The 72089-nt window shown below is 34.5% G+C and overlaps 1 non-coding gene and 1 pseudogene across 1 annotated transcript; one reads left to right on the forward strand and one right to left on the reverse strand.

Moving 5' to 3' along the window:
* Positions 1-2527: 2527 nt before the first annotated feature.
* Positions 2528-42895, reverse strand: LOC108479993 (K(+) efflux antiporter 2, chloroplastic-like; annotated as a pseudogene).
* LOC128295827 (small nucleolar RNA R71) lies at positions 38411-38517 on the forward strand. The gene has a single exon (XR_008286376.1). It is a non-coding gene; the product is annotated as a small nucleolar RNA R71 (small nucleolar RNA).
* Positions 42896-72089: the final 29194 nt, after the last annotated feature.

Here is a 72089-nt window from a genome sequence, read left to right on the forward strand (position 1 = left end):
CACAGAACAAATACGAATATCACGAATAGCACTATTTGCATCGTAGTGCTACGAATGTCACGAGTAACATGAATAACATGAAAGTGCTCAAGTTCCTATACCATGCCAAATATATTCCACGAGTCCTGCCTAGTTTACCAAGACTTTTATATGATTGCACGATTTTATTTATTTAAGAATGATACTTTATTATTTTTCATGATTATAGTTCATATTTCAATTGTACTTTATATTCCAAAATATATACATATATGCATATTACATGATTTTACTCTCTTGTTCACTTTTCTTTTTAAATCATGTCATGATATCATTTCATAATTCAATTATATCTTAGCATAATGTGAATACATTTCCCAACTATTACACGAATATTATTTCACACTTAGTCCTTCAATGAAATATACAATCTTTCATTACTCTACTTATCATTTAATGTTACACAATTCACTAATCTCTTCACTTGGTATATTACAATTACCATATTAATTCATATCACTTGAACACTTATTTTCCTATGCTTTATTTAATTTAGTACATCGAACTTAATTATCAAATACTAATGAATTTACTTTTCATGTCCACTTTTCATGACACTTATTATTTTACTTTCTCAATTAATTTCTTGTTATTTCTCACAAGATTCTTTCGTGAAATCTTTCACACAATTATTTTTATTTAATTTCACAAATACTAATCTTAATCTTTCATTATCTTCAAGTGTAGGCATAACAAGCGCTTTCACATATATAAAGAACAGGATTGTCTACTTGAATAGCAATCACTAAATTATTTATATCTTGGTCTATAAATTTTTAAAATAAGATTCGCTTGTTGTTTTTGAAATAGACTCAATAATTTTTTTACCATTAAAATTTCTGAATTTAATTTAAAGGAGATTAATACCAGTTTCATTTTAAGTTGACTCAGGGATTACTACTTGGCAACTTAAGTCTTCTTCACTAAAATTTGATATTCTCTTACCACAAAATTAGGAAGCTAATTCCATGTGTCTCGTATAAAACTAGACTCATCAAGATTTCCAAGAATATGAAGTTCTCTTTCTATTTCACCCTATAAAATTTTGGGAAAATTTTAAAGTTGAAACCACTACTGCTTTTTTTTTTTTTTTTCAAAACAACTTGCACGTACAAATAAAATCTGTTCATACTTTTTAACTTTCATGTTGCTTAATATAACACTTGCTTAATTTAATTTTAATAATTTCTAGATATTAATTCTCATGTAATCCTTTATAGTAATATTATTTTTAATTAATTTCACATGTAATACACTCATTTCATCACTTATCTCAATTTAGTCCTTTGAAAAATAAATAGAATTTATATGATTACTTACCTATCTTTGCTAGATTTTCACTTCCTTTGCTTCAGTTCTTCCTTTCACACCTTTTTCTTCTCCATTCATTTGTTCTTCAACACTTCCATCACTTTTCTTTTCTTTCTCTTCAAGAACACATTAAGAACAGAATTAAAAGTTTTTCACCAAAAATCTCTTTTCCACATTTCTACTTCTACTAAACATAAATAAAAGTTTTGTTTTCTTTCTCTTCAAATACTTACCATGAAACCTTAATTTCTTACTCTTTCTCTTATCTTTCTTTCTTCTCCATTCATGACTTTATGGTCTCCAACATGAAAACTAAGTATTTCGTGTTGCTAGTCACTTGATTTTACTTATAAATGCACTTGGAAATCAAAAAAATTAACGAGAACTTGAGGTTTTCAAGGACCAAAATGAAAGAAAGGCCAAATTTCTTTCTTTCTTCCTCATGCACGATAGTGAGAAGAATGAAGAAAATTCTTCATTTGTCATAAATAAATATCCTTAATAAAAATTCTAAATAATAATATATTACCAAACATCATCACTGTGATCCAATGGTCCATATTCTCTCCTTAATCTCTAGGTAAATCTAATGGCCATGATCTTTACACATGTCAAGGGTATTTTTGTAATTTATCCAAAATTCTTTCTAATCATTTTACCTCTAATAAAATTTTATATTTTCATTTACGACCTTTCCATCTTCAAGGTATTTGCACTTTTGTCATTTCAACTTTTCTTATATTCATATTTTAACCTTTTAAATTTCAAATAATTATAATTAAGTTTTAAAACTATTACATTTTTATAATTTAATCCCTATCTTAAATTAATATATCACCAAATATTTCTTGATTCAATTTCCTTTAGCATCCATCAACCTTCTCTTTTATCAATTATATACCTTATTTCATTTTACCAAGAAAAGAAATTTACTATGTACAATCTTAACTTAATACTACTTTTTAAAGCATAGTGATTTTAGGGGTGTTACAAAACTACAGCAATGAGTAGTTCTAATATTATGGTGTCTATATTGTAGAAGATATGGGAAAAAAACTAGACCTTGCTACTGGTTTCAATCTGTTTATCCATCAAATATTAGGATTCAAGTTCTTATATATTTAATCTAATATTAGGATTCAAGTACTAAGAGTCATTTTAGTGGCATAAAAACTTGATTTTAGAATACTAGAATCCAACTGATATAAATGATTTCATGATATTCAACTGAAACTTGTGAGATATTTGGTACCCCTATGATCTATTCCAAATTATCAACACTCCGTCGTTGCTTTCCCTAAACTTACCATTCTAACAAAAATAATGGGAAAAATTCCCTTTAGACAACAAATAAACAAAAAATTAAAAAGAAGGTTTATCCACCACTTAAATGTAACTGTCATCAGTGAAATGTCCCACCATGCCTTTGCTTCTACCCCTTTGTTCTATTGATGTACATTGTACAACTTGCAACAACGGGGCATGTAGTTATTCTGCACACTTCCTCTTTGTGTCTTACTTTGCCATATTGGTAACGTTCCTTCAGTGAAGTGGTTTTCATCTGGATAATCTAACGGTTGGGTTTCAGATTTTCTCATGAGACGAGCGAATCCATAACCAAGTGAGCATCCGCTAGCTTCGCATAGCTGTTCAAACACTTGAGATGTCAGAGTGTGAATGGCTATCTAATCAGTTAGTTGGTTCAATGTTTAATAGTCTGGTGATTTAAAATTCTTTGGCATCAAAAGGAGGGCGAGAGGGAGCAGTACCTCTGTTAGCTCTGCAAGATGATGGTACCTAAATTCATCGAGTGTTGTTGCAATCTCTTGTGCTGGCAGTTTAACCTTTACCACAAATAAATAGGAGGAGACAAAAAGTGTTAACATATCAATAACAGAATAGCAGCTGAAGTATCAGATCCACGAATGTGCAACATTTTCATTCAGGATAACAAAACTAATAAATTAAACTCTCTGGTTCTTCCTAAAGAACAATTATGAACCTGTTCCTTCATTGCCAAGGAAAACATAAGGTAAACAAGTTGTTCAAGATTCCAATACCTGTGAAAGAATAGCACCTGCCAACTGCAACCTTGGTTCCAAGGTTTCTGGTACAACCTATGTTCAACAAGCAAGAAGAGAATTATAAGGGAACTCCAGAAGAAGGGAAAACAATTATACGCACAGAGGAGAATTTAGAAGAAGGTATCAGAATATTACAGCCGTTGCCCCAGCTTTTTCCAAATTAAGGCCTTGATCAACATCGTGAGCCTGTACGAAAGTCTTCACATTAGGAAATACTTGCTCAGAGCCCAAACAGTTCTATAATTGGCACCGGGAGTATCCAAGGTTATTGTTGCAGCACATTCTCTTTCAGCACCAACTTTATGAAGGACCTCGTCTCCCAGTATTAAGAATGTCAAATACTAATCCAAAACTTCAGCCAATTTCAAACTAATTTTGTGTACCTCTCGACTACCAGCATCTCCAAAATAAAGAGAAAGACCCAGTGCGCGCCCCATGGCCACCCTATCACTGAAAGAAGAGAAATCAGTATCTTACCATGATGGATTGATGGGTTTGTTGAATGTTGGTCAGCATGTAGCATCAGTAGCAGAAAGAAGAAAGCTATGCAGCCCGAGCCATGCAGAAGCTACTGTACCGAGTGCTGCTACTGAAATTTAGTTCATTTTTGTTCTTGTTTAATTGATGACTTGTAATTTAGTTGCTTTTGAACTTAGCAGGTGAAGTTCTTGATGTAATTAGGTGATGTTATGCTGATAAATCAGCATTGCAAAGTGTACAAGCTTCATTTTGTTAAGTTTCAATGTATTAGTGGAGTCAGGTGAATGTTTAGGTAACCTTACTGATTTTGACAAGCTGATTGCTTGGTTTATGTATTGGCATTATGCCATTATTCATTCTTAATGAAAATGTTCATCATTTTTCATCCAAGAAACTCTCCGTTGTTCCTTGCTTATCTCAAAATTCTGTTTTAAATCTGTTTGTTTCTTCTGCAAGCATCGAGCCTTGTTGCTCAAGCTTCTTCTGAACTTTGCTTGTTCTTTGCTCCCAACACCAACAGGGTTTACTTATATGATTCTTTGTGATGTCCACCACTGTTATATATTAGTACAGTATAACTTTACGACCATTTCCAAAATGAGTCAAGTCCATTTCCTAGAATGTCTTAGCTTCTTCAACAAAAATGTCAATTACACAGGAGTAGGCAAGTAATTGATTTGCATTAAAGAAGGAAAAATATGCCGGGAAATAGGGCTACCCTTACATATAACAGTACAACAGTCTGGCGTCATTTCCATAGCAAGTGACATCTCCACTGTGGGCAAGTACTGCCACCCACTTTTTGCCCTTTAGAACATCTCAAAGAGTAAGGCCCCAGGTTCCGTTCACCCAGGAGCCAACTTCCTCATGTATTTACATCAATCTTTCTACCTCATAATCATGCACATACAAGATATACAGTAACTGGATATTTAATGTTATATCAATACATTGCATAAAATGGGAAAAAAAAGGCAAAAAATCTAAGATGCCCTAAGTAAAAAAAAAATCCAAAAATCAACTGAACCCTTAGTAAATCATGCCATGTGTCAACTTCTTTTTTTGTGCAATCGGCAATCACAGTTTTCATTAACGGAAAGAGCTAACTGATTTTGTTAAGAAATGGCTTCCATGCAGCTTGGTTTTGTCGTGGCATGCATGTTGCAGGAGGACAGCATACTACTAATGTTTGTATTTTGTATTTTGCTGCTTAGTTACATTTGAAACTAAGTTGACAATGTATTTGTTTTGATTAGGTGGTGATTGACTTGATTAAATCAGCTTATCTATGTGTACAAGTTAAGTTTATAAGTTCCAAGACAAATTAGTGGTGTTAGGTATGTTTAGGTGACAGTTTTTGTTTTCAGTCAAGCTGTTTTGCTTGTTTAAAAGTTCTGTAAACTTCAGCTATCAAGATGATGAATCTTTTTTAGCATTTCTTCTTCTCGTTTTTGGTCCTAGTTAAGCAATTTGATTTAAGTTCACAGCCTGATTTCCTTGTTGTGTGCTGCAAGTCATTGAAGCTTGTTGCTCAAGACTCTGCTTTGTTTTCATTTCTGTTTCACAACACCAATAGATTTTCTTTTCTTTTCTTTTCTTTGTCAATGAAGGCTCAATTGGGTGTAATTTTCTTTAGGGACTGAATTGATTTTTTATTTTTTTGGTAAGGGCATTTTAGACCCCTTTTGTGAAGAAAACAAAACTCATAGTCATGGACACTTGGATTTATGCTCTAGCAAAAGATGATGGATTTAGATGTTTGCAAAAATCATAACAATTATGATTAATAATCGGTTGACGTTCAAAAAATGAAACCTAACTGTAAAAATCAGGTTACCTCCTCACGTTAAGTGCAACAAATGGAACTAGCCGTTCTGAAAGAGGCTGAGCTATGATCTGAGAACAACAAAAACAAAAGAGAATATGCCATTGTTACAAACATATTTATACCAAAATTTCAAATTCAAGGGTACAAATGTATAAACACCTGCCCAACCCGTCCAAATCCACAAATGATAATGTGATCTTGCAAATCATCAGTCTGAAAATAAAACCAAGTCAAAGAGACAGATTAGCAAGTAATTATCAGTTATCCCACTTCATCAGGAATCAGATGCTTTAATATATTGAAAAAGAGTTCTGCTGAATACAGATACTTTATATTGCTTCCAATATTTAAAAGAATACACATTAAATTAACCCTATAACTGATGAAAATCTAAATAATTTTATGGAAAAAATAGTTAGCTTCCTTTCTATAACTTATGGGGGATCCATATATCACTCATGCATCACATCTTCCCTATCAAACTATTACTGCATGAAAGCAACAAAACATGGGTTTAGAGAACCATGGTAAGGTTGCTTTGGTTATTCACAAACTGCTTAGTGAAAAAAACAGGAAACCTGCAAACCTCAATGGAGTTGGATGGTGTTAAGAAGTGGCTTTCATGCAGACCATTCTGTTTGAGCCATGCAAGTTGCAGCTGAAGAACATGCTGTTGTATTTTGTTGTTTAATTGATTTTTTGCTACTTAATTACATTTGAACTAAGTATCTAATGTATTTGACGTAAATTGGTGCTGATGGATTTGATAAATCAGTTTAACCAATATTCTATAAGTTTCAAGACTTCGTTAGTGGAGTTAGGTGTGTTTAGGTAACACTTTTTTGTTTTTAAGAGAATTTTGATTACTTGTTATATGTAATGAAATGTTTTCAGTAATGGTTGATCAATCTTTCAGCTAATTTCTTGTAACATCCCGAATTAGGGCATAGTCGGAATAGTGGTTTCGAGACCACAAATTTGAAATAGAAATAATTAATTTATGATTATTATGAAGTCTATGATATAATTTCATGCTTATGTGAAAATTTCACGAAAAAATTTTATGGATAAAGTGTCCAATTTGACATCTAGGACTAAATTGCAAAAGTCGCAAAATGTGAGTTCTAGAAGCTTTAGGCATGAAATTGAGATGGAATGTTAATTAGAGGTCCTTAAATAGGAATTTGCCCAATTTCTATTTTTATGGGCAAAAATGGGCATGAATAGGAAAAATTTGAAAGAAATGCCTTAAGGACATTTTTGTCATTTGGTTAATAAAAGAATAAAAAGGAAAAAATAAGTCAAAAATTGTGTCCATCTTCCTCCTCCTTAGCCGAAATTCTCAAGGAGCCATAGCTAGGGTTTTGTTCATCCTTTCAAGCTCGATTGTAAGTACACCCTATCCCCTTTTTTAATGTTCTTTATGTTTTTGAGATCCTTGAAGCATGATCTAGTTATTTCTACCATTATTTTGAGCTAGGGTTCATCTTCAAAAACTTACCCATGTGTGACATGCATGTATTTTGGTGTTTAATGAAGGAATATGAAAGTTTGATGCATGATAAACATCTTTTACTAAGTGGTTTTTCATGAAAACACCTAAAAAAGACCTTTTTGTAAAAGTTGTAAAATAGGTGGCTAAAAATCTGTTTTGAAAGAAAATGTGGGCTGTTATAAGTATGATATAAGTTCAGCTAGGCTTGGGTAGCAAAAAAAATGAACACATTTCATTTTACGTGTAACACCCCCTAACCCCAAACCGTTACCTGGACAAGGTTATGAGGCATTATCGGACATATCAGAAAACTTACGAATAATTTACAATTAATATAACTTTCATAGTATAATATAATAATTAAGTCCCTATCTTGAACTCTCGAAGTTCAAACACGTATTAAAAGTAGAACGGGACTTGTTCGAGTATTCCAAATTTTTTATAATAATTTCAAAGATTTACGCTTATTTTACCTAAACCTCCTGCAAATTCAAACCAAAACAACCAACACCAATATTTCACATTCATATACTAATATTTATATTATTAACAAAATTTTAATTTAATAACTATTATAGCATCATTCAAAATTGATTAAAACTTCATTCATTTAACAACTTGATGTTCATATATCAAAATATCATGTACTTTCCTTACCATTTCATTTAACCATCTAAATTTTATAATTCATCCTTCACTACCCAAAGTAATATACATATTCAAGTGACTAAATAACACCTACGTACATGCCACCTTTACCCAAAAGAAAAATATACATCACCAAGTTTGTGTTGGAGTCGGGATTGTTTTGGATACTGAGCCTAGACACTTGACTTCTACTAACCTGCGCACGGAAACAACCGTACGCTGAGTATGGATATACTCAGTGGTATTACTATAATCCAAGACTATTTAACATTAATAAATTACAAACATCAATTATTTACCCTATTAACAAATAATCTCATTTTCAAAATTTCATTTCAATTATTTACCCTATTAACAAAGCTCGGACTATAACAGATACGCGGATTTCCACCCAAACACACCAGAATATCCAACCCAAACACACTCGGAATATTGTAAATTCTCCCAAACACACCGGTATAATATATCCTCCCAAACACACCAATAAGGCATTAAATGCCTTGTAACACCCTCTAACCCCAAACCGTCCCCAGAATAGGGTTACAGGGCATTACCGAAAACAGGCAAACTTTATTATTACAAATCGAAAATAACCACAAAATTATACTCAAAATAAGGTTAATTACCCTTATTGAGGTTCTATGGACCTAATATGAACCTTTCGTGGGGTTAGGATTCGAATCCTAGCTCTACAGGCCTCCCTGAAACACTAAACACAATTATACAAACCAATCCAATTCACTTCCACATAACATGTAACTATATACCATTCATTTCATAAACTTAGGAATCGTCCTTTATCGTCAAACTCCTTAAAGTTTATACACCATCTTTTACATTTAAAACATTAAATATATACAAATGACCACCTAAAACCTAGTACATGCTACATTACCAAAAGATAAGATTTTTACCACAAAATGAGCTGGAGTCGGAGATGATTTTGAATGCAGTACTGGACTCTATTTTACTTAACTCATGACGAAAACAACAAATGCATTTGAGTATTGAAAATACTCAGTGGTATTATCATAATTCAATTCATAACACCCAATTAAGTTCAAAACATAAATGCACAAGTAGTCAATTGAATATGCCAATTCATGTCATATTAATGTCATTCAAATGATTATAAAATTTTCACAAACATGTAAACACTTAATTCATAACACTTTCATGTATACATAATTCATAAACATAAAGTTCATGCTTTCAACTTCATAACACAATTTCTTTTCACATTTCGTATCATCATTTTCTTTCACCTTTCATTCAATAATTCAGATAATCAGATTCAAATAATTTTGCTCATTTCACTTATAGGCCCTATTAACCTGACTCGGACCAAGGTGGATACGCGGATCCAACCAAACACACCAGAGTGGCGACCAACGCCTCATCGGATAGTTCGAAGTAAATCAGATCTATGGCACACCAAGTACCTCATCGGCCAAGCCGAAGCAATGTGGCTACCAAAGCCTCATCGAAACTATCCGAAGTAAATCTATGGCACACCTAGTGCCTCATCGACTCGAGGTCGAAGAATCCCTGAACACTTCCAATCCTATGGCATGCCAATTATATCCACTAAGCCCGACTAGTTAATAGGGTTTCGATCATATTTCCATTTCCGAAACATTTTCACATTTCAATCAATTCTCTTATATTTCTCAATGTAATCACAACTAATCAACAATTCTCATTCAAGTCATTTTCACGCACATTCATATATATATATATATATTACAATTAAATATGCAATAATAAATACTATGAATTATGATAATACAAACCGATTTTCCCCCGAGCTATTCCTCGACTACTTTCTCTTTCCCCTTTGTATTGGATGCCTCGGTTCCTTTGTTTGCTACGAAAATTAGCATAATTATAATTAATTAATATAATACAATCCAATTTAATTCATGAGTATAAACATGCAAATTTGACCATTTTTTTTTAAGATATATAATTTCACCATTAAGCTGTCTGTTTGAGTCATTGTTACTAAATTATTTATATCTTGAGCTACGAAACTCCAAATTAATATCCGCAAATTTTCCTTGAAACTAGACTCATATATCTTCTCACCATAAAATTTTCAGAATTTTTGGTCTAGCCAATTAGTACAGTTTATTCATTAAATACTCCCCTATTACTCCATTCGACAGTTCTGACCTCTCTCTACTAAAAATCAATTATCTCATTGTACAGAACTCGAATAAGGTTCTTATTTATTTCTTTTAAAACTAGATTCATTAAGGAGTTCACATATATAAATTATACTCCATAATAATTTTTTTACAATTTTTAATGGTTTTCCAAAGTCAAAACAGAGTGTCTCGAAATCACCCTGAACCAGTCTTACAAAATTTCAAATATCTCTTGATTAATAAATTCATTGCTTACACTGTTTCCACTATAAGAAACTAGACCCAATAAGCTTCAATTTCATATCTTATTCATCCTCTAATTCAATTCCTACAATTTTTAGTGAATTTTCAAAGTTAGACCATTGCTACTTCCCAAAACTGTTTTGATGTAAAATGCTAATAACCAAGTTTATAACACCAATTCACACCTTATTTCTATTCAATTTCCATCAAAATATTCATATAACTATCAAATTTTCATCATTTTTCTATAATTCCGAATTTCTTTCAATTTAATTCCTAAAACTCAAAACTTATGGCTTGTTTTACAATTAAGTCCCTAATTCAATTCAAATTCAAAATTTTATCAAATTAATCCCTAATTGCATCATTTCTTCAACATAAACCCTAATCAAACCTTCATTAATTTTCAATATTTTCTCATGAATTCAAGAAAACCTTTCTCTAAAGCTTCAAAAATACCAAAATTAGAAAGGAAAGGGCTTAATTAACTTACCAATTTAACTTTCAAGCTTCAATTCTCCAATTTTTCCTTTTTCTTTCTTCCTTTCCTTTCTTTCTCTGTTTTGTGAGCTTCTCTGTTCTTTTCTATCTTTCTTTTTCTTTTATTTCCTTTTTATTTACTTTACTTTTAATAATAATAATTTAATATATATTTTAACACATAAAAATCTCAGATGTTTATGTTTATGCCGCCTCACTTAGGACAAATGGCATAATTGCCATTTTGGTCCTTTTTATTTTCTTTTAATCTATAATTTAACTTTTACACTTTATTCAATTTGGTCCTTTTACTTAGTCACTCTTAATTAAATTAAATTCACTTAATTAAACTCTAATTTAACTCATAATTATCCTTATAAATATTTTTAATAAATATTTACGGACTTAATTTCCTAAGACGGAGGCCCTACGACTTGTTTTTCCGGTGCCCGGGAATTTGGGTCATTACATGCCTATTCGGATAAACCAAAGTATATAATAACAGAAACATCTTCTCGGCCGAACTACAATCTCTTCATCACATCACAAATCCAATGGCATGCCATTTGTATCGAATCTAGTCCGACGAGTTAATAGGGTATTATTTTACTTTTTCTAATTTCAATTTCACATACTTACCTCAAGTCTTATTTACCATACATAACAATTAAAATTTCGGCAATCAATAATAATTAAAATTCGAATTATAGTAATACACACCGTAATTCTCCTTTCCTTTCGATGCTGATGCTTCAGGTTCTTTGTTGGCTACGAAAATAATAATTTATAATCATCAATACAAGATGATTCAATTTAATTCATGAGCCTAAACATGCAAATTTAACCATTTTTAATGTATATATATATAATTTCACCATTAAGCTGTCTACTTGAGTCATTGTTACTAAGTTATTTATATCTTGAGCTACGAAACTACAAATTAATATCCGTAAATTTTCCTTAAAACTAGACTCATATATCTTCTAACCATAAAATTTCCAAAATTTTTGGTCTAGCCATTTAGTACAGTTTATTCGTTAAATACTCCCTTGTTATTTCATTTGATAGTTCTGACCTCTCTCTACTAAAAATAAATTATCTCATTGTACAGAACTCGAATAAGGTTCTTGTTTATTTATTTTGAAACTAGATTCATTAAGGAGTTCACATATATAAAGTACACTCCATAATAATTTTTGTACAATTTTTAATGATTTTCAAAAGTTAAAACAGGGCATCTCGAAATCACCCCAAACCAGTATTACAAAATTTCAAATATCTCTTGATTCATCAATTAATTGCTTACACTGTTTCTACTATAGAAACTAGACTCAAGAAGCTTTAATTCCATATTTTGTTCATCCTCTAGTTCAATTTATAAAATTTTTAGTGAATTTTCAAAGTCAAACCATTGCTACTTCCCAAAACTGTTTTGATGTAAAATGTTAATAACCAAATTTATAACACCAATTCACACCTTATTCCTTATTCAAATTTCATTTAAACTCAAATTTAACTATTAAATTTTCAACATATTTTCTTAATTCCGAATTTTCCTCAATTTAGTCCCTAAAACACAAAACTTATAGCTTACTTTGCAATTCAATCCTTATTTCTATTCTAACTTGAATTTCATTCAATTAAACCCCTATTTCATCATTTTATTCAACATGAACTTTGTTTAAAAACCTAAGAACTTCCAAACTAACAACTTAATTTCATCAAAAACTTGTTTTAGGACTTCTAAAATATCAAAATTATGAGAAAAGGACTTGATTGAGCTTACCAATTAACTCCAAGCTTCATAAACCCTATTTCCCCTTTTCTTTCTTCTTTCTCCCCTATTTCTTCTCTGTTTTCGTTTTCATTTCCTTTTCTTTTAACTTATTTGTTTCTTTTATATATATAATAATATAATATAATATAATATACTTAATTATTAAATAAATATATATTTTTTAATCAATAAAATCTTTGATATTTTTCACGTTAAACCGCCTCACTATAGGAAATGGTTTAATTTCCTCTTAAGTCCTTCTAATTTTCTTTAATCTATAATTAAACTTTTACCCTTATTCAATTTAATCCTTTTACTAATTACTCTAAATTAAGCTAAATTTACTTAATTAAAACCTAATTAAACACACTACTAGACTCATAAATATTTTTAATAATTATTTTTGAACTTATTTCACTAAGACGGAGGCAGATAACACACTTTTCTGGTGCCCACGGATTTTGGGTCGTTACATTACGAGCCTAAGGGTTAAATTATAATTTTGCCAAAGTATGATTTATGGACTATTTTGAACAATGTGATAATTAAATAAATGAAATTTACTATTATAGATCAAGAAAAACAGAGTCTAGACCTAAACCGAGGAAAAAATAAGGTTGTGGACTAAATCGAATAGTAGCCATATTTTGGGTACTGAGGTAAGTTTATGTGTAAATAATGCAATGTTACATTATTATGTATTTAATACTTTAATATTGCATGAATTGTATAATTGTCCTTGTGGATTTAATTAATAAAGACTCGATAACGTTTAGATGAGTTCGATACCTTAAAATCTCAGTTGAACCTTAGGAATAGTTAGGATACAAATGTCATGACATTAGAGTTATGTGTGATCCCATGTAAGACCATGTTTGGGACATAGCATTGGCATCGATTTGAGATCCCATGTCAGACCATGTCTGGAACATGGCATTGGCATCAACATGTGATCCCATGTAAGACCATATCTGGAATATGGCATTGGCATCTTACTATGTTTATGAGAATCCCCGAGTATCCTTTAGTAATTCCAAGGGGTTCAACAGGTAATCCAAAGTTTATGTCAAAGAGATGATATGGTATGATCATGTTGAAAGGGTACAGGTACGTACACAAAGCTCATAAATACTGAGATTATTAATCGAGGAGACCTTGGTAAGATGTGAATGAATGAATTATGATCATGAGTCTTATTGTACATTATGCAAATGACATGACTTAAAATGTAGCTATGATACTTGATGACATTATGATAAATATTATTATGTTATGTGTACAATAATGTATGGTTAATGTTGTTAATTATTTACATGCAAAGTTACTAAGTTTTAATGCTTACCCCCCTTTCTTCCCATTCTTTATAGTGTCGCCAAGCTAGCTTGAGGATCGAAGGACGTCGAAGACTCGATCACACTATCAATTGGATATTTGGGTATAGTTAGTATCAACATTTGAAGTATGGCATGTATAAGGGACTTGGTCATTTTGTTATGTGTCATAATGATTAGCCAAATGAGTTGGCTCATGATGGTATTATGATTCATTTTGTATAAGGCCATGAGATGTGGCTTATATTTGCTTCTAGGGTTGTAACCTTAAGTAATTATGCATACATGCAATGTGTTTATGCTTTGTGATGTGGTTGGCGGTTGCCTGTTGAAAATGGATATGATAAATGGCACATATGCTTAATGAATGAATTGGGACTAATAGGTATGACCATGTTCATGGTATAATTGAGTAAGCTGAAAGTAGGTTTATAAGGATGAATAAATATAAAATTGGTGTGGAGCCATATGAAAGCATGATGGTTTTAGCAAGTGATATGTTGGCATTACAAAGTCATGAATTAATCATGATTGTGAGCATTTGAGTGACTAAATATATTATGTTAATGTATAAGTGAGTGAGCATTTAAGGGTGGCAAATGGCTTGGAAAATAGCCTCAAAGTTGTCCACACGAGTAGACACACGGGCATGTGTCTAGGCTGTGTGTGACACACAGTCTGCCCCATGGGCATGTGATCCAGCCGTGTGTCCTCTGCACCCTAATTAGGCAAAACATAATGTCCAATAGTAAACACACGGTAAAAGACAAGACCGTATGTCTCATCCGTGTGAAGGACACGGCCTCAGGACATGGGCGTGTGCCCAGGCCGTGTGAAATCTACACTTAATTTTTGGAATTTAATTCGCCACACGGCCTAAAAAACGGGCATGTGACTTGGCCGTATGACCCTAATTATGTTGATGACGTCATAAACAGACAGTTACACGGGCTGAGGACACAAGCGTGTCCCAAGCCACACGGGCGTATGACCCTGTTTCATGAAACTTTCTAAGTTTTCCCAAAGATTTCTAAAGTTCTCGGTTTAGTCCTGAACTACTCTCGATGCATGTTTTGGGCCTCGTAGGCCCATATAAGGGACAATTTGCATATGTATGAATGAATTTAATTTGAATAAAATTTTATGGCCTGATTTTGTATGTTTGCTTGTGTTTAAGTCCGATAATGCCTCGTATCCTATCCCAACGTCGGACACGGGTAAGGGGTGTTACATTTCTCTTCTTGTTTTGGTTCTTTTTAAGCAACCTATTCTTGTTACTTCAAGATCGATTTTTTTGTTTGTTTAGCAAGTCACTATAGCTTCAAGCTCAAGACTTTGCTATGATCTCTTGATTTATTTCTTAAATCCTACCATTGGTATAAAGAGCCAACATCTTAGAGAACTTTTCTCTTTTCTACTTTTAAAAACATATCTTTATCCTGTTTTTCTCCAACACCACTACCAGTATTCAACGGTAAAAGCTACCGTATTTGGGTAGTAAAAATAGAAACCTACGTACAAGCATTTGACCTATGGGAGGTTGTCAATGCTAATCTTGAACCACCACCCTTGAGAGCTAACCCCACAATAACTCAAATTAGGTAACACTCTAATGATAGACCCAAGAGGTACAAGACAAAGTCTTGCCTCCAAAACAGTGTATCAAACATGATTTTCATAAGGATCATGGCCTGTGAGACTCCAAAGCAGGCTTGGGATAAGCTTAAAGAAGAGTTTCAAGGTATTAAAAAAAACAAGACAGCAACAACTTATCAACTTAATGAAGGACTTTAAAATTTTGAAAATAAAGGAGCCAGAGACAATTAAGCAATATTCAGACAGGATTATGGCTGTTATGAACAACATTAGGCTAGTTGAAAACCAATTTAATGAAAGCGAAATAGTAGAGAATGTTATTTCAACCTTACATGAAAGATATGAAACCCAAATCTCTTCATTAGAAAACTTGAGAGATCTATCAAGCATCTCTTTGACTAAGCTAATTAATGCTCTTTATGCTCAGGAACAAAGGAAAGCTAGCAAACAAGAAGAGCATCATGAAGGTGTATTTCAAGCCAAGAGCAGACCAACCTCGAGCTCCTCTGGCTACAAAAGGAAGAAAACATGGTCAGACAAGCCTAAAAGAAATGGAGCAAGAAAAAGATATCGACCTTACTCTCATTGTAAAAAGATTATCCATCTAGAAGTAAACTGCTGGTACAGACCTAATGTGCAATGCAAAGTTTGTAAACAGCTAGGCCATGTTGAAAAGGCTTGCAAAAATAGAGGCCAACAAAAACAACATCAAGCTTAGTAGTTTAAAACAGAAGCTCAAGTGGCAGAAGAGAGCAATGCTAGGAAAAGAAAGTATTTGTTGTTTCTTGTTCAGTAATCAGAAGAAATAGCACAAAAGGTTGGTTAATTGACAGTGGCTGCACTAACCACATAACACCTGATGCTGTTATCTTCAAGAGCATAGATAGAAACTTCAACTCGAGAGTAAAAGTGGGCAATGGTCAATACATTAAAGCATAAGGGAAGGGAGATGTGCTGATCGACACTCGTTCATGTACCAAACTTGTCTCCAATGTTTTCTTAGTACCTGAAATTGATAGAAATTTGCTAAGTATTACTCAGTTACATAAAAAAGAATATTATACCTGATCAGTGATCCAAGTGGATCCAAGCTCATATTAGTAGCCATGACTGACAAAAGCTTTGTTGTCAATTGGAATAAAGGGTCTGTTAGTGCCTACACAACTATCTTAGAAGAGTTTAAATTGTGGCATAGAAGGTTGGGCCATGTTAACTACTGGTCACTACTTTAGTTGTCCAAAGAAGATTTGGTTGAAAATTTCACAGAAGTAGTTGAACAACAAAGTGTTTTTATATGAAATGTGTCAACTAGGAAAGTAAGCTAGGGTTCTATTTCCAGCAAACAAGGCTTGGATGGCCTCTAAAAAGTTTCAACTAGTCCATACTGATGCGTATGGCTCTATAAAGACTCAATCTTTAAATGGAAGTAGGTACTTCACTCTTTTCATTGATGACTACTCAAGATTCTACTGGGTTTATTTTCTCAAGGTCAAGTCAGAAGTAGCCTCAGTGTTTTGGAAGTTGAAGACAGCATCTAAAATTTAATTAGGTTAAAAGCTCAGAATAATAAAGTCAGATAATGGGATAGAGTACACCTCTAATGTGTTTCAGGTTTTGTGAAGAATTAGGGATTGAACACCAGCTCACCAACACCTACACACCTCAGCAAAATGGTGTCAGTAAGAGAAAGAATCGAATCTTGATGTATATGGCTAGATGCTTGATATTTGAAAGGAGTTTGCTTAGAAGTTTGTAAGCTGAGGTAGTGAATATTGCAGTATATCTTCCAAACAGGCTACCAACTAAAGCCTTATTTGAAAAAAATCCATTTGAAGTCTGGTTTGGATTCGAGCCATCAGTGGCTCACCTAAAGGTCTTTGGTTGCATCTGTTATGCACATGTTTCTGCAATCAAAAGGGACAAATTGGAAAAGAAGGCTCAACCTGACATCTTTGTAGGCTATAGCAGTGTTAAAAAGGGCCATAGAGTTCTGGATCCTACAACTTGCAAGGTCTTTGTAAGTAGAGATGTTGTATTTGATGAGATGTCAACATGGAATTAGGACAAAGGTGAACCGGAGTATGCTACTGAAGACTAGTGACAGGGCAAATTGATGTTGATCAGTGTGATTAAGAGTTGAACATTGATCATGTTCCAGTTAGAGGAACCAGATTGATTAGTGAAATATATGATAGGGTAGATGTAGCTACTGTTGAACCAACTTGTTTTGAAGAAGTACAGGCACAAGAAGGCTGGAGGTAAACCATGCTTGATGAAATGAGCATGATTCATAAAAATCAGACTTGGGAGTTAGTTGCAAGACCAGTTCACAGGAAGGTCATAGGGGTGATATGGGTGTTTCAAGCCGAACACAATGCTAATGGGACTTTGAACAAACTGAAGGCAAGGTTAGTTGTGAAGGGATTCAACTAGAAATATGAAATTGACTACTTTAAAACATTTGCACCAGTGGCAAGACTTGACACCATCAGAAATTTTAGTGGTTGGCTGCCCAAGGGCAATGGAAAATACATCTGCTTGATGTAAAATCAGCCTTCCTTAATGGATTTCTTGATGAAGAGATATATGTTGAACAGCCAGATGGTTTTAAAGTTGTTGGTGAATAAACCAAGGTGTACAAGCTGAGAAAAGCCTTGTATGGCTTAAAGCAGGCACCAAAGGCCTGGTATGAGAAATTTGACACCTACCTGTCAAGCTTGGGGTTCGAGGGAAACATTAGTGAACCAAAACTGTATGTGAAGAAGGAAGGTGGTGAAACACTACTCATTGTCTCATCATATGTGGATGACTTGTTAGTGACTGGTGGGAATGATGTTATGCTGACAAATATCAAATGTAAAATAGAGAGTATGTTTGAGATGTCTGATTTAGGTGAAATGCCTTACTTTCTTGGGATGGAAGTATCTCAGACTCAACAAGGGATCTTCTTAATCCAAAAGTAATTTGCCTTGAAAATTCTGAATACGTTCTCCATGCAAAATTGCAAAGTAACTAGTACTCCAGTTGCTGTTGGAGAAAAGCTCATTAGCTAAGGTGATTTTGAGAAGGTAAATGAATCAACCTATAGGAGCCTAGTGGGATGTCTACTCTACTTAACAACCACAAGGCCTGACATAATGTTTGCAGTCAGTCTTCTATCCAGGTTCATGCACTGCTGCAATGTAAACCATTTTCAAGCTGCAAAAAGAGTTCCGAGGTACATCAAAGGAACTCTGAGCTTTGGAGTTATGTTTACCAAGATTGACAGCATGAAGCTCATTAATTTTGCAAAAGTGATTAGGCAGGAAAAGCACTTCAGGTATCTGTTTACCCTTGGATCAGCTATTTTTTGTTGGAGTTCAAAGAAACAGTCCATTGTTGCTTAATCAATAGCTGAAACTGAATATGTTGCAGCTGCAGCAGCTGTTAATCAAGCAATTTGGTCAAGAAAGCTCATAGTAGATACGAACTTACACCAAAGAGAAGCAACAGAAATTAGAAGTAACAATCAATTTGTTGTTGCAATTGCAAAGAATCCAGTATTTCATGGCAAAACAAAGCATTTTAATATTAAGTTTTATTTTGTTAGAGAAGTGAAACAATCTCAAGAAATCAAACTGGTTCATTACAGTTCTGAAGATCAATTGGCTGACATCTTGACAAAGCCTCTTGGGGTATCACAGTTTGAGAATTTGAGAGCAAGATTCAGAGTTTGCAATATAGATGCCAAGGAGGAATGTTAAGAGGTGATTTTCATGCAGACCATTCTGTTCAAGCCATTCAAGTTGTAGCTGAAGAACGTGCTGCTGTTTTTGTTGTTTAATTGATGTTTTGCTACTTAGTCACATTTGAACTAAGTATGTAATGTATTTGATGTAATTTAGTGCTGATGGATTTGATAAATCAGCTTAACCAAGATTGCAAGCAATGTCTTATAAGTTTCAATACTTTGTTAGTGGAGTTAGATATGTTTAGGTAACACTTTTTTGTTTTTCAGACAAGTTGATTACTTGTTATATGTAATGAAATGCTTTCAGTAATGATAGATGAATCTTTCAGCTAATTTCTCTTCTTGTTTTGGTTCTTGTGAAGCAATTTGTTCTTGTTACTTCAAGCCCAATTTCTTTGTTTGTTCAGAAAGTCACTGTAGCTTCAAGCTCAAGACTTTGCTGTGATCTCTTGATTTATTTTTTAACTCTTACAGATGGTTAGACATGCACCTCATTTTCGACAGGCAATAAATGTCGAACATCGTGCAGCTCAAAATGAGAGGAAATTAATTGAACTCCAACAGCAAGCCATGGTGTGAGGGCCATCGAGATTCATCAAATGTATAATGTACATATATAGCTATTACATATGAAAAACAAGATTTTTGACTTGTAGAAGTGAAAAAACATTAAATACATCCTAATGATAACCTAGGACCTGTCTAAAACTAGAAAGTACTTGACCAACTTTATCTAGTCGAAAAGTTTTTTTGTCAAATCATATATAGGTCACTTATTACAAAAACGTACTTCATTCGGACAACATACGTACATTTGTAGCAATGACACCATGGCTTGTAGAAAAAGGTTATTCACTTGCTTTTAATAATGGCTCATGCATTGTTGAAGACTCTTATGGTCAGGAGTTGGTCACAGTAGCAATGACAGACAGGTGTTTTATGCTTGATGTTAATCAACTTGAGAAGAAGGGTTACACCAGCCTTGTTGATAATGATGGTCTATGGCAAAAGAGATTAGGCCATGTAAATTACAAGTCACTTGATCAGTTGCAGAAGTTGAACTTGGTTGAAGACATGTCGAAAGTTGAAGCTAAAGACAGTGTCTATGAGGTTTGCCAGCTTGGTAAACAAATCAGGTTGCCTTTTTCAGTTGATATGGCATGGAGGGCTCGAGAAAGACTTGAGTTAGTCCATTCTGAGTCTGTGGACCAATGCAAAACTCTTCCTTGAATGACAGTAAGTATTTTGTACTGTTTATAGATGATCTGACTAAGTTTTGCTGGTCTATTTCTTGAAGCAGAAGTCTGAAGTGTTTGAAGCCTTCACAAATTCAAGGCATTGGCTGAGAATCAATCTAGCTGCAAGTTTAAGGCCTTGAGAACTGACAATGGCTCTGAGTACCTGTCTGAAAGGTTTCAGAAACTACACGAGCAAGCAGGATTCACCATCAGCTAACAGCAGTCTATACTCCTCAGCAAAATGGAGTATGTGAGAGGAAGAATCGAACAGTGCTTGAGATGGCTAAATGCTTACTGTTTGAGAGCAAGCTACCAAGCAAATTCTGGGCTGAGGCTGTCAATACCTCAGTGTATCTGCTCAACAAGCTGCTTACTACTACTGTTAAGGAAAAAACCGCTTTTGAAGCCTGACATGGACTAAAGCCTACTGTTTCACACTTGAAGGTGTTTGGTTGTGTCTGCTATGCTCTTATTCCAACTGAGAGGAGAACCAAGCTCGAGAGGGCTGCTCCAGGAATATTTGTTGGTTACAACAGCACCAATAAGGGTTGTAGGGTGTATGATCCTTTGACAAAGAAAATATTGGTGAGTAGGGATGTGAGGTTTGATGAAGGTAGAACATGGATTTGGAATGATGCTGATGCAAGGTTGACTGATAAAAATCAGCTGGATAGCAATTTGGAGCTAGCTGAAGAAGGGCTAGTTGATGATATTTTTTATGAAGCACCTGTGAGAGAGACAAGGACTATTGCAGACATCTACCAAAGATGTAATGTTGCAATAGTTGAACCTTCAAATTTTGAAGAGGCTGCTAAAGAAGAATGCTGGAAGAAGGCCATGGAAGCTGAAATAGAGATGATCCATAAGAGTGACACATGGAAGCTGGTTGATAGACCTGTAAACAGAAAGATTATAGGTGTCAAATGGGTGTTCAAAACCAAGAAAAATGCAGATGGGTCTCTGAACAAGCACAAAGCTAGGCTAGTTGTAAAGGGGTACAGTCAGCAGTAAGGTGTTGATTATTTTGAAACCTTTGCACCTGTTGCAAGGTTAGACACCATAAGGCTGTTGTTTGCCTTAGCTGCTCAAAAATAGTGGAAGGTGCATCAATTGGATGTAAAGTCAGCATTTCTGAATAGATTTCTCAGGGAAGAAATCTTCATAGAACAGCCTGAAGGATTTAAGGTTGGTGGTGAAGAACATAAAGTCTACAAGCTCAAGAACGCTTTGTATGGCCTAAAACAGGCTCTAAGGGTCTGGTATGATAGGATTGATGCATACCTGTCAAGGCTGGGATTCAAAAAAAGCATTAGTGAGCCCACACTCTGTGTGAAGAAGGCTGAGAAAGAAATCTTGCTAATAGTCTCACTTTATGTGGATGACTTATTGGTTACTAGTTGTAGAAGTGGGCTAATTGAAGAATTCAAAAGGCAGATGCAAAATGTTTTTGAGATGACTGATTTAGGTTTGATGACCTACTTCCTTGGTATGGAAGTGAATCAGAATGAGCATGGCATTTTCATAAGGCAGCAAGCATTTGCACAGAAAGTTCTAAGCAAATTTAGCATGTCAAAGTGCAAGTCTACTAGCACTCTTATTGCACTAGGAGAAAAACTCTCAAGCACCAATAAGCATGATCGTGTAGATGAAAAGAAGTATAGGAGTTTGGTTGGTTGCCTACTCTATTTGACAGCAACAAGGCCAGACATCTTGTATGCTGTTAGTCTTCTATCGAGATTCATGCATTGTTGCAATGTGGCTCATTTTAAAGTAGCAAAAAGAGTCTTAAGGTATGTCAAAGGAACCTTAGGATATGGTGTGAAGTTTGAGAGAGCAAAAGAACTGAAACTGGTTGGTTATTCAGACAGTGATTGGGCTGGCTCAGTTAATGACATGAAAAGTACATCGGGATACTTATTCACTCTAGGGTCAGGAGTTTTTAGCTGGAGCTCAAAAAAACAACAGACAGTAGCTCAATCCACTGCAGAGGCTGAGTATATTGCAGCTGCTACTGCTGTTAATCAAGCAATTTAGCTTAGAAAGCTGTTGGATGACTTGAATGCTAGTCAAGCTGAAGCAACAGAGATCAAAGTAGACAATCAGTCAGCTGTTGCAATTGCCAAGAACCCTGTGTTTCATGGCAAAACTAAGCATTTCAAGATCAAATACCATTTTGTGAGGGAGGCAGAGTTGTCAAATGAGATCAACTTGGTCTATTGTTGCTCAGAAGTTCAATTGGCAGACATTTTGACCAAGCCATTAGCTGCCACTAGGTTCGAGTATTTGAAGAAGCAAATTGGAGTCTACTGTCTTGTAGCCAAGGAGGAGTGTTAAAGGTGGCAACAACCAGCAGTATGTTACCTGGATGAAATACATAAGCTACAAATGTACGTATGTTGTCTGGATGAAGTACGTTTTTGTAACAAGCGACCTGTATATGATTTGACATGAAACTTTTTTTACTAAATAAAGTTTGTCAAGTACTTTCTAGTTTTAGACAGATCCTAGGTTATCATTAAGATGTATTTAATGTTTGTTCAATTCTATAAGTCAAAAATCTTGTTCTTCATACGTAATAGCTATATATGTACATTATACATTTGATGAATTGATGTAATGAGAATAGCCAATTCTTGTTCTCTCAATTTCTCATCCCTTTTGCTTCTGTTTGTTTAGTTGCTTTCCTTGCAACTCTCAAATCTTTGAATCTCAAACTTCTTTCATTCTTTATCCGGAATTATTGCTTTGTTGCTCTAGCTTCAACAAGAGCTTCATACTTTATTCGGGTTACTTGGTTCTGTTTTTCTTCTTGTGAGAAAAACCCAACAATTACTCATTTCTCAGAGTTGGGCACAGGTATTGACAATCTTAAGTAAAAGTTCAGAAGATTATGGGATCAAATGCTTCTAAGTCAATACTATCAATCTATTAGATTCATCATTATGTACATCAAACCTGTCGGAAATCGAGTTACCTCCACTTTGATGATACCACTTACACCCCACCCGGATATATTTCTACACTCTTTAGATTTTTTTTAAAGTTTCTTATCAGTCAATATTACATGATAAATTAAGACAGAAACTGCAATAAGACAATCATAAACTGTCGGAAAATCTTGAGGTCAAAATTTATGAATTTCTTAGATATAAAACTTACCAACCGTCCATCCGCAATAATTGTAGTGATGGAAACTGCTGCCTTAACAACAGCCAGTCCAAGAGATTCCGCAATGGCTCTAAAACCAATCTGAAAACCAGAAAAATGAGATTACTAAAAGGTGCCAATATAAGATGTAGAAGAAGGTACCAGCTAATAACAGAACACCCAAGATTTTGGGGAAAGCACAAGTTCCCTTAAAGCAAATTAGTGGAGTAAGCTGCATGGAAGAAACATAAACAGAAATTAAGAAACCAATCATCAAAATCTAAGTTTGGAAGTAATCTTTATGGTTTATAGGAGAATTAGAACAATGAATTTAGATACGTGTAAAAGACATACTATCAGAGTGAAAAACCACTATGGATAGAGCATCTAACAGGTAATCAAACCAGAAAATACAACAAATTGATAAATAGAACCAAAGACAATGGTAAATGAAAGCATAGAACTCATAGAAAGACTTGGAAATACTGAGCTTTATTTCTGAATTACTGGAATGAAAAAACAATGCTTACAACCTGCATTTAATTCTATATTTATAGTCTCACCAACACGTGTTTCTGCTATTAACCACTTTTTAACAGACTATAACAGATTAACCATCTATTAACAGACTACTAATAGACTCCTAACAGCATATTTCTCATTTGCATTAACACAAAGTGAGGCAACATAGGAATCTTCAATGTCGAATGAAAAACAAAAAGGAAAAGTAAAGTTGAATTTATTAGAATTTAGAAGACCTTACCTCTCCTTTTGATGAATTTGGGGAGATAAGAGGTATGAGTATAAGCAAAACAACAGCCAAATCCTGGAAGAATCGATAGCAATCAATAATTTTTTTTACAACAACAGTAATCTAAATCAACTAAATGCCATGTAAAACTTGAAAGACTAACAAAAGAGGTTCCAAACACATCAAGCAGGTCTTATGTTTGTCCTGATTGATAGTTTAGTCTAATCATTTACGAATTATTTAAGAATTCCAGGAGCTGGATGGCTTAAGGGCATAGATTACAACATTATGTTGAGTAGATTTCTAATTTCATCTTTTGCTAACTTGAAAGTACAGATGCCAGTTTAAAACATGAAGAGAGGGAAAGAAAATTAAAGAACCAAAAGGAAAAAAAAAAAAAGTGATACATGTATCATTTATCAAGATACATTTGGATAATCTGCATGAGAATTATCATCACTGTCTGCAAAATTCAATTCATAAGAAATTACATCCTGAAGCCAATCCCTTTCTCAAGATCATAGGATAACCTGAAAAAGCAAGACAGAAAATGTAGCGCGTCCATGGCGGGAAGTACTTTCACCTCGCTCCTGTAATACCTGCAAATGAAGATAAAAGATCCATGAGGTTTCAATATCTTATCTGGTAGGTATTTTATTATAAAAGAATATACATGCATATATATATATATATATAAATATATACAAACAAATGCTAAAGTCTGATGCAATTGGGTCATATTTCTATTAGATGGATTTGTAGAGACATGGAAAGAATCCAAGATATCTACTAGTTTTCAAAGATTTTAAGATACTGCAGAGGAATATAAGAGGAAAACGGATATACAAAACATATTCAACAAGAGCAAGACATTCAGACCTTTAGCTCTAGGAATCTAGTCTCAAAAACTGTTATTCGCTTTCTTCATATACTATAAGAGCCGTGTAATATAATGCTACGAGTAATGAAATCTGGAATTGGTCTACTTAGTTACCTGCAGGACGACAGCAGTCGAAGATAATGCCAGGCCATTCCCAATCACCATTGCGGCTGGACCAGGCTGCCCAGAAACAAAATGAGCAACAAGGCCAACTGCAACTGCTGTCATCAAGACCCGTATTATATAGTTAGTTAGAAGAAATTTTTCAAATACAAAGTGACAACAATACAAAATCTATTTTCTCAATTACCTGGGCAGAGCCTAATCCAAAAACATATTTCTTCATGGAACTTAACCTTTCAACAGATAGCTACAAAAAGCAAAATAAGGGTTCAGATAAACAATCTTCTCACAATAATGGAGATTCAATAAAGCTGGAAATATGGATTTAAATAATAAATTCCACCTCAAGACAGATATTGAATAGCAAGAAAACAGCTCCAAATTCAGCAATTGCTTTGGTACCATGCACATGATGGATTATGGACAAACCATATGGTCCAACCAAGATGCCAGCAACCAGATACCCAAGAACAGGGCTGCCTAAAAATTGGAACAGATAGAAGACGAACATCAGTTATATAACAAGTTTCCAGAAGGGGAAAAGGAAAAATAGAACAAATAATGATAAGGAATATGACCATGAGGAAACATCATAATAAACAAACAGAGAATTCAAGCATGAGCTCCAAAAATCTTCACAAAAAGTCATGAAGATCATACATTTTTAAAAATGAACACACTCAAATTAGGATAGATTTTAGTTACCCCCAGGAATTTTCTGGAATATAGGCACAAAAATTACTCTTGCCAGCAGTAACCATAACACATCAAAGAGAGAGGCCTCCTCCTCATTCATCTGGGAAATTCAAACATAGAAATAAGCTGCTGACAAGCAGCCATATAGAGTATGATTAAGATCAAAAGAATCAAAAGGAAAATTAATAAATGGTGCAGGATCAAACACCTCTTGATGAGGAAGCATTGCAACTATTTTTTTTATTCTTTTAGGAAAATTTTGCACTTTATGGAGCATAGGCTTTGCATTTGGGGAAACTTCTACATTAGAAGTGATGGCATCTGGCTGCTGCAGCAGCTGAGCACTCCTCTCTGTCTGGTTAGCATAGAAGGCAACCCTGTGATCAAAGGCAAGCAAACACTTTTTGAACATGATTTCTTACAGAAAGGAAATTTATTGATAAAAAAAAGTTGGTAGAATCGCCCTTTTCTGAGGATTTGACTTGTTGTTGCATTACGATCAAGCAGGGAAGTTTCTGTTAGAAGATGGCCTTCCATGCAGCTCATGCAACAAGGTGCACCACATGCAGTCGAGCCATGCTTGCAGCAACTAAAGCTTATTGATGTTGTCCAAATTCAACTTGTTTTTGTTACTTCAAGTTCATGTTTTGTAACTTAGTTTGATTTGAACTTAGTTGGTAAAGAATTTGATGTAATTAGGTAGTGATTGAGCTGATAAATCAGCTTTGTTCATGTGTACAAGTTATTTTACAAAGTTTCCATGTAATTAGTGGTATTAGGTAAGCATTAGGTGAAGTTTGTTTTATTTTGCTCAGTCAATGACTGATATATGTAATGGCAATATGCCAATACTTCTTCTTAATGAAAAATTATCAGATTTCATTCACATATGCTCCATTATTTTTCTTGCTTTCAATTCTATTCTTGTTCTTAAGCAAGTTTCTGCTTTTGTTTCTTCACCAAGTCACGAGGCTTATTGCACAAGCTTTCGACTCTGCTTGCTCAACTTTGTTTCAAACACCAACAATTGGTATCTAGAGCCATTGTCTTAGTGGACCTGTTTTATTTCAATCTTGAATTGAATGGCTTCCTCAGGATTCACTCCAGCAACACCACCAGTTTTCAATGTTGAAGGGTTCCACATATGGGTGGTTAGGATGAGGACTTACTTGCAAGCCTTTGATCTGTAAGAAGTAGTGAACACTGATGCTGAGCCAACTCCACTCAGAGCTAATCCCATAGTGACTCAAATCAGGCAACATGCAGATGAGAGGACCAAGAGGCACAAAGCCATGTCTTGTATCCAAAATTGTGTGTCAGATGTCATCTTTACCAGAATCATGGCTTGTGAAACTCCAAAGCAAGCCTGAGACAAGCTCAACGAGGAGTTCCAAGGCACAGAGAGGACAAGGCAGCAGTAGTTGTTGAACTTGAGAAGGGATTTTGAAAATTTAAAGATGAAGAAAAAAGAGACAGTGAAGCAGTACTCAGATAGGATAATGGTTGTGGTCAACAGCATAAGGTTGCTAGGAGAACAGTTCAGTGAGGCAAGAATCGTGGAGAATGTGCTCTCAATATCGCCTGAAAGATATGAGGCAAAAATCTCATCCCTTGAGGATTCAAAAGACCTTGCACGCATCTCCTTAACTGAGCTCATCAATGCCCTTTATGCTTAGGAGCAAAAGAGAGCCAGCAGGATGGAGGAGTATCAAGAAGGTGCTTTTCAAGCCAAGGCCAAGGCTGTCTCGAGCACAACTGCCTACAAAGATAAAAAGAACTGGAAAAGCAGGCCTAAGCCTGATGCTGCAAGAAGAGGGGACCAACTCTGCAGATACTACAAAAGACCAGGTCATCCAGAGGCCAAATACTAGTTTAGACCAGATGCTCTATGTCAATATTGTAAAAAGAAGGGCAATGTTGAAAGGGTTTGCGAAGATAAAGGCAGATCTAGGCAAAATCAAGCACAACACAAGAATATTGAAGCTCGAATGGCTGAAGACATTAGTAACCATGAGGAGCAGGTCTTTGCTGTGTCATGCTTAGCTGGTCATAACAAAAGCTCAAAAGGATGGCTATTGGACAGTGGTTGTACTAACCACATGTCACCAAATGCAAACATTTTCAAAACTTTGGACAGAAGCTTCAAAACCAAAGTGAAAACTGGCAATGTTCAGTTTATCAAAACTGAAGGAAAAGGGGATGTGTTGATATACACTCCCACAAGTGGCAAGGTCATCACAAATGTGCTGTTGGTACTTGAGATTGAAAGAAACCTTCTCAGTATTGCTCAACTGCTTGAAAAAGGCTACTCAGTTGTGTTTAAGGGCAATGAGTGCCAAATTGGGGATCCAAATGGATCAAGCCTCATGTCAGTCACAATGACTGATAAATGCTTTGAAGCCAACTGGCCAAGTGACTTACACTCAGCCTGTGTTGCCTCAACTGAAGAATCCAAGCTTCGACATCAAAGGCTTGGTCATGCCAGCTTCAAATCGATAGCTCAAATGATAAATGAGGAACTGGTTGAGAACTTCACCAACTCTGTTGAGAAAGATGAGGTTTGTGAAGTCTGTCAACTTGGAAAACAGTCTAAATTGCCATTTCCTACCAACAAGGCCTGGAGAGCCACAGAAAGATTGCAGCTGGTACACTCTGATGTATGTGGTCCTATGAAATCAGAATCACTGAATGGAAGTAAGTATTTCATTTTCTTTATTGATGATCATACCAGATATTGCTAGATTTTCTTTTTGAAGCATAAGTCTAAGGTAGCTCAAGTGTTCTTGATGTTTAAAGCTGCAGTTGAAACAAAAACAGACTGCAAACTCAAAACCATCAGGTTAGACGATAGAGCTGAGTATACCTCAGCTCAGTTTCAGGCTTATTGTGATGATGAAGGGATCAAACACCAGCTGACCAATGTCTATACACCTCAGCAAAATGGGGTCAGTGAAAAGAAAAACAGAAGTCTTATGGAAATGGCCAAGTGCCTTCTATTTCAGAAGAATTTACCTAAAACCATGTGGGCTGAAGCAATTAACACTACTATTTACATTCAAAATAGACTTCCAACAAAAGCATTGGCTCACAAAACACCATTCAAGGCCTAGTTTGGGTTTAAGCCATCTTTGGCTGACTTGAAAGTTTTGGCTACCTGTGTTATGCTCATACACCAGCTGTGAAAAGGGATAAGCTGTCAAAAAGGGCCCAAGCTGGTGTTCTGATAGGCTATAGCTCAGTCAAGAAAGGTTATAGGATCCTAGATCCTTCAACAAATAAGATCCAAATGAGCAGAGATGTGATCTTTGATGAAAAGACATACTGGAACTGGGAAAGAAATCAGCCAGAGGCTATTTTTGAAGAACTCATAGCAAGTCAGATTGAACCTGATCAAGTTGGTGCAAAATGGATGTTGATGATGAGCCAGTTAGGGGAACAAGACCCTTGGCAGAGATTTATGAAAGGGCTCAAGTGACCATAGTAGAACCAACTAGTTTTGAAGAAGCTAAAGCACATGAAGGGTGGAAGCAAGCCATGGTTGATGAAATTAAGATGATTCAAAAGAATCAGACATAGGAGCTAGTAGAACGGCTTGCTAACAGAAAGATCATTAGTGTTAAATGGGTCTATCGAGCCAAGCAGAATGCTGATGGGAGTTTGAATAAATTGAAAGCTAGGCTGGTTGTTAAAGGGTTCAGTTAGAGATATGGCCTGGACTACTTGGAGACATTTGCACCAGTGGCCAAGCTAGATACCATCAGGCTATTGGTTGCCTTAGCAACACAAATGCAGTGGAAGATCCACCAGCTTGATGTAAAGTCTGCATTTCTCAATGGCTTCCTTGAAGAAAAAATTTACATAGACCAGCCCCAAGGTTTTGTTGTGTCTGGCAAAGAACATATGGTATACAGGCTTAAAAAAGCCTTTTATGGCCTAAAACAAGCTCCTAGAGCCTAGTATGCTAGGATTGATAACTATCTAATTAGCTTGGGATTCAAGAGAAGCATCAGTGAGCCAATATTGTATGTCAAGAAAGAACAAGTTGAAAGACAACTTATTGTGTCCCTTTATGTTGATGACCTCTTGGGGACAGGAGGAGATCAGGTCATATTGACTGATTTCAAGGCCAAGATGAAGGAAATATTTGAAATGTCTGACTTGGGGCAGATGACATTTTTCCTTGGAATGGAGGTGCTGTAAACTCAAGGTGGAATCTTCTTGGGACAGAAGATATTTACTACAAAGATCTTAAGCAAGTTTTCTATGGAGAAATGCAAGCCAATAAGCACACCTATGGTTTTTGGAATGAAGCTGTCAAACCAAGGGGATCATAAACAGGTCAGTGAATCTGCCTATAGGAGTCTAGTTGATGCTTATTGTATTTGACAACAACCAAACCAGACATCATGTTTGTTGTGAGTATGCTATCGAGGTTCATGCATTGCTGCAACAAGTAGCATCTTCAAGCAGAAAAAAGAGTGCTCAGGTACATCAAAGGCACCTTGAGCTATGGATTATAGTTTAGCAAAGCTAAAAACCTAAAACTAATAGGCTACACTGAAAGTGACTGGGCTAGTTCAAAAGATGACATAAAGAGCACATCTGGTTATGCATTTACACTTGGTTCAGCAATGTTTTGCTGGAGTTCAAAGAAGCAATCAATAGTGGCTCAATCCACAGCAGAAGTTGAGTATGTGGCTGCTGCTAGAGCAGTTAACCAAGCCATTTGGCTAAGGAAAATCCTAGCTGATCTCAACCTACATCAAAGGGAAGCAACAAAGATCTATTGTGATAACATGTCTGCTGTTGCAATTGCAAAGAACCCTGTCTTCCATGGTAGCTGATCGATGTAAATCATGATAAATTTTATAATTTATGAATGATCGTTCTTGAAAACTAACTATTATCACGAAAAAGGCAAGCGCACCTATCGAACAGTAGTATAGCTTATGGCAAGACCGAAATGTCGAACCCAAAGGAACTAAAAGTACTAGTGTTAACTTTCTTTTTATTATCTAGCCTAAAAATAAAGGGATTTGTTTTATCTAAACTAATTACTAAACTAAGAATGCACAGAAAGTGAATTGGGGAAATAAGTTTTGGGAAAACTGAATGATTTGGACAATACCTAAGGAAAAATCCACCTAGACTTCACTTGTTATTGACTCTGAATTAGACAATTTATTCATTTGACTTGATCTGTAGAAATCCCTAATTTATATTATTATCTCTCTCGAGACTAACAACGTCTAACCCTAGGTTGATTAATTGAAATCTATTTCTAATTAAAACCCCTAGTGTTGCATTAACTCGATTTATGGATTCCGTTATTAGGTTTCACCCTAATCCGACAAATTTATGTCACCCTATCTCTAGGCGTGCAATCAACTCCGCTTAATTATGTTAGATCTACTCTTAGATAGGGACTTTTGCTCCTTTGAATAAGCACATCAAAACTTGAACTAATATCCTGGAATATCAAAGTAAGAATTAAGAATACATAATTAAGAACAAATCCAATTTTTATCATATAATTCAGATAATAATAACAAGATCCGTCTTAGGTTTCATTCCCCTTAGGTATTTAGGGGGTTTAGTTCATATTTATGAAAGAAAACATCTCAAAAGAATAATAATAACAAAACATAAAGAAAACCCAAGAACTCTTGAAAGGAATTGAAGGGAGATCTTCAGTCTTGAAGGTGAATTCGGCTCCTGAGATGGATTAATAGACTTCCTTTGAGTAATTCCTTGATTCCTACTCTCTATGTGTCTTTCAGGTACCTCCTCGGGTGTATATATAGGCTTTAAAATGCTTCAAAACCCTCAAGAGTAGCCTTTTCTGAATAGGACTAGACTTGGGCTCGACAGGGACACGCCCGTGTGAGGTGGCTTAGGCCGTGTTGCAATCTGTTAAATAGACACAGGCGTGTAAACTACTCATGTGAGAAAGTCCAGGCCGTGTTGATTTCCCACGTTGGCCCATTTTCTCCGCTTTTGGCCCGTTTCTCACTCTTTTTACTTTTCTATGCTCACTTAAGTATAAAACATGAAACCAAAGGATTAGGAGCATCGAATTCACCAAATCTAAGGAGAATTCATCCATAAATATGCTAAGCATGGGATAAAAATATGTATAAATTATGATTTATCAAATACCCCTACACTTAAGCGTTTGCTTTTCCTCAAGCAAAATCCTCAACTCACAATTAAGAATTCATTTTTCTCAACTTATAATTCCTATCAATAATATCTCAAAATAATCCATAAGTAATCATACATTACAAATTCAACTCGAAGAACATCAAAGTTTCAAACATTCCAAGTTGAGCATTTTATATACGAAGATATAGGTGTCTCCCCTCATCTAAGTAATCACCTTTGATTCAAAATATCACATAATTCAACATCCTCACTAACGATTCACTCAAATCACTCGAAGTGTTTAAGGACAATAGATGAAGCACTCATTAGTCAATATGAAAAGTTATTACCATAGGCTTGCGTGAAAATCAACTCTCCACCACTATAAATTGAGATGATACATCAATCAAAAGGCCTTTAGAGGGTTGTAACGCAGCTTTGGTTAGGGGGTGTGGTCATAAGCTGAAAAAGAAGGTTAGAATCGAGATTGAATTGAAAAATTACTTAACGAGAAAAATATTACAATTGACAATTTATATTCCTAATTGAGCTTTTCTTCATGGATAACATCATTTTAATCTAATCATTATATAATTTCATAATAATTTAATTTTTTTAAGAACAAATCAAATAATTTATAACTTTGCTAAAACTAAAACATAGCTAAGTAATTTATTCAAATCGAATCTCGACAAAAATAGGGATCAAATTAATTTAGGGGATTTCAACAATAATAGGTTATGGGTTAATATTGGGGGTGAATCAATGAATGGTTTGTTAGGCTCAAGGGGTTCACTAAGGGTTAATTATGAAGGTAGACTTTAATAGAGTGAGTGGGTTAAACCTAAGTGCCTGTATCATTTCAACATATCAAATCAAAGGTGTAGTGTTGACATGCATAATCAAGCAAGTTCTAGAATAACAAATCAATATTGATGCACTCATAGCAATAATAAGAATGTGCATGAAAGAAATAATAGATGCTCTAAAGGTTCAAGATCTCACAAAAATTATGGCTTTTTTATGTTAAACCTGTGAATTTCAACTCAAGATAATACCTAAACTTGGGGAAACAATCTAAAAAAATTTTAATTCTCAAAAAAAATCAACTTATCATGCTTGATTCTCTAATTCCTTAAAGTTTAAACAATCAATGCATAAATGCCTATGTTTTAATCTAAGACATATCAATAAAAATCATAAGTTAATCAAAATTCATTCTAATAGTGATATGAGTGAGTTACATGAGAATAAGACAAAATTCAGGGATTTTTCTGATAAAGATATACATGACCCCCCTACACTTACGATGTATATTGTCCTCAATGTACAAAAATAGATTTACTAAAAAATATAGATATAAGATCATAAGATAGGGAAAGAAGTGAAACTTTCTGAATGGTAAATGGAATCCTTGAATCGTATTCATGGAGAGTGGTCGGCTAAGGCAAGTGTGAGATCAGAAGAGGATACTCCGGTGGTGGTAGAGGTTCGTTAGTCCACAGGTCTTGCCCAAGAGAATATTATATCTGGTGATAGCTATGGTCATGGTCGAGTAGAACATTGCAGTTGTGGAGAACCTTCTCCAGTGGAGTTGCAAATTCCTAAGTAATAGTGAGCTTTGGAGCTCTTTATAACTGCGATAAAATCAATAATTCTTTAGGAAATATAAAGTAACATGATTACTCATAAAGAAATGGTCGAAAATATAAATTGTTTAATATAAATTATAAAACTTAAGGATGAAATAAAATTAAAAGAAAATAAAAATAAAATAAAAAATTATTTTAAAAAGATAAAATAAAAACATAAAAATAATAAATGAAAGTCTTTAAACATCTTCATCGTTAGATGGTTCGCGAGGTGGGGGAGGAGATGAGATGTGAAGGTGCTGACAAATCTGATATAGAGTTGCATTAATGTGATCAAAACGTTGAAAACATTGCTGCTCGAATCGAGTAAGGTGCTCAAAGATGTTAGAGAGTGAAGCTGCCGCATGAACTAGATGATGAATAGGTGGTGGCTGAGAGGCTAGATCCTCGTGAGGCAGAGGGACATCATCGGTAATGTCCTCTAGGTCCTCTTGCTCAGCTAACTGGACTAGGCAGTACTGAAGAGGATCAAATCCATGTCGTCATTCGATCATCCTCATATGTAGCATACTCGGAATGCCCTGTGGGGGCATATGACCGATGAAAGTGAAAGAGGATGCTTGCGCTGCCGTGTTGAGGAGACCGAAGAACCGTGCCAGGCGAGTTACATAAGGGCCGATGGATATGACTCCCTTCCTGTGTCGCTCCGTCTGATGGTGAATGGCGAGGGCAATGAAATAAGCAAGGTCGAAGACGTATCCATTCGCCATGCTCCATAAGAAATAGGCATCGTGAGTGTTGACGACATCGGTGCTCTCTCGCCATCCTGTCAGAGTGTGGGCTAGGATGGCGTGTAGGTATGGCAGGGATGGGGTGAGAGCCGATACCTTGGAGTGACTCGGGTCATAGGTGGCCGAAGTAGGGACGAGGGCCCTTCAGCAGTTTGAATAAGAGTAGTGGATGTGGCGATAGAGGCTCGTGAAGTCTTCGTCGTCCATAAACTCCTCTGTGTATAGTCCTAACGCGACTCTAAAATTAGGTATGCTCAACTGGAGGACTAAACCGCCGAAACAGAACTGGACCATTCCAGGATTATCGAACTCTGTCATAACAACTTGAAGGTGGAAGGTCGAACAGAGTTCGAGTGTGAGATCGAGGTACGTTGGCTCAACGATCTCAAAGAATAGCCCCCATGGGTCAGTCGTCAAGAGGGCTCGAACTGCGTCAGCCAGTTGGATTTGTTCTAGTACGGCCCAGTCAATGCAACGGCCCACTTCTAAGGGTCGGGCTCGTAATATCTGGAATAGCTTCTCCTGTGGTCCTGGTAGAAATTGGAGGAGTGGATTCCTAATCCCGGCGATAGGACCCGATGAGGATACTATTCATTTGCGTTTCTTTGAGGCAGGAATGGCAGTCTTCTTGCCGCATGGATTTGACATGATATGCCTGCAAGAAAAACTACTCTTATATCTTGATGAATGTAAAAGATATCAACAAATTCAAAAAGGAATTAACCATGAATTAAACTAACAAATGAAATCAAAAATTACTAACACTAACAAGACTCAACCAAAAGCAATCAAACTTGATAGAGATTTTATGGCAAATGGCAAAATGATAGCATGACTAAATAAAAAACAAACTAGATGAAAGTAGCTAAGCATGGTAAGAATACGGTACAAAGTATGTGAACTAAATCCTAGGAATGAGGATGATAAACAATTAGTAGCAAAATAATAGGGTAAAAATCATGTTAGTAAGCATCAAAAGAAAGTAAAAGTGAAGAGGAAACTGTTAGAAGAGGACCGGTGGTCGGAGGGGCGACGGTGTGAAGTTTGGTGCAGTTAGGGTCGGCTACTGGCGTGGGTGATGGGGCCGTGTGGGTCACACAAGGAGAGAAGATGAGAGAGGTGAGAAAAATGAGAGAAGAGAAGAGGGCTAGGGGTGGCCGGTCGGTGGTGGGGAAGAGGATTTCGGCGGCTAGGGTTAGGTTTTGGGGAAGGGGATGATGAATAGTGAGGGGTTTATATAGATTTTGGGGCACACGGTCGTGGGGCACGCCCGTGTGCCCTTATTTTAGCCCGTGCGTTTCGTGATTTTCAAATTTGGGTACGTCTAAAATTCAGCCCACGCCCATGTTCCTTAGGCGTGTTAGTGCACACGGCCGTGTCGCACGGTTGTGTATTGCTTCCTTCGCTTCTCCCACACCTGTGTATGTATGTGCACGCCTATATTCTTTTGACAGGTTCGACCATGAGTGGGGGACACGGGCGTGTCGTACGCCCGTGTTAATTTCTCAATTTCTGCCACGACTTATAGACACAAGCGTGTCGCATGCCCGTGTTGATTTGGCAGGATTGCCCACGGTTATGTCGTACAGCCGTGATAATGTGTCGAATCCTATGTTGGGGAAAAAAATTTTCTTTGGTTTTCACACGACTGTACCACACGGCCGTGTCGCATCCCGTGGTATTCACACGGCCGAAAGCACGCCCCGTGTGCCTTGTCGTGTGGATTTGGAAAACCTGCATTTAAGGACTCAGTTAATGATTTATATGTGAAAAAAATGTAAAGAAATCAACATTGTTAGTGCTCGGGTTGCCTCCCAAGAAGCACTTATTTATAATCTAAGCTCGACTTACCTCAATTTCATGTGATTACGGTGGATTAAGGAGTTGAAACTCCTCACCTCTGCTATCAATTTTATCAAAATAAGGTCTGAGTCGAGTATTATTTACCTTAAAAGTTCCAAATACAGTATGTGTTACCTCAACTGTACCATGTGGGAAGATGTTCATTACCGTGAAGGGAGTCGCTCCGTCCGTAATGTGCTCTAGAGTAACAATTCGGGGGTCATTTTCATCTAACAATACTTTGTCCCCAACTTTAATTTGCCTTGTTTCATCCCTATGTTCATTGTGGTGTCGCTTCGATTTTTCGTGCACTTTTGGTTTTTCCTTGACAGGTGTTCACCATTCATCTAGTTCTTCGTTCTGTAGCCTTCGTTCTTCATAGATGGGTCTTTTGTTGTTACTTGAACAAGGCTCATTTATGCTCGTTGAACTTGTTTCCTACAAAGAAGGTTACACCACATGATTATATTAGTAACATGATTTATACAACCACTCTCAATATTTGATTTGTTACTCGAATTAGGAGCTTGAAGAGTGATTGTTTCATTACCCACACGAAGTGTGAGTTCACCTGTACCAACATCGATAACAGTTCTAGTAGTAGCTAAAAAGGGCCTTCATAAAATTAAAGGCACGTCACTATCCTCTTCTATGTCTAGAACAACAAAGTCTACTGGGTATATAAATTTATCGATTTTAACAAGAACATCTTTAATGATACCCCTAGGAAATCTAATGGTTTTATCAGCCAATTGAATGCTCATCCTAGTTTGTTTGGGTTTCCCAAGACCTAGCTGTTTAAACATTTTATAAGGCATAACATTAATGCTCGCCCCTAAATCAGCCAATGTATTATTCACGTTCAAACTACCAATCAAACAAGGAATCGTAAAACTCCCTGGATCTTTCAACTTGTTGGGTAGTTTATTCTGTGGAATGGTTAAGCAAGCTGCGTTCAACTCTACATGCGACGCCTCATCCAACTTCCGTTTATTCTAAAAGCTCCTTTAGAAATTTAACTGCGTTTGGTATCTACGAAAGAGCTTCAATAAACGGTAAGTTAATGTGTAATTTCTTTAATAGTGTAAGGAATTTACCAAATTGTTCGTCTGTGTGGTCTTTCCTTGTCTCATTGGGGTATGGCACACAAGGTTGGTACTCTTTACTTATCGGTTTCCGCTCACTGTGGTCCACCTCATCCTTACCTTTACTTACCACAATTCTTTTCCTCGATTCTGGTTCAGTTTCAATTAACCCTTTTTTTTCTCGAGCGGTAATCGGATTGAGTTGTTCCCTTGGGTTAAATTCAGTGTTACTTGGCAAGCTACCTTGTGTTCGTTCAGAAATTAATTTGGCAAGTTGGCCTATCTGAGTTTTGAGCCCTTGGATCGACGCTTGTTGATTCTTAAGTGTTGTTTCGGTATTCTAAAAATGAGTCTCTAACATCGAGATAAATTTCGTTAGCATCTTCTCAAGGTTCAGCTTCTTTTTCTGCTGGTAAGGTGGTTGTTGAAAACCTGGGGGATGTTGTGGCCTTTGATTTCCTTGACCACCCCATGAGAAGTTGGGATGGTTCCTCCAACCTGCATTATAAGTATTACTGTATGGGTTATTTTGAGGTCTAGAATTATTGTTACCCTTATATTGAACTTGTTTATCCTCGGTGCTAGGGTTGAAGGATTGATATTCTGTGTGTACTCCTCCTCCATTTGAATCGCACCTCATCACTGGATGTACCTGAGTAGAACTACACAAATCGTCAATCTTTTTATTTAAAATTTCTACCTGATTTGATAGCATAGTGACTGCGTCAAGGTTGAAAACACCGGCTGCTTTTGTCGGCTTTGTTCTCATGACTTGCCACTGATAGTTATTCAGTGACATCTCTTCAATAAATTCGTAAGCCACTTCAGGTGTTTTGTTATTGATAGTCCCACCAGCAGCTGCGTCGATAAGTTGCCTTGCTGAGGGGTTCACGCCGTTGTAAAACGTTTGAACTTGCAACCATAAAGGTAACCCATAGTGAGGGCACCTTCTCAATAGATCCTTGTATCTCTCCCATGCATCATAGAGTGTTTCTAGATCCATCTGCACAAAAGAAGAGATATCATTCCTTAATTTAGCCGTTTTAGCCTGCGAAAAATATTGAAGTAGAATTTTTCGGTTCCCAAGTAGTGATTGACCCTCGTGGTAACGAGTTCAACCACTATTTAGCTTTGTTCCTCAACGAAAATGGAAATAACCAAAGGCAAATGGCATCATCAGAAATGCTATTGATTTTTAAAGTGTCGCAGAATTCCAGAAAATTTGCCAAATGAGTGTTTGGTCCTCGTCCGGTAAACCATCAAACTGAACAAACTGTTGTATCATTTGAATCGTGTTAGGTTTCAGTTCAAAATTATTTGCAGCAACAACAGGCCTAACTATACTTGACTCAGTTCCTATTAAATTAGGCTTAGCATAATCGTACATAGTGCGTAGAGCAGGATTCTGATTTACTGGATCAGCATCAATCGCAGGAGGTAGCGGATTTTTTTGATTTTCAACCATCTCCTCAGTTGTGGTGGAAATATCGTCCTCTTGCTCTTTCTCTATCTATCTTAGGTTTCGCCTTATTTCTCTTCAGTTTCTGCGAGCTGTGCGATCGATCTCACTGTCAAAAAGCAATCGTCCCGACGGGTTTTTTCTAGTCATAAACTATAAAAACCTGCCAAAAAGAAAAATAAAATTTAGTAACAAAAATCAAAATAAAATTTAAATTGCAATAAAATAAATGGCTAAAGTAATAAAAATTAAGTATTCCTAATATCTTAGTTCCTCGACAACGGTGCCAAAAACTTGATTGATGTAAATCGTGATAAGTTTTATAATTTATGAATGATAGTTCTTGAAAACTAACTATTATCACGAAAAAGGCAAGCGCACCTATCGAACAGTAGTATAGCTTATGGCAAGACCGGAATGTCGAACCCAAAGGAACTAAAAGCACTAGTGTTAACTTTCTTTTTATTATCTAGCCTAAAAATAAAGGGATTTGTTTTATCTAAACTAATTACTAAACTAAGAATGCATAGAAAGTGAATTGGGGAAATAAGTTTTGGGAAAACTGAATGATTTGGACAATACCTAAGGAAAAATCCACCTAAACTTTACTTCTTATTGACTCTGAATTAGACAATTTATTCATTTGACTTGATCCATAGAAATCCCTAATTTATATTATTATCTCTCTCGAGACTAACAACGTCTAACCCTAGGTTGATTAATTGAAATCTCTTTCTAATTAAAACCCCTAGTGTTGCATTAACTCGATTTATGGTTTCCCTTATTAGGTTTCACCTTAATCCCGCAAAATTATGTCACCCTATCTTTAGGTGTGCAATCAACTCCGCTTAATTATGTTAGATCTACTCTTAGACAGGGACTTTTGCTTCTCTGAATAAGCACATCAAAACTTGAATTAATGTCTTGGAATATCAAAGCAAGAATTAAGAACACATAATTAAGAACAAATCAAATATTTATCATATAATTCAGATAATAACAACAAGATTCGTCTTAGGTTTCATTCCCTTTAGGTATTTAAGGGGTTTAGTTCATATTTATGAAAGAAAACATCTCAAAAGAATAATGATAACAAAACATAAAGAAAACCCAAGTACTCTTGAAGGGAATTGAAGGGAGATCTTCAGTCTTGAAGGGGAATTCGGCTTCTGAGATGGATCAATCGGCTTCCTTCCAGTAATTCCTTACTTCCTACTCTCTGTGTGTCTTTCAAGTACCTCCTGGGGTGTATATATAGGCTTTAGAATGCTTCAAAACCTTCAAGAGTGGCCTTTTTCCGAATAGGACTAGACTTGGGCTCGACAGGGACACGCCCGTGTGACACACCCATGTGAGGTGGCTTAGGCCGTGTTGCAATCTGTTAAATAGACACGGACGTATGAACTACCCGTGTGAGGAAGTCCAGGCCGTGTTGATTTCCTACGTTGGCCCATTTTCTCCATTTTTGGGCCGTTTCTCGCTCTTTTTACTTTCTATGCTCACCTAAGTATAAAACATGAAATTAAAGGTTTAGGAGCATCGAATTCACCAAATCTAATGAGAATTCATCCATAAATGTGCTAAGCATGGGATACAAATATGTATAAATTACGATTTATCAGTAGAACTAAGCATTTTAGCATCAAACTACATGTGGTAAGGGAGATGGAACAAGCTCGAGAGGTAGAGCTAATTCATTGCAATTCAGAAGAACAGGTTGTTGATATCTTCACAAGAGCCTTTGGAGTGTCAAGGTACACTAAAATGAGAAAGCAGTTAGGAGTTAGCAGCATGGAGACCAAGGAGGAGTGTTAGAAGATGGCCTTCCATGCAGCTCATGCAGCAAGGTGCACCACATGCGGTCGAGCCATGCTTGCAGCAGCTAAAGCTTATTGATGTTGTCCAAATTCTACTTGTTTTTATTACTTCAAGTTCATGTTTTGTAACTTAGTTTGATTTGAACTTATTTGGTAAAGAATTTGATGTAATTAGGTAGTGATTGAGCTGATAAATCAGCTTTGTTCATGTGTACAAGTTATTTTACCAAGTTTCCATGTAATTAGTGGTATTAGGTAAGCATTAGGTGAAGTTTACTTTGTTTTGCTCAGTCAATGACTGGTATATGTAATGGCCCCAATGCTTCTTCTTAATGAAAAATTATCAGATTTCATTCATATATGCTCCATTATTTTTCTTGCTTTCAATTTTGTTCTTGTTCTTAAACAAATTTCTACTTTTGTTTCTTCACCAAGTCACGAGGCTTGTTGCACAAGCTTTCGACTCTGCTTGCTCAGCTTTGTTTTAAACACCAACAGTTTTCATAGCTAAACTTTTAACTGAAGCTGCCATGATCATAACATTCTAAAGAAACACATCTTGTTTCTACAGCTTCCACCAAAACCTTAACTGAATACATCGCTTGAGTCAAGAAGCGGGAAATCAACAATGCTTAGCCAATACATAGAGGCATTTTATAGAAGTGATGATGAAATTAGTTAATGAAACAAGGTAGCAACTTTCAAAGCATACCCAGCTCCAAAGAGCAGTAATCGTACAACAAGCTTAGGAATTTGTTTCCTTGCAGACTCCAAAAAACACTGGGCAACTGATGCTGGTGTGAGTTTTGTCCCATCAAAAGTTAAGGAAAAGAATGATGTAGATAAGAAACGGGAAGATTTATTCAACAATGACTTTGGCATATTAAGGGATGAACTCTCCGTCGTCACATTCTTCGGAGTATCAGACTTCTTTGGTTGAACATTTTTTGACTTTTCTGCTTCAACTTCAGCTTCTTTTATAGAATCTAAGCCCAACATTACATTCTCATAATTAGTGAAATCAAAAAATTGTTTGTGATCTTCAAATCCTTTTTTTCGCTTCGTGAGATAAAATGTCTGCTTTAGGAATTAAAGTATCACCATTAGTCAAAGCATCCCCTTTTATTTCAAGAAAAGCATGACTCTAACCCCCTTGACTGATCTTCTCCTCCTTGACAATATTCCCTTCACCCAAACCTTGCCCCTGGGCGGATTCAGTAGTGTCAACAGTCAAACTAGAAAGAGACTTTTCAGATCTTCTTAGGGCAATTTCAGACGTTTGTAGCCTCCACTTTGAAAGCAACAGTTTTCTCTGCTAAAAGCATGATGTTTGCTACATCTTCCTTAGCTTCCAAGGCATCCATCTGTGCTTTCTTTGCAACCTCTTTCAATCTCTCCACTTCCTTCAGCAACTCCTCCTTTTTACCCCACACTTGCCTTAACTCTACTTCACAATTTGCCAACTTCTTCTGACATTCTCTAATCTCATATTGTGCATCCAATATCACTTCATTATCTTCCCTAACATCCATTTGAGCATCACTCTTTCCATAACTTTTTACGGAACCATTTCCATTTTCCAGAAGTTCAAATGAGTCTACTGCCACCTGAAGCCTTGCCTCAGCTAAAGATAGTGCCGTTGTTGCCTTTTGAATAGCCTCTTTAGCAATACACTCTTCATTGGCAATGCCTTGCATCACATTAAGCTTGCTATTAACATGATTCCAAGCATTTGTTGCTTTGTCCCTCGAGGCTATTGCAGCTTCTGATATTCCCTGAGCCTTTTCCTAAAACATCATACTGTTAAGACGAGCTACTTTCAATTCCTCCATTGCCTTGTGCACCAATTCCCTCAACTCATCCAGGGTAGGTGTTTCCTCTTCACCACTTACATTTATCACTTCTTCTCCCAGACTACCTGAGCTCTCATTACTACTCTCAGCAAATTCTGCATTGCGATCATTCCCATCAGCATACGGTGACGAATCACTGCCTTGACAATGCGACTTAACTCCTCTTACTTTCGATACATCATGTAAACCACAAAAAAATGATATAGCCAAATACGTTCCACACATAGGACTATCAAAGTTTCCTTTTAAAACCAAATTTGAACTCAAACGACTACTATACGCCATGTTTCTCTTTATTTTTCTCAGGGACCAAGTTTTTGATCCATGCTTGGGATTGAAAACATTGTAACTAAAGTTTCTACACCTAAATGGATCCAGTATCCTATATCTAGTAACTTCATTGCCATGAAAGATAGTGGGATGCTTATAACAACAAGTAAAATCCATCTTTCTATGCCACACCGATCTTTATTCTTGGCAGAGCGTTCAAAGCACTCCCATTGACATTTTATCAAACAGCTGGAAAAACAGTCTCTTTAGCAATGCACTCTTCATTGGCAATGCCTTGCATCACATTAAGCTTGCTATTAACATGATGCCAAGCATTTGTTGCTTTGTCCCTCGAGGCTATTGCAGCTTCTGATATTCCCTGAGCCTTTTCCTAAAACATCCTACTGTTAAGACGAGCTACTTTCAATTCCTCCATTGCCTTGTGCACCAATTCCCTCAACTCATCCATCTTTCTATGCCACACCGATCTTTATTCTTGGCAGAGCGTTCGAAGCACTCCCATTGACATTTTATCAAACAGCTGGAAAAACAGCCCCTTTAGCAATGCACTCTTCATTGGCAATGCCTTGCATCACATTAAGCTTGCTATTAACATGATTCCAAGCATTTGTTGCTTTGTCCCTCGAGGCTATTGCAGCTTCTGATATTCCCTGAGCCTTTTCCTAAAATATCCTACTGTTAAGACGAGCTACTTTCAATTCCTCCATTACCTTGTGCACCAATTCCCTCAACTCATCCAGGGTAGGTGTTTCCTCTTCACCACTTACATTTATCACTTCTTCTCCCAGACTACCTGAGCTCTCATTACTACTCTCAGCAAATTCTGCATTGCGATCATTCCCATCAGCATACGGTGACGAATCACTGCCTTGACAATGCGACTTAACTCCTCTTACTTTCGATACATCATGTAAACCACAAAAAAATGATATAGCCAAATACGTTCCACACAAAGGACTATCAAAGTTTCCTTTTAAAACCAAATTTGAACTCAAACGACTACTATACGCCATGTTTCTCTTTATTTTTCTCAGGGACCAAGTTTTTGATCCATGCTTGGGATTGAAAACATTGTAACTAAAGTTTCTACACCTAAATGGATCCAGTATCCTATATCTAGTAACTTCATCGCCATGAAAGATAGTGGGATGCTTATAACAACAAGTAAAATCCATCTTTCTATGCCACACCGATCTTTATTCTTGCAAGAGCGTTCGAAGCACTCCCATTGACATTTTATCAATGAATCCACCCTAGCAGCCCTATAATAGCCATCCAAAACATACTTTTATGCAATAAACATATACCTATACGTGTATGCATGCCTATGCGTATGCGCAGAAATTACGTAAGCGTTCTGTACAAAAAATCGATAAAAGTGAAGAGTGAGCACTGACCGATCGAAGAAACGAAAGAATGTTCGAAAGAGGCATAGTTTGAGTGGAGAAGTTAAAGAATAAAGAGAAGAAAAAAACAGATAAACAAATCGACGTGGCCTTTTCTTACTTATATTTCCTTTCAGTTATAAAGTGGTAGCATTGGTTTTACTATCTCTTTCATTTATTCTCAGGAGGAGGTTGGAAAGTAGAACATTTCAAAACCTGTACTGCAATTCTCTGTTCGGAAACCGGGAAAGTGACGTGGAAAATTACACGAGGGTTTAAGGAACTGAAAATGTGGCCTTCGATATACCATAGTGTCAAATCAGTTACATTTTTTACTCGTGGAAGGAAACGATCCACCCAGAATATATATCGATCTAAATTTTAGTTTTTTTTACCGTGCAATGGATAGGGGATTGTGTAGCAAATTTCGAGAAAATATTGCTTTTAAAAAGAATTTAGTGATATGTACCGTTTTTCTGATTTTTGTGGAAATATGTTCGATTTTGTCGATTTTTTAATTTTTAATTAACAAATATATTGTTTTTAAATTTATTTTCTTAATTACTATTTTTTTATATAATCAAATAATAATTTCCAAATATCACCATTTTTAGTAAAAAGTTTCAAATAATATAAAATAAAAAAATACAAATGTTCTTAGAAAAGAAAATGAACTTGGAATTCAAAGATAAAATTAATATTATTTAATCATCTAATCGATAAGTTGGTGTGTTAAAAGAGTAATTAAAAATAAAAATAAAGTTTGAAACAAGTTCAAATAAAAATATAAATGTGAGTAGAGGAGGAATCAAATTTCGGTCTCAATGATAAAATTAATAATATTTAATCATCTAACTATATAAACTAATATATTAAAATTATTTAATCACGTGTAATTTTTTTTTTGATAATATCATAAAATTATCAACACTTTATCAATGACAAGAAGATAAATTCGTATTTTTAATATTTTATTTTTGGTTAATTATCAAATAAAATTCTATTAAATTTGAATTTTGCTTATCAGGAATGAAGTTAGTGTGCTGAATTCAAACTCTTACAAAAAAGGGCTAAATTGGAACAAAAAGCAAAGAGGAGGCTTGATTGAAAGATTGAAGGTTCAAAGATGATTAGATAAAGATTGAAGGGTTGAAGATTTTTTTTTAAAAGTGGCTGGATAAAGATTGAAGGATTTTGTTTAAATTCTAATTTAAATTTGATTTTAAAATTTTGAATTATTTAATGATAATATCTAGAATTATTTAGTGATAATATTTAAAATTATTTAGTGATAATATTTAGGAAAAATCTAGCTAAATTTTAGCACTAAAAGTGTGTATTAATACCTAGTAGCTACAACTAATTCAACATACTTTACCTTTGACATTTAATTTTTTTCTCCCTTCCTGCATCTCCCATATTCTATTCTTTCAATTTTTTTTCTTCAACTTTTAGCTTTTCGATTTAATTCCCTTCCAAAGCCCTTTCCTTTTCTACCTTTCACAATTCCACAAAACCACTTTCAAAGCATGATTTCTTTCATGATTAACTAAATCATTTTTAGCCTTAGCCCGGTTATCACTTCGATAAAGTAATCATGAGATATAAACTCACATTAAAGACTTTGCAATTTGGTATTTGCTATCTCTCAAGTATATGGGATAGTACAAATTCGTCCCTCAAAGTTGATTCGATTTTAATTCAAAAAGCGTGCGTTGGGTTGAAATCGTTTGGCATACAGTTGGGAAGTTGAGTCGGTGGTGCTGTATTCAAAATCCCAAGAACAAATTGGCGTGTTCAATTGGAAAAAGCTAGTTGGATTCCGTCAAGAGAGATAGTGATCGGATTTAAATGACCCACATTGTTTAGGTCATTAATTCAAGTTGGGCTTTTCATATCGCAAGGCTGTCAAAGTCTTAAACGTGGTTGGAAATTTGACAATGGTCAATTTGCAGGTGATACTAGGATGGACTACGAGAGGAAAAGTTGGCGGTTTAAGGGATCCTCGATTGCTATAACCAGCTTATCGATTAGAAGGAAAAATCTATTTCAATGATCGATTCAAGATTGCAGTACGTCGAGGCTAAGGCTAAGCTTAAAAAATATTTTATTTATCCATTTATTTTATTTTCTTAAATTTATTTTTTATTTTATTTTATTTTATTTTATTTTTCATATTTCCTTATTTTATTTGCTTAATCAAATTAAGACCCCCATTTTTAATTTCTAGCGTTGTAACGCACTGGTCGTGGGCACGAATATTACCGCGACAACAATTCTGGCCACGAGAAAAGGCGAAATTAGGCAACCAATCCCTGTAGATTCGACCCTACTACTCTATATTTCAATTGAATGTTATTTTGTCATATGAATTTATATTTGTTGGTTTCGACGCCCATCAAACTTTGCCGCCGTTATCGGGGATTGGTGAAAATTTTTTAATTTTTGTTTGTTTTCTTTATGACCAGGTCAGAATCGGGAACTTTAGCATTTGAACCAGAGATAGAAAAATTGGCTCAAACACTTCGAAGAGAAACAATTCGACGAAGTGAACAACCACAACCTGATTTTGAAGAAGAATCTTACACCGAAAATATTTACTCATTCGAAGATTCAGACGGTATAGCAGATCAAATTATACGCCAACTTGCAGCTGCATCGGACGAACAACAACTGCTATGCATAACTTATCCGGCGAGCGAAACACCGTTCAAGTTGAAGTCAGGATTAATACATTTATTGCCTACTTTCCACGGTTTGAAAAATGAGAATCTCCATACTCATCTGAAAGAGTTCCACATGGTTTTGTCTAAGCATGAAACTAGAAGGAGTAACTGAGGGTCAAATAAAACTACGAGCTTAACTGAGGATCAAATAAAACTACGAGCTTTTCCTTTTTCATTAGCTGACTCTGCTAGAAAATGACTGTTTTATTTACCTCCAGGATCTGTTAATACTTGGACTAATATGTCTCGATTGTTTCTTGACAGGTTTTTCCCAACAGCTCGAGCAGCTGAGTTAAGGAGGAGTACAGTCGGAATACAACAAAAAGAAGCAAAATCACTCTATGAATATTGGGAGCGATACAAAAAATTGTGTGCAAGTTGCCCACAACATGGTCTGTCTGAACAGTCGCTCCTACAATATTTCTACGAGGGGTTACTCCCACTGGAAATGAAAATTATTGATGCCACTAGTGGAGGGGCTCTTGTGAACATGACTCCCCGAAGAGCTAGAGAATGAATTCAACTATGGCTGTAAATTCTCAACAGTATCGACAACCTATGGAACCTACAAGAAGGGTTCATGAGCTAAGTACTCCTTCCATAGTAAATAAGATTGATGAACTTACTAATGTACTTAAAAATATGCTTGCAGGACTGACGAACCTAGCTCGGTTGTGCGGGATTTGTGCTAAGCCTGATCATCCTACTGACTCATACCCGATTTTACTTGAAGACACAATTGCATAAGTAGATGCCATTGGAAACTTTCCTAGGCCTTCTCAAAGGCGCTATATCCATATTCGAACACATACAATGTAGGGTGAAGGGACCACCCAAATCTAATCTATGGATTGAACAATCAATACAATCAACCATATCAACAAAGACCACCTCGGCCTCAACAGTATTAACCTTTAAAGTCATCTTTTGAAGTTATAATAGAGAGGTTAGTCGTTAGCACTGAAAAGTTCCAACAAAAGACTAAAGTATATTTCCAAGAACTAGATCAGTGAATAAATAAGCTAGTAGTTACAGTTAGCCATTTAGAGAACCAAGGAAAATTGTTATCTCAAACCGAGCCAAACTCTCGTCAAAATGCAAGTGCTGTGACCGTAAAAGATGGAACAGAGTCAGAACTAGTGCTTGGCACGAATCGTGACCACAATGATGAATAGGAAGTCGAACCAGCAACTCTCACTAAGCTGGTGCCTCATTAACCATTTCTTGCACCTCCCCCAGACCCTAAAAGGCTCGCCTAAGTTAAAAAAGAACGAGAGGTAAAAGAAATCCTTAAAACATTCTGAAAAGTAGAAATTAATATGCCTTTACTTGATGCAATTAAACAGGTTCCACGCTATGCAAAATTTTTAAAAGAACTGTGTACCGGAAAAAAGAAGCTCTAAGGAAATGAATGGGTGAATGTCGGAGAAAACATTTTTGCAGTGCTACAAAAGAAAATTCTGCCGAAGTGTAAGGACCAAGTTATGTTTTCTATATCCTGCAAAAAAGGTAATATTGGCATAAAGAGAGCCATGTGTAATTTAGAAGCATCTATTAATGTAATGCATTTATCTGTTTTTAATTGCTAAACACGGGTCCTTTGAAAGAAACAGGTGTGATTATTCAATTGGAAAACAGGTCATGCATATATCCAAAAGAGGTACTTGAAGATGTTCTCATAAAGGCAAATAAAGTAATTTTTCCTATAGATTTTTACATCATTTATATGGAAGACGACCACTCAAAAAATACTTCTGATATTTTACTCTGGAGGCTATTCTAAAGTACCGTACGTACAAAGATTGATGTTCGTAGTGGAAACCTCACTATGAAATTCGACGGTGATGTGATAAAATTTGATGTTTATGAGGCGATGGGCCAGCCCAACACAATGTCGAATATTTCTAGCGTCGATATTATTGAACCACTAACGAAATTTCATTTTAAGTATCATGAAGGGGATGGATTACAAACTGTACTTTCCAAAAGTTTAGATCTCAATATGATGGATAAATTAGATGAGGTAATGACGTTTAGAGAACCGATTCGAGAAACCATTGTTTTATTGGAGACTCCTCAATTCCCTAGAAGTCAAAGTAAGTATTTTGAACTTTCTCCTTCTAAAACTAAACTTTTGCCTTCTATTTTATAGGCCCTTGAGATAGAGCTTAAACCATTTCCAGAACACTTGAAGTATGCCTATTTAGGTAGTGGAAACACTTTACTAGTAATAGTTTCCAGTAAACTTTCGGGATTAGAATAGGAGAATTTAATTCGAGTCTTGAGATATTACAAAGGGGCTATCGGATGGACGATCACCGACATAAAAAGATTAATCCCTTCAACTTGTATGCATAGAATACCGATAGAAAAAAGTGCATGCCCAAAAAGAGAAGCTCAAAGACGCCTTAATCCACCAATGATAGAGGTTGTCAAAAAGGAAGTTTAAAAGTACTGGATGTCAGGATGATCTATCCAATTTTCGACAGTAATTAGGTCAGCCCAATTCATGTGGTACCTAAGAAAACTAGTATGACTGTAATAAAAAATGCAACAGGAGATTTAGTTCCCACTCGAGTCCAAAATGGGTGGAGAGTCTGTATAGATTACAGGAAGTTAAACTCTTTAACTCGAAAAGACCACTTTCCACTTCCTTTTTATTGATCAAATATTAGAACATTTAACGGGAAAAACTCACTATTGTTGTCTTGATAGTTATTCAGGTTTTTTCCAAATTCCAATGGCACCGAAGGACCAAGAGAAAACAATGTTTACATGTCCCTTTGGCACATTCGCCTACAGACGGATGCCGTTTGGACTTTGCAATGCGCCAGCCACATTCCAGAGGTGTATGGTAAGTATATTTTCTAACTATGTCGAGAAAACAATTGAGGTATTTATGGATGATTTTACAGTTTATGGTAATTCTTTCAATGAATGTCTGTCAAACCTCGTTAAAATTTTGGATAGATACCTAGAATTTAATCTAATTCTTAATTATAAAAAATGCCATTTTATGGTAGATAAGGAATTGATTTTAGGGCATATTGTTTATGCTAAAGGGATCATCGTCGATAAGGCCAAAACTGATGCTATCAACTCACTTCCATATCCCACAACTGTGAGGGAAATTCGTTCTTTTCTTGGTCATGCAGGTTTTTATAGGCGCTTTATTAAGGACTTTTCTAAGATTTCGTGACCGCTCTACAATCTCTTGCAAAAAGATAAAGAGTTCGAATTTGATCAAACGTCCAAAGATGTGTTCGACACTCTCAAACAAAAGCTTGTTTTGGCTCCTATAGTGCAACTGCCAAATTAGGACTACCCTTTTGAGCTCATGTATGATGCAAGCAGCCAAAATGTAGAAGCTTTCCTTGGGTAAAGAATTGGGAAGGAACCTCATGTCATATCCTACGCCTCTAAAACACTAGATATTGCCCAGAGCAATTACTCAACTACTGAAAAAGAATTATTAGCTATTATTTTTGCTTTGGAAAAATTTAGATCGTATTTATTAGGTACTAAAGTTATTGTTTTTTTTCTGGCTATGTAGCATTGAAATATTTGATCGGGAACTTAGGTTGATTTGATGGATTCTTCTCTTATAAGAATTCAATCTTGATATCAAGGATAAAAAAGAAAGCGAAAACCTAATAGTTGATCATTTGAGTCGAATTCCCTTCTCAAAAGATGACACACCTCTTAAAGATGACTTCCCGGATGAAAGTCTTCTGTCAGCTCAGACAATTTACCCATAGTTTGCAGATATAGTAAATTACCTCGCTACAGGTATTGTTTCTTCCAACTTATCACGTTCTGAAAAGGATAAGCTCAAAAGAGACTCACGATATTATATTTGGGACAATCCATACCTACGAAAACACTACTCCGATCAGGTAATTCGACGTTGTGTCGCAGAAACTGAGGTACAATCTATCCTCTTTTTTTTGTCATTCTTATGCTTGTTGAGGGCATTTCGATCCTAAATGCATCACACATAAGGTACTTGAATGTGAATTATTTTGGCCACACATATATCGTGATGCTTATTTATTTTGCAAAACTTGCGAGAGATGTCAAAAAGTGGGAAATTTAAGCCGAAAAAATTAGATGCCCCTAACACCTATACATGTATGCGAAACTTTTTATGTGTAACGCATCGATTTCATGGGACCGTTTGTTTCATCATTTAATAATGTTTACATTATTCTGGCTGTAGATTATGTATCTAAATGGGTAGAAACTAACGCTTCTCGACATGCCGATACTAAAATTGTAGTGGATATTTTAACGAACTCTATTTTTTTCCAAGTTTGGCACACCGAGGGTGTTAATTAGAGATCAAGGAACTCATTTCTGCAATAAGGTAATTAACACTCTACTGAAAAAGTATGGGGTGACACAACGTGTGGCCATGGCTTATCACCCACAAACAAACGGTCTTGCGGAAGTTTCAAACCGCAAAATAAAATTGATTTTGGAAAAGACCGTGAAACCAAATAAGAAGGACTGGAGCTTACGATTAAACGATGCATTGTGGGCATATCGTACTGCTTACAATGGACCCATAGGAATGTCCCATTACTGACTCATATTCGGTAAACCATGCCACCTTTCAGTTGAGTTGGAGCATAATGCATTTTGGGCAATAAAAAGATGCAACATAGAGTTGGACGCCGTAGGTAATTATCGAAAATTAGATATTCAAGAGCTTGAAGAGGCCTAACGTGACACATATGAAAACGCCCAAATTTATAAAGATAAAACCAATGCGTTTCATGACCAAAGAATATCTCGCAAACAATTTTTAATTGGTCAAAAAGTGTTACTTTACAACCCAGTACTGAGGATTTTTACAGGTAAGCTTCGAACCAAATGACTTGGTCCTTTTGTTGTTACTAAACTATTTCCTCATGCTGCAGTTGAAATTAAGAACGAGGAGTCCAAGAAGTATTTGAAAGTCAATGGACAAAGGTTAAAACCCTTTTACAAGAATTTTCAAGTACACGTGGTAGAGGAATTATTTTTCGAGGAGCTGAACGATTAAATTTTCCAAGTCGTCGAGCTAACGGCGTTAAAGAAAAGCGCTTAATGGGAGGCAACCCACATTTATTTTTATTTATTTACTTAATTTAATTTTAAATTTTAGTTTAGTTTAGTTTGAGAATTAAATAAAATATTATTTTAATTCGTTTGATCATGTTGTTTTCCAGGAGCAACCACCTTCAGCTGTAGACGAACGACTTCATCGCATTGAAGCTCGCCTCGAAATAATAGAAGTCAACATCTCAAACATCCTCACCGTTCTACAAAGTAATCACTTCCATCGCCTTCTGGCCCATTAAATATAAATGGGGAGTACACTTTCTACATTCATATTATTCTTTTTACACATTTGGGGCAATATAGGCTAAGTAGGGGGAATTTTGGATCAAGCCATACTTTCTTTTTGCATGTGTTTTGCTAAGAATAATTTTTTAATTCGTTTCGAAAATAAACCTCTAATTCTTATGTTTAGTTTACTTAAATAAGTGGGCAAATCATGAATAACTATTGCTTGCTTGATCAATGAATATTTTGTAGAATTGAAAATATTATGCCTTAGTTGATATTTCATGAAAATTGTTGGTTTTGTTGAACTTGCCTAATGAAAGTACTCGTTTAAATAAATAAATAAATAAAAATAAATAGCTTGGTTAAGAGTGAAGATTCAAGTAACCGGGATGAAATGCTTGGGTTGTCATCTCATTTCGCGTCAAAAGGTTTGGTGACGAGCCGAAGCTTGTAACACTCCACTAATCGAGTTGCCTTGAGAAATAATTCGACTAGGGACATGTGAAACTGAGTAACCGGGATAAGGTGCTTGAGTTGTCATCTCATTTCGTGTCAAAAGGTTTGATTATGTCTCGAATTTGTTAAAAATAAAAAATTAAATAAAGAGAACGTGCCAGGTTGAGTAATCGAGGTGAGGTGCTTGGGTTGTCATCTCACTTCGCGCCAAAATACTTGGCTTTGTTTTTAAAAAAATAAAAAAAAATGTATATAGATACAAATAAAAGCATATGTTGAGTATGATCGTTTTACATGTTTGATTGAGCCTAAATTTAGTGAAATAGTTGAATTTGACATACTATTTGAGATTTTATAAAAAGCTTATTGATTGAGTTTATCAATTTTTATTTTTTATTCACCTAATTATTTGATGTATGCTTGACTAAGAAAGGGGGTTTTGATTTTGTAAGGGATTGACAAATTATTTTTAGTACATATCATGCTTGACGACAAACATCGGCTAAGTAGGGGGAATTTGAGAGCAAGATAAATTCGTATTTTTAATATATTTATTTTTGACTAATTATCAAATAAAATACTATTAAATTTGAATTTTTCTTATCAGGAATGAAGTAAGTGTGCTGAATTCAAACTCTTAGAAAAAAGGGCTAAATTGTAACAAAAAGCAAAGAGGAGGGCTTGATTGAAAGATTGAAGGTTCAAAGATGATTAGAAAAAGATTGAAGGGTTGAAGATTTTTTTTAAAAGTGGCTGGATAAAGATCGAAGGATTTTGATATTGTTACAACTCTGTAATTAGTTTAAATTCTAGTTTAATTTGGATTTTTAAATTTTGAATTATTTAGTGATAATATTTAGTGATAATATTTAAAATTATTTAGTGATAATATTTAGGAAAAATCTAGCTAAATTTTAACACTAAAAATGTATATAAATACCTAGTGGCTACAACCAATTGAACACACTTTACCTTTGACATTTAATAAATTCTTTATTTTTTTTTTCTTTTCTCTCTTCTTGCCTCACCCATATTTTGTTCTTTCAATTTTTTTTCTTTAACTTTTAGCTTTTTGGTTTAATTTTCTTCCAAGGTCCTTTCCCTTTCCACCTTTCACAATTCCACAAAACCACTTTCAAAGCATGATTTCTTTCATGATTAACTAAATCATTTTCAGCCTTAGCCGAGTTATTACTTCGACAAAGTAATCGTGAGATATAAACTCACACTAAAGACTTTGCAATTCGGTATTTGTTATCTCTCCGGTATATGAGATAGTACAAATTCGTCCCTCAAAGTTGATTCGATTTCAATTCAAAAAGCGCACGTTGTGTTGGAATCGTTTGGCGTATAGTTGGGAAGTTGAGTCGGCGGTGCTGTATTCAAAATCCCGCGAACAAATTGGCGTGTTCAATTGGAAAAAGTTAGTTGGATTCCGTCAAGGGCGATAGTGATCGGATTGAAATGACCCACATGGTTGAGGTCGTTAATTCAAGTTGGGCTTTTCAGATCGCAAGACTATCGAAGTCTTAAATTATGGGTACGTGCACGTGGTTGGAAATTTGACAAGGGTCAATTTGCAAGTGATACTGGGATCGACTACGAGACGAAAAGTTGACGGTTTGAGGGATCCTTGATTGTTGTAACTAGCTTCTCGATTGGAAGGGAAAATCTATTTCAAGAATCGATTTAAGATTGGAGTAGAACGAGACTAAGGCTAAGCTTAAAAGATATTTTATTTATCCATTTATTTTATTTTCTTAAATTTATTTTTGTATTTTCGAATATATTTTTGTTTTATTTTATTTTTCACATTTCCTTATTTTATTATCTTAATCAATTTAAAATCCTCATATTTATTTTCCAATGTTGCAACGCACTGGTTGTAAACCAGACTTAACAATACACATAGATGAAAACCGGGCCATAAAATTTCATTTAATTGAAAACTTTTCGAAAAAAAGCATAACAAACAAAGCTAACTATATCATCACATCAAAACATAGGACATGACACGATTAATTAAACTTATAAACCATAATGGATAAGGACCACATCTCATGATTTTATACTATAACTCAATGCGATGATATGTATGGTCAAAATCATAATAAAATACATATCACAAACCAACTTCCTATACATGCCACTCACTTGATATTTCTAATATTTGAATTAATTTTCCCAAAATGATAGTTTGATAGTGTGATTTTGCCTCCGACGATCTCCGACCCCGAGCCGACCTTCCAATACTAAAGAAATGGAGAGGATGGGTAAGCTTTACGCCTAGTAAGTTCATATGAAAATAATAAGCAATTACTACCATGCTTTTCAAGATAAAACACTATAATTGAACAATTACACATATTCAAGACAAATTTTTTTCGAGTCCGGTGTTAAAAAAATCATATCTCAAGTTAAAAACTCAAATCCAATTCAGTAAATTTTATATGAAACTAGACTCATATGTATACTTACTAAATTTTTCTAGAATTTTGGTCAGGCCATTTAGTACAGTTTATTAGTTAAAGTCTCCCTGTTTGGGTATGACTACTCGACCCCGTGCACTCTGAACCAAATTTCTCCTGTATGAATTCCAACGACCATGTTGTTTGTTTCCTTCAAATGCATGTAAGGTATGACTCTCAATAATATTTTTACAATTTATGGTGAATTTCTAAATTGAATAGGGATCTCAATTCATTCGGACCCAATTTCACAAGAATCCAAATATCACACAATATAGAATTATTTTACTTCTCTGTTTCTTTCATGTGAAAATAGACTCATTAATATTTATTTCCATAATTTTTTTAAATTTAATTCAACTTACACAATTTTTAGTGAATTTTCAAAGTCATGCACTCTTTGCCTAATCTTGTTTTACTACTAAAGTTCACTTTTACACAATTTCACTTAATCCATTCCATTTTACCGAGGTTCGCTCAAATATTGAGCATATTGCTCATAAATTCAAATAAACATATACTTGCACTTGTTCATCACATAATCACTTTCACATGTATTTTCATTTAATCGATTTCCGTTGAACTCATCGAATAATAACAGATACACAATTGCTCGCACATTTTCCCATTTCCACACTTGTAGCCGAAGCTATCTGCACGCATAGTAGCTTTGCACTTAGTACTACACATGCGACCAACAGATCGGTACACGTAGTAGCCTGCACTTAGTACTACACACGTGACCTCACCATCTAATACACGTAGTAGCCTGCACTTAGTACTACACATGCGACCAATTATCCGGTACACGTAGTAGCCTGCACTTAGTACTACACATGTGACCTCACAATAGTTCATTTGTATCGTTTCTATTCTGAAGGTTCAATCGGGAAATTCCTCACTTTTCAACATTTTACTAAATTGTCCGTAATCAATTTAAATTCATAACTTACATCAAATAACCATTTGATAGGCAGCCACATTTCATATGATATCAAAATATAATAACATAAAAAGAATCGATAGATTATTTATGTACGAATTTACTCGAAGTGTCGATGTCACTATCCATAGTACCAGTTGTCCATTCATAGTATAATAAGACACAACTCAAATATTAAATCAGCTTTTAAGAATTTACATAACATATATCACATATTTCATATATCACTTGTCATGTATCTTCATTTTCTTGCATTTCATGTAACATTCTTTCATGTCATATTTCCACATCATAAACACCATTCCATCAACTTTTCCAATATATTAAATCATAAAATATATAAAATAATAGTAAGAAATATAATTCAAACATAACATTGCATTATTATTATCATACGAACTTACCTCGATCCAGAAACAGCAATTTACCATTTTAGTCCATAACCTTGTATTTTCCCGATTTAAGCCTGAATCTCGATTTCCTTCATCTATAATATCACATTTAGCCTAATAATTAGTCACACTATTCATACAGGTCCAAAAATCATTTTTTAAAAATTTTCATTTTGACCCCTAAACTTTTGCATATTTGCACTTTTTCCCCAAGGTTCAGAAATTAAACTTCATCCTATTTTCTTATGTTTTATGACATGCTGATCATTTTTCCCTTCTATGGAAACATCAAATTCTCACTCTAACATGTACTTATGACTATCAGGTATTTTTACCGATTAAGCCCTTTTGCTCGTTTTCACTTAAAACCGAGTAGCACAAGTTATCTAACATAATTTAAAACCTCATATTCTATCATAAAACACCAAAATACACAAATTTCACCTATGGGTATTTTTCCAAATATGAACCCTAGGTTGAATTATTGCTAGCATAAGCTAAATCAAGTTACCGGACTCCAAAACGTAAAAATCATTAAAAACGATGCTAGAACGAATTACAATCGAGCTTGGAAGCTTAGAAACCCTAGCCATGGAGTCTCCTTGGTATACACGTCCATGGTGAAGAAGATGAGCAAAATTGGCTTTTAATTTTGTATTTTAATTCATTTTACCCTAAATGACCAAAATGCCCTTACTACTAAACTTTCCAAAATTCCATTCATGTCCAATATTTGTCCATAAACTTTGAAATTGGTCAAATTTCTATTTAAGACCTCCTAATTAATATTTCAAAGCAATTTCATACTAGAAACTTCTAGAATGCAAGTTTTGCAACTTATTCAATTTAGTCCCTAACTTCAAATTAAGCATTTTATGCATAGAATTTCTTCACAAAATTTTCACACAATCATGCAATCATATCATAGACCTCAAAATAATCATAAAATAATTATTTCTATCTCGAATTTGTGGTCACAAAACCACTATTTCGATTAGGCCCTAATTCGGGATATTAAAATTCTCCCCCCTTTAGGGATTTTCGTCCCCGAAAATCTTACCAGAAAAGTGGTCTTCACTTAGATTCCTCAATTTCATATTTAATGTTGAAGAACTTTCACTCAGGCGGTGCCTCCAATATATCTCTTTAATTTCTCATATATTCTGAAATTCATTATCAGAAGTCGATCCTCACTGTACTCTTTTAGTTTGCTACTCACTATCACATTTTCCTCTTTCCGCTACGGAAATAATTCTGATATAACCTCAAAAACAATCCTTTCTTCTAGTTACAAAACAATTCATCATGCCATCCTTTACTATTCATTCATTACGTTAATCAAAACCGTCTCAATTGCATTAGCTCAAGTACCAAAATATCTCAATTGAAGACATTAACTATAATTGACTTACTTGAGAGAAGTAATCCACCATACCGATTGAAACTCGCACTTTTATCACTTATACCTTTACTGTTGTCAAACCTTACACGAAAATTAGAAAAATCCCAATACTGAAATCACCACATCACCCAAATCAAATCAGAAGTATAGCCATACTTGACATGATTATCACGAGCTGAAGAATGCACTCCGAACATGAGTCATAGTTGACAAATTACGAAATAAAGATAACAAGAAAACCGAATAAAGAAATCCAAGATAGAAAAATCCAGAATAAAAAAATCCAGAATAAAGAAACCCAAGATACGATACTATGCAGGAAAATTGAAAACCAAACTCATAGGAAAATATAAAAGATCCCGATAATTCCTCAGAGAAAAGAAATCCAGTAGAAAACATCATTTAGTCTCACTGGAATCAAATGCAACAAGAACAATATATCTTCCCATATATATACATATCAAATGGAGCATCAAGTAGAAGAAACAGAATCATAGTATCATACATATTCTCTCATAATTTTTTTTTATCAGGCAGAATATAATAGAATGCCCGAAGGAATAGAGCAATATAAATTATAAACCAGTCAGGCTACCAATGCTTTCATTTAACATCAGGATTAGAAAACATCCCCATATAACAAGAATTTCTTCAAAAGATCAATAACCATAGAAATATTTCGGGAACGGATAAACACATAGAACATCTTAGAAGAAATCGCTAAAATCATCCAACCGTGAATCGCCGCACTCGGATATTACACATTTTATATCATTTCCCAACTATTTCGCCATCACAAATTTCATATTACTTTTCACTAAAGAAGACTAGTTCGAATAAATTTTTATTTGCACTTTTCTCGACCTTGTACCTTAGTAATTCGATTTATCAAAATAAATTTCTTCTCTAATCGAACAAAGGCATAACTCCAATAATCCTTATGCCAATCGATACTTTTCTAGCTTTGACTTTACTTATCAATTCATTCTTCAATCTCTAATCATATTTATAGTTATTCTAGCACTGAACTCTTTGGTTTCTCAACAGGAAACTTATTCAAGATAAATCTCATGAAATTCGTTATAAAACACCACTTTGGTAAGGGAAAGGGTCGTAGGGCCTCGATTCAACTCTCATATACATATACATGTAACACGCTTTCTTCATAGCAATCATATCGCAATCATGTTATTCATTTCGAGTAACTAACATTCATATTGATTTAATGCTCACTTTCCGTTATCTCATTTAGTCAAGTATAATTATGCATGCATCCTATGTTTTCTGGATAGCTTGATTTATCCATTCATCTACTCGAACAAATCATACTCATGATATCATATAAGGGTTAAACAAACATAGATATTTATATCACAATCAAAACTTTCGTTTCGTGCATCATCATATACATATAATTACAATCACATAATTCAGTCCAAACAATTTAACATAGATAAATTCATTTCATTATAATCATTTATCTCATAAAAAATATCATTGACATTCATCAACATTCAACGTTCAATCAAGGCAATGACATTTTCATTCATATCATGATATTAGGAACTTTTACTCGTACTTCTACGAATTTCTATTTATCCCGTTCATCTTATCAAGTAAGCCAAGTGCACTACATCATATGAGCATCAAGCAAGTATGGATATTTATCACAACATGACCTTTCATCTCACGTGTTATCACTTATATATATATCATAAATTTTTATTCATACTTTTCTAAATTGAGACTCATCATAATTGTAATTTTATTCAAACACCTTCGCATCACATTGAACATGGTCAGTGCAGCTCAGTTGGAGAGTACCTCTGTCTAAGCAAGACGTGCTCATACGCGTCGGGAGACATCACACTATCATGGATCAGTGGCATGTATAGCTGGACTTTTACACATGCTAGGTTAGTCCGAGAACCAACTAAGCCATAGCTCTGATACCACTAAATGTAACACCCCTTACCCGTATCCAAGGCCGGAACAGAGTACGAGGCATTACTAGACTTAACAATACACATAGACGAAAATCGGGCCATAAAATTTCATTTAATTCAAAACTTTTCGAACACCTGATTTTATACGATAACTCAATGCAGACTGATACGTATGGTCAAAATCATAATAAAAATACATATCACAAACCAACTTCCTATACATGCCACTCACTTGATATTTCTAATATTTGAATTAATTTTCCCAAAAATGATAATTTGACAAGGGTCAATTTGCAAGTGATACTGGGATCGACTACGAGACGAAAAGTTGACGGTTTGAGGGATCCTTGATTGTTGTAACTAGCTTCTCGATTGGAAGGGAAAATCTATTTCAAGAATCGATTTAAGATTGGAGTAGAACGAGACTAAGGCTAAGCTTAAAAGATATTTTATTTATCCATTTATTTTATTTTCTTAAATTTATTTTTGTATTTTCGAATATATTTTGTTTTATTTTATTTTTCACATTTCCTTATTTTATTATCTTAATCAATTTAAAATCCTCATATTTATTTTCCAATGTTGCAACGCACTGGTTGTAAACCAGACTTAACAATACACATAGATGAAAACCGGGCCATAAAATTTCATTTAATTGAAAACTTTTCGAAAAAAAGCATAACAAACAAAGCTAACTATATCATCACATCAAAACATAGGACATGACACGATTAATTAAACTTATAAACCATAATGGATAAGGACCACATCTCATGATTTTATACTATAACTCAATGCAGACTGATATGTATGGTCAAAATCATAATAAAAATACATATCACAAACCAACTTCCTATACATGCCACTCACTTGATATTTCTAATATTTGAATTAATTTTCCCAAAAATGATAGTTTGATAGTGTGATTTTGCCTCCGACGATCTCCGACCCCGAGCCGACCTGCCAATACTAAAGAAATGGAGAGGATGGGTAAGCTTTACGCCTAGTAAGTTCATATGAAAATAATAAGCAATTACTACCATGCTTTTCAAGATAAAAACACTATAATTGAACAATTACACATATTCAAGACAAAGTGTTTTCGAGTCCGGTGTTAAAAAAATCATATCTCAAGTTAAAAACTCAAATCCAATTCGTAAATTTTATATGAAACTAGACTCATATGTATACTTACTAAATTTTTCTAGAATTTTGGTCAGGCCATTTAGTACAGTTTATTAGTTAAAGTCTCCCTGTTTGAGGTATGACTACTCGACCCTGCACTACTGAACCAAATTTCTCCTGTCATGTAATTCCAACGACCATGTTGTTTGTTTCCCTTCAAATGCATGTAAGGTATGACTCTCAATAATATTTTTACAATTTATGGTGAATTTCTAAATTCAGAATAGGGGATCTCGAATTCATTCAGACCCAATTTCACAAGAATCCAAATATCACACAATATAGAATTATTTTACTTCCTCTGTTTCTTTCATGTGAAAATAGACTCATTAATATTTATTTCCATAATTTTTTTTAAATTTAATTCAACTTACACAATTTTTAGTGAATTTTCAAAGTCATGCACTGCTCTTGTCTATCTTGTTTTACTACTAAAGTTCACTTTTACACAATTTCACTTAATCCATTCCATTTTACCGAGGTTCGCTCAAATATTGAGCATATTGCTCATAAATTCAAATAAACATATACTTGCACTTGTTCATCACATAATCACTTTCACATGTATTTTCATTTAATCGATTTCCCGTTGAACTCATCGAATAATAACAGATACACAATTGCTCGCACATTTTCCCATTTCCACACTTGTAGCCGGCTATCTGCACGCATAGTAGCCTTGCACTTAGTACTACACATGCACCAACAATCCGGTACACGTAGTAGCTCTGCACTTAGTACTACACACGTGACCTCACCATCTAATACACGTAGTAGCTCGCACTTAGTACTACACATGCGACCAATTATCCGCATAACGTAGTAGCTCGACTTAGTACTACACATGTGACCTCACAATAGTTCATTTGTATCGTTTCTATTCAAGGTTCAATCGGAAATTCCTCACTTTTCAACATTTTACTAAATTGTCCGTAATCAATTTAAATTCATAACTTACATCAAATAACCATTTGATAGGCGACCACATTTCATATGATATCAAAATATAATAACATAAAAGAATCGATAGATTATTTATGTACAATTTACTCAAGTGTCGATGTCACTATCCATAGTACCAGTTGTCCATTCATAGTATAATAAGACACAACTCAAATATTAAATCAGCTTTTAAGAATTTACATAACATATATCACATATTTCATATATCACTTGTCATGTATCTTCATTTTCTTGCATTTCATGTAACATTCTTTCATGTCATATTTCCACATCATAAACACCATTCCATCAACTTTTCCAATATATTAAATCATAAAATATATAAAATAATAGTAAGAAATATAATTCAAACATAACATTGCATTATTATTATCATACTAACTTACCTCGATCCGTAAACAAAATTTACCATTTTAGTCCATAACCTTGTATTTTCCCGATTTAAGCACGAATCTCGATTTCCTTCATCTATAATATCACATTTAGCCTAATAATTAGTCACACTATTCATACAGGTCCAAAAATCATTTTTTAAAAATTTTCATTTTGACCCCTAAACTTTTGCATATTTGCACTTTTGCCCCAAGGTTCAGAAATTAAACTTCATCCTATTTTATTATGTTTTATGACATGCTGATCATTTTTCCCTTCTATGGAAACATCAAATTCTCACTCTAACATGTACTTATGACTATCAGGTATTTTTACCGATTAAGCCCTTTTGCTCGTTTTCACTTAAAACCGAGTAGCACAAGTTATCTAACATAATTTAAAACCTCATATTCTATCATAAAACACCAAAATACACAAATTTCACCTATGGGTATTTTTCCAAATATGAACCCTAGGTTGAATTATTGCTAGCATAAGCTAAATCAAGTTACCGGGACTCCAAAAACGTAAAAATCATTAAAAACGATGCTAGAACGGAATTACAATCGAGCTTGGAAGCTTAGAAACCCTAGCCATGGAGTCTCCCTTGGTATACACGTCCATGGTGAAGAAGATGAGCAAAATTGGCTTTTAATTTTGTATTTTAATTCATTTTACCCCTAAATGACCAAAATGCCCTTACTACTAAACTTTCCAAAAATTCCATTCATGTCCAATATTTGTCCATAAACTTTGAAATTGGTCAAATTTCTATTTAAGACCTCCTAATTAATATTTCAAAGCAATTTCATACTAGAAACTTCTAGAATGCAAGTTTTGCAACTTATTCAATTTAGTCCCTAACTTCAAATTAAGCATTTTATGCATAGAATTTCTTCACAAAATTTTCACACAATCATGCAATCATATCATAGACCTCAAAATAATCATAAAATAATTATTTCTATCTCGAATTTGTGGTCACAAAACCACTATTTCGATTAGGCCCTAATTCGGGATATTAAAATTCTCCCCTTTAGGGATTTTCGTCCCAAAATCTTACCGTAAAAGTGGTCTTCACTTAGATTCCTCAATTTCATATTTAATGTTGAAGAACTTTCACTCAAGTGGTGCCTCCAATATATCTCTTTAATTTCTCATATATTCAAATTCATTATCGAAGTCGATCCTCATGCACTCTTTTAGTTTGCTACTCACTATCACATTTTCCTCTTTCCGCTACGGAAATAATTCGATATAACCTCAAAACAATCCTTTCTTCTAGTTACAAAACAATTCATCATGCCATCCTTTACTATTCATTCATTACGTTAATCAAAACCGTCTCAATTGCATTAGCTCAAGTACCAAAATATCTCAATTGAAGACATTAACTATAATTGACTTACTTGAGAGAAGTAATCCACCATACCGATTGAAACTCGCACTTTTATCACTTATACCTTTACCGTTGTCAAACCTTACGAAAATTAGAAAAATCCCAATATCGAAATCACCACATCACCCAAATCAAATCAAGTATAGCCATACTTGACATGATTATCACGAATGAAGAATGCACTCAAACATGAGTCATAGTTGACAAATTACGAAATAAAGATAACAAGAAAACCGAATAAAGAAATCCAAGATAGAAAAATCCAGAATAAAAAAATCCAGAATAAAGAAACCCAAGATACGATACTATGCAGGAAAATTGAAAACCAAACTCATAGGAAAATATAAAAGATCCCGATAATTCCTCAGAGAAAAGAAATCCAGTAGAAAACATCATTTAGTCTCACTGGAATCAAATGCAACAAGAACAATATATCTTCCCATATATATACATATCAAATGGAGCATCAAGTAGAAGAAAGCAGAATCATAGTATCATACATATTCTCTCATAATTTTTTTTTATCGGTAGTAATATAATAGAATGCCCGAAGGAATAGAGCAATATAAATTATAAACCACCAAAGCTACCAATGCTTTCATTTAACATCGGATTAGAAAACATCCCCATATAACAAGAATTTCTTCAAAAGATCAATAACCATAGAAATATTTCGGGAACGGATAAACACATAGAACATCTTAGAAGAAACGCTAAAATCATCCAACCGTGAATCGCCGTGCTTCAGATATTACACATTTCGATATCATTTCCCAACTATTTCGCCATCACAAATTTCATATTACTTTTCACTAAAGAAGACTAGTTCTGAATAAATTTTATTTGCACTTTTCTCGACCTTGTACCTTAGTAATTCGATTTATCAAAATAAATTTCTTCTCTAATCGAACAAAGGCATAACTCCAATAATCCTTATGCCAATCGATACTTTTCTAGCTTTGACTTTACTTATCAATTCATTCTTCAATCTCTAATCATATTTATAGTTATTCTAGCATCGAACTCTTTGGTTTCTCAACAGAAACTTATTCAAGATAAATCTCATGAAATTCCGTTATAAAACACCACTTTGGTAAGGGGAAAGGGGTCGTAGGGCCTCTGATTCAACTCTCATATACATATACATGTAACACAGTTTTCTTCATAGCAATCATATCGCAATCATGTTATTCATTTCGAGTAACTAACATTCATATTGATTTAATGCTCACTTTCCAGTTATCTCATTTAGTCAAGTATAATTATGCATGCATCCTATGTTTTCTGGATAGCTTGATTTATCCATTCATCTACTCGAACAAATCATACTCATGATATCATATAAGGGTTAAACAAACATAGATATTTATATCACAATCAAAACTTTCGTTTCGTGCATCATCATATACATATAATTACAATCACATAATTCAGTCCAAACAATTTAACATAGATAAATTCATTTCATTATAATCATTTATCTCATAAAAAATATCATTGACATTCATCAACATTCAACGCTCAATCAAGGCAATGACATTTTCATTCATATCATGATATTAGGAACTTTTACTCGTACTTCTACGAATTTCTATTTATCCCGTTCATCTTATCAAGTAAGCCAAGTGCACTACATCATATGAGCATCAAGCAAGTATGGATATTTATCACAACATGACCTTTCATCTCACGTGTTATCACTTATATATATATCATAAATTTTTATTCATACTTTTCTAAATTGAGACTCATCATAATTGTAATTTTATTCAAACACCTTCGCATCACATTGAACATGGTCAGTGCAGCTCAGTTGGAGAGTACCTCTGTCTAAGCAAGACGTGCTCATACGCGTCGGGAGACATCACACTATCATGGATCAGTGGCATGTATAGCTGGACTTTTACACATGCTAGGTTAGTCCGAGAACCAACTAAGCCATAGCTCTGATACCACTAAATGTAACACCCCTTACCCGTATCCAAGGCCGGAACAGAGTACGAGGCATTACTAGACTTAACAATACACATAGACGAAAATCGGGCCATAAAATTTCATTTAATTCAAAACTTTTCGAACACATGCATAACAAACAAAGCTAACTATATCATCACATCAAAACATAGGACATGGCACGATTAATTAAACTTATAAACCATAATGGATAAGGACCACATCTCATGATTTTATACGATAACTCAATGCAGACTGATACGTATGGTCAAAATCATAATAAAAATACATATCACAAACCAACTTCCTATACATGCCACTCACTTGATATCTCCGACCCCGAGCCGACCTGCCAATACTAAAGAAATGGAGAGGATGGGTAAGCTTTACGCTTAGTAAGTTCATATGAAAATAATAAGCAATTACTACCATGCTTTTCAAGATAAAACACTATAATTGTACAATTACACATATTCAGGATAGGCTATTTTCTGGAGTCCCGGTGTTAAAAAAAATCATATCTCAAGTTACAAAACTTGAAATCCAATTCCCTAAATTTTATATGAAACTAGACTCATATGTCTACTTATTAAATTTTTTCTAGAATTTTTGGTTGGGCCATTTAGTACAGTTTATTAGATAAAGTCTCCCCTGTTTCAGGGTATGACTACTCTGACCCCTGTACACTACGAACCAAATTTCTCCCTGTACAGAATTCCAACGACCATGCTGTTTGTTTCCTTTAAAAACTTAATTCAATAAGGAATCCATGCATGTAAGGTATGACTCTCAATAAGTTTTGTACAATTTATGGTGAATTTCTAAATTCAGAAAAGGGGATCTCGAATTCATTCAGACCCAATTTCACAAGAATCCAAATATCACACAATATAGAATTGTTTTACTTCCTATTTTTCTTTCATGTGAAAATAGACTCATTAAGCTTTATTTCAATAATTTTTTTTAAATTTAATTCAACTTACACAATTTTTGGTGAATTTTCAAAGTCATGCACTGCTGCTGTCTAATACTATTTTACTACTAAAGTTCACTTTTACACAATTTCACTTAATCCATTCCATTTTACCGAGGTTCGCTCAAATATTGAGCATATTGCTCATAAATTCAAATAAACATATTCTTGCACTTGTTCATCACATAATCACTTTCACATGTATTTTCATTTAATCGATTTCCCGTTGAACTCATCGGAATAATAACAGATACACAATTGCCTGCACATTTTCCCATTTCCACACTTGTAGCCGAAGCTATCTGGTACGCATAGTAGCCTGCACTTAGTACTACACATGCGACCAACAGTCTGGTACACGTAGTAGCCTGCACTTAGTACTACACATGTGACCTCACCATCTAATACACGTAGTAGCCTGCACTTAGTACTACACATGCGACCAATTATCCGGTACACATAGTAGCCTGCACTTAGTACTACACATGTGACCTCACAATAGTTCATTTGTATCGTTTCTATTCCGAAGGTTCAATCGGGAAATTCCTCACTTTTCAACATTTTACTAAATTGTCCATAATCAATTTAAATTCATAACTTACATCAAATAACCATTTGATAGGCAGCCACATTTCATATGAAATCAAAATATAATAACATAAAAAGAATCGATAGATTATTTATGTACGAATTTACTCGAAGTGTTGATCTCACTATCCATAGTACCAATTGTCCATTCATAGTATAATAAGACATAACTCAAATATTAAATCAGCTTTTAAGAATACATAACATATATCACATATTTCATATATCACTTGTCATGTATCTTCATTTTCTTGCATTTCATGTAACATTCTTTCATGTCATATTTCCACATCATAAACACCATTCCATCAACTTTTCCAATATATTAAATCATAAAATATATGCAATAATAGTAAGAAATATAATTCAAACATAACATTGCATTATTATTATCATACGAACTTACCTCGATCCAGAAACAGCAATTTACCATTTTAGTCCATAACCTTGTATTTTCCCGATTTAAGCCCGAATCTCAATTTCCTTCATCTATAATATCACATTTAGCCTTATAATTAGTCACACTATTCATACGGGTCCAAAAATCGTATTTTTAAAAATTTTAATTTTGACCCCTAAACTTTTGCATATTTGCACTTTTGCCCCAAGGTTCGGAAATTAAACTTCATCCTATTTTATTATGTTTTATGACATGCTGATCATTTTTCCCTTCTATGGCAACATCAAATTCTCACTCTAACATGTACTTATGACTATTAGGTATTTTTACCGATTAAGCTCTTTTGCTCGTTTTCACTTAAAACCGAGTAGCACAAGTTATCTAACATAATTTAAAACCTCATGTTCTATCATAAAACACCAAAATACACAAATTTTGCCTATGGGTATTTTTCCAAATATGAACCCTAGGTTGAACTATTGCTAGCATAAGCTAAATCAAGTTACCGGGACTCCAAAAACGTAAAAATCATTAAAAACGATGCTAGAACGGACTTACAATCGAGCTTGGAAGCTTGGAAACCCTATCCACGGAGTCTCCCTTGGTATACACGTCCATGGTGAAGAAGATGAGCAAAATTGGCTTTTAATTTTGTATTTTAATTCATTTTACCCCTAAATGACCAAAATGCCCTTACTACTAAACTTTCCAAAAATTCCATTCATGTCCAATATTTGTCCATAAACTTTGAAATTGGTCAAATTTCTATTAAGACCTCCTAATTAATATTTCAAAGCAATTTCATACTAGAAACTTCTAGAATGCAAGTTTTGCAACTTATTCAATTTAGTCCCTAACTTCAAATTATGCACTTTATCCATAGAATTTCTTCACGAAATTTTCACACAATCATGCAATCATATCATAGACCTCAAAATAATCATAAAATAATTATTTCTATCTCGGATTTGTGGTCACAAAACCATTATTCCGATTAGGCCCTAATTCGGGATATTACACTGGTCGTGGGCACGACTATTATAACGATAACAATTCTAGTCACGAGAAAAGGCGAAATTAGAGAACCAGTCCTTGTGGATTCGACCCTGCTACTCTATATATCAATTTACTTTATTTTATTGTAAGAATTTATATTTAGTGGTTTCGACGTCCATCAATCAAAGATTTTGTATAGTTTTAAAACAAATTAATAATTAAAAAATTATAACATTTATTTCCATAAATAACAGTTTTCATTTAAGTTATGCCCAAATGAAAACACTATCTACTTGTTATCGTTTTAAATACAGATGATTTTAATAAATATATATATATTAGTTTTTCTTACCCGTACATCTATTAATTAATATTATATTAAATCATATTTTATTTTATTTTTATAAATTTTATTGATAATTTGAGAAATAATTTAATAAATTGTATTATTGAACTAAATGTAAAACATATACTTAAATGTGTAATATAAAAGATAATAGCATTTTTTTATAGATTTATATTTTATTATATAAATCATACATGATTATAACTATTAAGCAATAATTTTTTTATAATAATTTTTCAAGCAATAATGTTTTCTATTTCAACCTATTTTTAATAAAAGCTTTACTAAAATATTGTAAATTTAAAAATGTGTTCGCAAACTATAATATTGTAAATTTCCTGGTATGATGAGTTTTAATTTAAACAAAAATACGTTCTATTCAACCACTTTTTAATAATTTTTTATTAAAATTATTGACCTGAACAATTTTATGTTTATAAAAAATATTTTAAATTAATTTTTAACCTAATTGAAATCAGTTTAAAATTAAAAATATGATTATTTAAAATTCAAACTGTATATTTATTAAATTTCTTTCTAAAACAATGTTTTAAAATTATAAATTGATTGATTTATTAAAATTAAGCAATGTTTAAATCAATTGGATGTTAAATCTAAACAATATTCTAAATAGTGTGTTAATTCTATATTTTTAAAACATGCATATTAAGAAATTTGAAAAAAAATTAAAACAGTTAATAAAACAGTCGATTGAGTCTTAACTCAATTAATATAAGTATTGTTGCCAATGCAAGAAAACGTAGGTTCGAGTGCGCTAAAGTGCATAGGTTACAACACCTGTCAATAATTATAATAAAAATGAAATATACAAAAAGAAAAGAATTAAAATGAATATATAATAAAAGTTCATGGAAATTAAACAAAGTATAATATATTCAGGGATTTTAAGTAGTCCAAGTGCAGCAAATGCCTCTTTATTTTCCACTGATGCAAAAACCAATGTAAGAGGTGGTACTGTGAAGCTTTTGGGGAATGTATTTACTCTACTCTTTTAATTATCACAAACTCGAAAAAGAACTTTTTGTATTTCGTTGAAAATGCATATATATATATATTTCTTGTATTGCATGCATGATGTATATTACACAGAAGAATTTAATAATATTATTTGTTTACCACTTTTATTCAGATTTGTTTCAACTTTTATCACGTTAAAAAGTGTTATAAATAAGATTTTATCACGTAAATAAAATCGAAGTTCTATTTAAAATTATCCTTAAAATCTCATAAACTTATTTTATCACCGATTTTTAAAATTTGATTTGAAAACCCAAAATTCATAACGAAAATAGTTAAATTTATCATATATATATATATTAAATTTTCTAGTTTATCTGATTTTTGAATTATTTATATATATTTTAAATTTATGGATCTTAATTTGTTTAAAAATCAAATATTTATAACATAGATTTAAAACTAACATGGTTAACTTCTAAGTTTTTTCTTATGGTGAATTCTTATGATGGTGATGGAGCCGAGCCATGTTCTAATTAAGATCGAGGCACCAAGAAAGTGTGGTTTAAGGATGATATGGTAGTAACGGCCATGGATATAGCTGCCAACGCGTCGACTGAAGCAAGACTATTGTGGAAAGATAAGTTAACTGGGAAAGGCATTGCCGGATCCAAGAAGTCAGTTAACTCGAACAGGCTTGATGATGATGATGATGATTTCAAACTTTTCAAAGGGGATGTCACAAGGTCGGTTGTTAATGGGATGGAGTTCTTCGATAAGGTGTATCAACTCTTGATCAAAAGACATGGATACTACTATGGTTCTAAAATTGTTGAGACTAAATATTGGATACGTTGCCCTTCAAAGTAGAACATATAACCTATGGAGGCCCTATATGCCGTTCCAATTGATGGAGATTGAAAATGGCTATTTTTTGACAAAATTTCAGAACAAAGAGGATTATGATAAGGTGTTGTCTCAAGGACCATGGGTCATTTATTGGCAATACTTGATGGTGCAACCTTGGACCATTGATTTCAGGTCATCTCAACATTATTTGAGTATCGTAATGGCCTGGATTCGTTTGTCAGGTCTTCTAAGATACATGTATAAGAGAAATAAAGTTGAGGAAATTGATCTGATTTGATTTTTGGGCTTCCTCAAGTCAATTTACATTTTTGGGCTTCCTCGAATCAATTGCTCCAATTTGATTTTTATTGGGAAAAAATGGGCAGCTCAAAGTAGAGGAAATGGCTTGAATTGAGCAAGTAAAGAAAGAGGAGGGACAAGCCCAAAAGAGCAGCCCAAACCATCCCACATAGCTAACCCAATTAGCTTATTTTAGCTAATTTTTAAAATTTCAAAATAGCCCTTAAACTCCTCCTAAATGCCATTCAAACTCCTCCCCTTTTTATGCCTTCTTTTTTTAGCCACAAGCTAAAAATAACAAGGTTGAGTCAACCATTCCTTCCACCTTGCATGGCCGACCATGGGAAAGGGGAATGGCTGCTATTTTTAGCTAATTTTAGCTGTCATCTCTCACTATAAAAAGCCCCATTCACTTCCTCATTTTGCATCCTTCACTTCACGCATTATTTTCCATTTTCTCTCTTCCATTCCTTTTCTTATTTTCCAATTTTCTTTGTCTTCCTTCCCTTGCCGATTTTCCCTCTTGAAAAAGAGCTAGCACGCCCCTTGGAAAAACAGCATTCAAGTGTTCGTGAAGGCCTTGGATCAACAGAATGAGCACAGAAGAGAGAAGCGTACTAGTTTGGCTTCGGAGAAACACCTAGATTTGTTTTCTAATTCCCTTCTCTTTATTTTTTCTTGTTTATGTTGTGATCATGAACATGAATATTTTTGTTGTTGTTCTTCAATTAATTAAAATAACTTAAATTCCTTTAGTGTTAGATTAATTGCATTTTGTCTGCTTAAGTTATTTAAAATGTGTTTGTGTTGTTGTTAGGTCATAGTAAATTGTTC

The sequence above is a fragment of the Gossypium arboreum genome, chromosome 7, assembly GCF_025698485.1.
Source record: "Gossypium arboreum isolate Shixiya-1 chromosome 7, ASM2569848v2, whole genome shotgun sequence".
In the NCBI taxonomy this organism is placed as follows: Eukaryota; Viridiplantae; Streptophyta; class Magnoliopsida; order Malvales; family Malvaceae; genus Gossypium; species Gossypium arboreum.